Source organism: Myodes glareolus, chromosome 6, assembly GCF_982192425.1.
Source record: "Myodes glareolus chromosome 6, mMyoGla1.1, whole genome shotgun sequence".
NCBI classification, from domain to species: domain Eukaryota; kingdom Metazoa; phylum Chordata; class Mammalia; order Rodentia; family Cricetidae; genus Myodes; species Myodes glareolus.
The window spans coordinates 9,766,911-9,837,678 of record NC_142031.1 but is presented as its reverse complement, the minus strand read 5'-3'; the positions used below and the strand labels follow the sequence as shown (position 1 = coordinate 9,837,678).

The 70,768-nt window shown below is 44.9% G+C and overlaps 3 protein-coding genes and 1 pseudogene across 4 annotated transcripts in view; all 4 read right to left on the bottom strand.

Moving 5' to 3' along the window:
• Window positions 1-21,782: 21,782 nt before the first annotated feature.
• LOC125389473 (PRAME family member 12-like) lies at window positions 21,783-31,534 on the bottom strand. Of its 2 annotated transcripts, XM_085690305.2 has the most exons (5): window positions 31,399-31,534; window positions 28,950-29,083; window positions 24,886-25,188; window positions 23,529-24,104; window positions 21,783-23,192 (listed from the first exon to the last, which is right to left on the bottom strand). In XM_085690305.2, exons 3-5 carry the CDS (start codon window positions 25,176-25,178, stop codon window positions 22,670-22,672), a joined length of 1,392 nt encoding a protein of 463 aa, XP_085546431.2. In that variant the 5' UTR covers window positions 25,179-25,188; window positions 28,950-29,083; window positions 31,399-31,534; the 3' UTR covers window positions 21,783-22,669. The 2 variants fall into 2 exon arrangements, with proteins under 2 accessions (XP_085546431.2, XP_048273989.3); XM_048418032.3 differs by lacking the exon at window positions 28,950-29,083 and having other exon boundaries at window positions 31,399-31,512.
• A 3,660-nt stretch (window positions 31,535-35,194) lies between these two features.
• Window positions 35,195-37,070, bottom strand: LOC125389651 (kinesin-like protein KIF2C pseudogene; annotated as a pseudogene).
• A 4,480-nt stretch (window positions 37,071-41,550) lies between these two features.
• Window positions 41,551-54,564, bottom strand: Cfap107 (cilia and flagella associated protein 107). Its single transcript, XM_048418040.3, has 4 exons — window positions 54,253-54,564; window positions 45,322-45,435; window positions 44,193-44,370; window positions 41,551-43,276 (listed from the first exon to the last, which is right to left on the bottom strand). Exons 1-4 carry the CDS (start codon window positions 54,361-54,363, stop codon window positions 43,095-43,097), a joined length of 585 nt encoding a protein of 194 aa, XP_048273997.3. The 5' UTR covers window positions 54,364-54,564; the 3' UTR covers window positions 41,551-43,094.
• Window positions 54,565-63,068: 8,504 nt separating this feature from the next.
• Window positions 63,069-70,768, bottom strand: part of Aadacl3 (arylacetamide deacetylase like 3) — a 14,644-nt gene continuing 6,944 nt past the window's right edge. Inside the window, exons 2-4 of the mRNA XM_048418048.3 lie at window positions 69,919-70,135; window positions 69,213-69,276; window positions 63,069-68,633 (exon numbers count right to left, since the gene is read on the bottom strand). Coding sequence (XP_048274005.2) covers window positions 67,859-68,633; window positions 69,213-69,276; window positions 69,919-70,135 — 1,056 coding nt within the window. The 3' untranslated portion in view covers window positions 63,069-67,858. The remainder of the gene's footprint in view (window positions 68,634-69,212; window positions 69,277-69,918; window positions 70,136-70,768) is intronic.

Below are 70,768 nucleotides of genomic sequence, written 5' to 3'. Positions count from 1 at the left end.
AGAAACTGGCTGTAGGGAGTACTGAGATCTGCCACTGCTCAGGCTAGCCCAGAACTCCTGGGCTCAAGAAGTGATCCTTCAGCCTACAGAAGGCAGTAGTGGATTCTAGCCTAGTACCACCAAGAGCTTAAACTGGGGGGAAGGGAGCAGAGGTATGTCAATCGAGGCTAGAGACTTTCCGGATGTGACATTCCTGACTCCAAGCTCCTAGACAGTTGTCTCTCAAGCTCCTCTGAGGCTTTCATACCCTGTCACTGCTCACACAGACCCCCTTCACATCTGGAGCTCCTAATACAAACTACTGCTATCTGGTTAGACTTTTGAAATTCCACCCAGAAATCCTGCTACAGGATTTTGTTTCCCTTGCATTAAGTGGTTGAAAGGGAAATACTCAGTGAAATTCAAGGGCCGTTTGTGAATTCACTCCCCAAATACGGACACCTCCCACTGAATGAGCGCCATAGGACAGAGAAACAGCACAAGGTTTGTTCTGTTTCTCTGCATAGCCTAAAAAAATAAACAAAACAAAATAAGCAAAACAACAACAAAAAACACCAGACAGACATGAAGGCACAGGCCTGTAGCCCCAATACTTGGCCTGTGAAGGCTAGAGGCCTAGGAGTTTGAGGCCAGGCTAAACTACATAGTGAGAGGCCAGCCTGGGTTACTCGAGACTCTGTCTCATGTAACAGGGCCAGGAAGATGGCACAGCAGGTAAAGGTACTTTATGCCAAGCCTGATTACCTAAGTTGGAAACATTTGCTAGGAAAAAAAAAGGAAACAATTCCTTTAAATAGAAATAGGTTCTGAGAAATGGCTTAGTAAGGAGCACTTGATGCTCTTCCAAGAGGACCCAGGTTCAGTTCCCACCACTCACATGGAAGCTCACAGCCTTTCATAGCTCCAGTTCCAGGGGCTCTGACTCACTCTTCTGTCTTCTGTAGGTACCAGACACACACAATGCACAACCATCCATACATCCATTCATACCTACATACATACATAATGCAGGCAAAACACTTATACACAAAAGTATATAAATTAGAAAATCCCCAACCCTTAAATTAACACTCTTTGACATCAAAATAGTAAAAATATTCCACAGAGAAACAGTTTTATGAAGATAACCATATCCACACTACAGAATGGCAATCCATGTAGCCACTATCAGCTTTACAGTGTCTTGATTTGTTTCAGACAGGGCATTGTTTATTAATTTATTTATTTTTGGTGTTTTGAGACAGGGTTTCTCTGTAGCTTTGGAGATGTCCTGGAACTCACTCTGTAGACCAGGCTGGCCTCAAACTCACAGAGATCCGCCTGTCTCTGCCTCCCAAATGCTGGGATTAAAGGCGAGCGCCCACCACTTGCCCAGCTCAGACAGGATATTGTTATATTCAGATTCGCATTCTGTTGAATGTCAGCAGCTGCTATTGTATAAAGACTGTCTAAAGGTCAAACTTTAATGGTAAAGCCTCCTTGTCTTCTAACCTCACCGCTCAGCCTTGCTGAGATTCAGCTCGCAGCTTCACCGGAACAACCGTTCCTATTTATCTGTTATCCCAACGTGTAGAAAAGTCACACGGACAGCATCTGAGCCTGAAAGTGCAAGCGGGGAGTTATCTTTAACATCCGATTTAGTTACTGCTGTTCTGACTCTCTTTCTTCTCTTTAAATTGCCCTGTGTGGTGGCCCAAGCACCCAGTTCCAGCCCTCAGGAGGCAGAGGCAGGTGGATCTGTAAATGCCAGGCCATCTTTGTTTACATAGTGAGATCCTATCTCAAACATCACTCGGGTGTGTTGTGCAAGGCATAAGACTGTCAGGTGGAGGTGGCAAGAGTGTCATTGCACATGAATAGAGCTCATAGGACATCCCGCGCCTTCTGCCTTTACATGAGTTCCTGAGCTCAAACTCCGGGTGCCAGGCTGCTCGTTTTACCTGCCAAACCATTTTGACAGCAACCAGCTTCCCTGGACCAAGTTTGTCATCTCATAGCTTTTTAGAAGTTGATCCTTTTAGACTTGGTTTTAGATTTTAGAGTGGCAAAGGCAGGGATGGGGTGTGGCTCTGTGGTAGAAGTCTCTGCCCCCACACCTGCCTGAGGTCCTGGGCTCCATTCCCAAGCTTCGCAAGGGAAATATTCCAATAAGATATCTCATGATGACACACATCCAAGTGAAAGACGTTGTGTAATACAGTCACTTTCACCATTGGGCAGTCTGTATACAGTTGGGGAAAACAGTGAAACGGAGGCTGGATAGATGACTCAGCACGGACTGTTCTTGCAGTAACTGGGTGTGGTTCCCAGCATCCACATGATGGCTCACAACTATCAGTAACTCCAGTTACAGGGAATTTGATGCCTCTTTCTGTCTGTACACATGGTGCACATACATACACTCAGGTACATGCACATAAAAACAAACAATAAATATTTTTAAAATAGTAAAATGTATTGACCCTCCCCATGGTCAATGGTGTCTCCATTCTTTTCATGCCAACCTCATATCCCTACCTTTTCTTTCTTTCTTTCTCTTTCTTGTTTTTTCAAGACAGGATTTCTATGTGTAGCTCTGGCTTTACTATACCTGGTTCTATAGAGCAGGCTATCCTCAAACTCAGAGAATCACCTGCTTCTACTTCAGAGTGCTGGGATTAAAGGCAGGCACCAGCACACCCTGTGATCTTTTCTAACCAGTTATATAAATGACAAACAAGAATTCAAGATAGGATTAAGGGTTGAATGTCCACCAGGAATGCAAGATTGGCTTAACATCTGAACATCTGCTGATAGCCTGCCAGATGTGCTAAGGCACACTTGTAATCCCAGAACTCCAGAGGCAAGGCAGCGGGTTCAAGAGAATATAATGCCAATACTCGGCTACTTTTCTTCTTATTGTTTTGAGACAGGGTCTCTCAATGTAGCGGGGACTGTCCAGGAACTTGCTATGTACACCAGGCTAGTGTAGAGATATTTTGTTTGTAGTATAACAAATAAAGCTTGCCTGAAGATCAGACTGCAGAGCTAAGCGACTAATTAGCCATAGAGGCCAGGCAGTGGTGGCACATACCTTTAGTTCCAACTCTCAGAAAACAGAGGCAGACAGATCTCTATGAGTTCAAGGTCAGCCTGGGCTACACAAGATTGACTTTGTCTAAAAGAGAAATAGAGCTCACACAAAGGTGATCCCAGCATTTGGGATGACATGTCTTTAATCCCAGCACTAGGGAGGTGGAGATAGGAGTGATATGGCTGGGAGAAGAGAGAAATATAAAGAGGGAAGAGACAAGAGTGCAGATGCAGTCTGAGGTTTGGTAGAGATGGCATGCAATCTGAAGATTCATAGAGAGAAGTTCGCCCCTTCAGTCTGAGCATTGGTAGAGGTAAGAACTCTCTAGTGACTGGCTGTTCTGCTTCTCTGATCTCTTAGCTTTCACCCCCTAATATATGACTCTGGGTTTTTATTATTAACACCAGTTAAAATTTGTGCTATAGGTTAGCTTCAAACCTGCAAAGACCCACCTGCCTCTGACTCCTGAGTGCTGGGATTTTTTTTTTTTGCTTTCTTTTTTAATTGATATTTATTGAGCTCTACATTTTTTTTGCTTCCCTCCCTGCCTCTCCCCTCCCCCTTCAGCCCTCCCCCAAGGTCCCCATGCTCCCAATTTACTCAGGAGATCTTGTCTTTCTATACTTTCTACTTCCCATGTAGATTATATCTATGTAAGTCTCTCTTAGTGTCTGCATTGTTGTCTAAGTTTTCTGGGATTGTGGTTTGTAGGCTGGCTTTCTTTGCTTTATGTTTAAAAATCACATATGAGTGAGTACATGTGATAATTGTCTTTCTGTGTCTGGGTTACCTCACTCAAATTAATGTTTTAATTTATAAAAATTAAATTAATAGCTCCATCCATTTTCTTGCAAAATTCAAGCTGTCGTTATTTTTTTCTTCTGTGCAGTACTCCATTGTGTAAATGTATCACATTTTCCCTATCCATTGTGGAGGGGCATTTAGGTTCTGGCTATGACAAACAAAGCTGCTATGAACATGTGGCACGATTGAGCATCCTTTGGATATATACCCAAAAGTGGTATTACTGGGTCTTGAGGAAGGTTGTTTCCTAATTTTCTGAGAAATCGCCACACTGACATCCAAAGGAGTTGTACCAGCTTGCACTCCCACCAGCAATGCAAGAGTGTTCCCTTTTTCCCACAACCTCTCCAGCATAAGTTGTCATCGGTGTTTTTCATCTTGGCCATTCTTACAGGTGTAAGATGAAATCTCAGAGTTGTTTTGATTTGCATTTCTCTGATGACTAAGGATGTTGAACATTTCCTTAAGTGTCTTTCAGTCATTTTAGATTCCTCTGTTGAGAGTTTTTTGTTTAGGTCTGTACTCCATTTTTTTTTTATTGGATTATGTGATCTTTTGGTGTCCAGTTTCTTGAGTTATTGGTATATTTTAGAGATCAGACCTCTGTCTGATGTGGGCTGTCATCATTCTGTAGGCTGTCGTTTTGTCTTGTTGACCATGTCCTTTGCTTTACAGAAGCTTTTCAATTTCAGGAGGTCCTATTTATTAATTGTTTCTCTCAGTGTCTGTACTACTGGGGTTATATTTAGGAAGTGGTTCCCTGTGCCAATGTGTTCAAGTGTACTTCTCACTTTCTCTTCTATAAGGTTCAGTGTGGCTGGCTTTAAGTTGAGGTCTTTGATCCATTTGGACTTGAGTTTTGTATATGGAGATAGATATGGGTCTATTTTCATTCTTCTACATGTTGATATCCAGTTATGCAAGCACAACTTGTTAAATATGCTTTCTTTTTTCCATTTGATATTTTTTGCTTCTTTATCAAAGATCAGGTGTTCGAAGATGTCTGGAATGATATCTGTGTCTTCTATTTGGTTCCATTGGTCCTCCTGGCTGTTCTTATGCCAGCCTGTTTTCAGTACTGTAGCTCTGTAGTAGAGTTTGAGAGTGCTGAGATTTTAAAGGCATGTGCCATTATACTGAGCCTAATAAAAATATAAATTTTTGAAAAAAGAAACAAGCAAGTGAGCTTGACTTAACTTGAAAATCAATTGATCCTGAGCACAGTGGCAGTTCATACATGCAATCCCGGCAATTCGGGAAATGAAGGGAAGAAGATTGCCATCAGTTGAGGTCGGCTGGGACTATGTGTGTGTTCCAGACCATCTGGGACCATAGTATAAAATCTTGTCTCAGAACACAAACAAAAGAAATCACTTACTACACTTACCCAAGCCTATGAAAATAAATGTTACCTCAGCTAGTCCAAGAACAGACTTTGACAAGCTTCATTTGCCCATTCATGGTTTTCTTTTCATTCCCCCACCCCATGTCATGTCATGTGTTTTGTAGTTCAGTCTGGATTCAAATTTGCCAGCTAGTCGAGGATGACCTTGAGTTCCTGATCCACACGTCCACCTCCCAAATGCTGGAATTAGATACTAGACTGCTATGCCTAATTAATTTGGTGCAGGGGATTGAACCAGGGTGTCATGCATGCTAGGCAAATGCTTTATTACCAGGCAATGTTTTTCATGGTCTCGTGTGGCCCAAGCTGGCCCCAGAACTTTCTGTGCAGCTGAGAATGACTTTGAACTCTTTATTCTCTTGCCTCTACGTCACAAGTGCTAGGCTGATAGGTATATGTCACTACTTCTTGCTTTTAAAGTATCTTTTCTTATTTGGCAACGCTTTTCATGATATACAGTAAGGCTAATTAGCCTGTCATTACTCTTTCATAATTCTCTTGAGAAGTTCTGGGACTCTCAGTTCAAGGTCAAAGGGATTTTAGATGGAGGATCTGATCTTGGGAAAGTTTGTCAAAAATGTCAAGGTTTAAATCACTTAATAAAATTAGATCTGGATCATGATGAAATAAAAGCCTTTTCCTTAGCCGGAGGGATAATTAGAAGAATTTAAAAGCTCAGACAGGAAGTTACATAATAAAGGAAATAAAAGGATGTCATGACAACACTAGGGAGGCTGAGGCCAGAGGATTGCTTGAAGCTCAAAACAAGCTTGAGCCGTAGACCCCTGTCTCCACAAACAACAGTAGCCCTTTTAGAGTCCTTCAGTATCTGGTCCCTGTCTAGAAAATGTTTATTTTGCTTTTATATATGGACATGTATATATGTGCATATGGTTTTCATAGTGGTCTGAAGAGGGCATTGGTCCTCTGAGACTGTAATTACAAGAGCCACCACCTAATGTGAGTGCTGGGACCCAACTTGCATCCTCCAGAAAGCAACAACTCTCTTAACCACTGAGACCTCCATGTCGCCAGCCCCGGTCCCTTCCCATCTTAAATATATTTAATTTAAACATAGATCTTAGAGGGTGGTGACCTGAAACTTCTAGAAGGCTATTGCATTTTGAAGTGACCTATTGTGTAATTTGCCCCCAAATCTAAACAAGTATGTAAGACTTTAGACAATTCTGAAGCCGTTTCTGACAATTCCAAACCCTCTCAGCCTCTGTGCCTCAGTGCTTCCCCTCCTCCCCTGGGAACCAAGGACTTAACAGCTACACATGCACGTACTCAGTTCCTGAACAATTACCCATACACGTATGTTTTGATTCAGTCCCCTGGGAAATGGGGTCAAAATAACCTCTTACCTCATCTGATCTGACAATAGCTCTCCAGCCAATTACTGGTATTAGCCCTTTTCGAATAAGCCAATCATAATGGTCAAGGAATAACCCCTCTTGTTTCTATGGGGCCTTCTCCTTTAAAAGCAGACTGTACCAGCTATTCGGGGTCTCTCGGCTACCTGAATGCTGAGGGACCCTGTCATGACAGAATTAATAAAATCCTCATGCTTTTGCATCGGCTGTGGTGTATGAGGTGATCTCTGGGGGCGACTCCTTCTCGGGTTGGACACTAGAGTCCAACAAGTACATGATAGTAGACTATCATATAGTGTCCTGCATGCCATTTGAGTTGAGTTTTATTAATGCCTTGAGAGCAAAAGATGAAATCCCGTGAATCTTGGGAGAGCCAGGGTTTTGGGACCAGTGCTAGTGCTGGTGAGCCTGAATGGTCAGGGTGTTTACTTTACTTGGTGTGTGGCCTTTAATCTGGTTGTCTTTGTTGTTGTGGGAGTAACTTCCGCTGCCTCAACCAATAGTCGCTGAAATACGAGCCCACAGTACAGCGGGGAGCAACTTCCGCTCTGTCAGCCAATAGCTGCTGAAATACCAGCCCACTGGGGCGTGGTATATTTCTCTTTTAAAAAGAGAAGCATATCCGGAATAGGCTCCCTTGGTTCCGGCTCTTGGTTCCGGTGCTTGCTCCTGGCTCCTGCTCCCGGCTCCTGCGACTAGGCTCCCTTCCTGACGGTTTATGGTGTATGTAAGTTTTACCCCCCAAAATAAATAACCCCTTAAAACATAACTGGTGTGGGATTGATTCGCCGATAATTGACGCCCAACGTTTGGTTTAAGAACCGCCCCACCCCCCCACCCCCAGCTCGGCCTCCCAGGATACACAGGTCCGGACAGTCTCTGCCAGCTTACTTTGCCCTGTTCGGCACGGATTTTTAAATTTCTCCTTGCAACGTGAGTCAAAGAGCTCACAGCGCAAGCTCCCTTTGAAGTTCCAGCAAGCTGTTTGAAACCCCTGCCATCCGCCATAACTGATTAGGAGTGCTGCAAGCAGCTTGACCCTTAATCCCAGCACAGGGACACGGGGCCCAAAGCACTAGGCCTCTTTAGCAACAGCGCAGTGGCTGTGTCACGACCCTCTGCATCCGGTTGAACAGAGCAGCAGGGCCTTGTTTATTGCCTTGTTTATTGGCCACTAGAAGCTCTCTGACCTTTTGTGATCTGTGGATTTAACCTCTGGATTTGAGTGTATATATTCTAGAGTTTACTTCCTCAATCAACACCACTGCCACGTGGATTCAGGTGTGCCCCACCTCCTACTGGCAGGCAACGGTCATTACAGGTAAGATTTTTCTTTTCGGTTGAAAATAAATACATACATACATACATACAAGTACAATTTCCTTTGATTGAAAATGTCGGAAAATATTACTATCCAAAAGTTCAATGGTTTTTTCAGTTGTGCTATGGAGGATATTCTGAAGGATGTCTCAGATATTCCTCTTACTTTGTTATTCCTGGGATCTGTTGCTTTTCTGGTGTTTGGCTATTTTATAAGAAAGATACAGTCCTTACAGACTGAATCTACAATGCTGAGGGCAGAGATTAAAACCTTAAGAACAATTCAGACTGATACCAACCTCCTCAAAAAAGAGTTTGGAGATTTCAAGGAGGAAACTAGATCAGAGTTTGGAGTTTTCAAGCAGGAGACTAGATCAGAGTTTGGAGTTCTCAAGGAGGAGAATAGATCTTTGTTTGATATGACTCGGTCAACTGGCCAAAATATCAAGAAGGTACAGTCTGATATTGCTTCTTTAGAAGGGAGCGTCACTGCCCTGGAGGAGGGGACAACCAAAATGACGCATAACCTCCAGTCCATGACTGTAAGTGCTGAAACATTAGCTGAGAGGATTATAACCATTGAATGTGAAAATCGGACTTTATCAAAAGGGTATGATAGATTAATTGACAGGATTTCCATACAAGAAGGCACAGTACATGCCATGAGGATTATGTCCAAGGAGGATATCGTGTCTCTGACGGACAAGCTCCATGCCTTAGAATCGTTAATGAAGGCTTTGGAGCATAATACTGGACAGGAGATTCAGGACTTACAGAAGGCAATGGTGAGCAGATTTAATAAGATTGAGGAAATCATAGACTCTGATGAACAGGAGCAAAAGGTAGAAAGGCAACCTTCACCTCAAAAAACTCTCAGTCTACATAGAGCTATACCTGCCTTTCCAGTAATAACATCAGAAAAGATAACTGGCTCCAAAAACCCTAAGGTCGTTAAAGAACATACATGGGAGCCTATACGTATGAATGATCTGAAAGAATTTAAACAAGCAATTGTGAATTATGGACTACATTCATCCTTTGTTAGGGAGATGTTAAAATCCTGGGCTCTGAGCAACAGGGCCACCCCTCAAGATTGGAACCAGCTCACATCAGCTGTCCTTGAGAATGGACCTTTATGGCATTTCAAATGCCTGTTCAAACAAGAGGCCAGACTTTTACAACAACAAGAATCAGCGAAAGGAATTGAGGTTTCTCTGGATCAAATTCTAGGGGAAGGACCTTACTCTGATCCTCAGGAACAAGCTCTTTATGATGAAAACATTTTATCCATATGTGCTACAGCAGCTCTAAGGGCCTGGGACAGGGTTCAAGACTCAGGTCAGAGAGTAGAATCGTATGTCAGGGTCAAACAGGGTCAGAGAGAACCCTTTAGTGACTTTTTGCAACGACTAACTAAGGCTGTACAAATAGGGATACCTGATCCAGAAGCAAGAAATATAGTAATTGAGTCTTTGGCTTATGAGAATGCCAATGTAGAATGCAAAAGGATCCTGGGGCCTTTAAAGCTCAGATCAGCGCCTTTGGACGAATGGGTTTTACATACAATGAATGTTGATACATTTGACTATGGCAATAAAACATGGGTACAAGAAGCAATTTCCAAAGGTAAAAGGAGACATCAGATTACAAAATGCTTTCATTGTGGCAAAATGGGACACATGAAAAGGGACTGCAGACAATGGAAGTCCAGGAATAATGCCTCTTCTAGGAATAACAGGAATAGGAGGACTCAGCCTTCAGGTTTATGTAGGAGATGTGGAAAGGGCAGGCATTGGACGAATGAGTGTAGGTCAACAAGAGATAAACAGGGCAACCCGTTGCCAACGGGAAACTCAATAGGGGGCCTCTCGAAGGCCCCCATGGCAAATGTGGTCCAGTCATTTCCGATCACTGCAGAGAACATGCCTCTTCAGGGAAATTAGAATGCCCCATGCCTGCTGTTAAAAGCAATAACGGCCTGAAGGATGAGTTAAATGTGGTGAATGAATCAAAAAATCTAAGAGGACAAAGTAAACGAATATTCTGGCAGACTTCTATAAATGAACAAAGGCCACAGCTAAGAGTGTGTGTAAATGGCAAACTTATTACTGGCTTACTGGACACAGGTGCGGATGTAAGTATCATTACACCAGAGTCTTGGCATCCGCATTGGCCTCTTCAGGAGGTAGATATTCAGTTCTTAGGAATTGGAACCCTATCTCGAGTAAGACAAAGCACGAGATGGGTCAGTTGTATAGGTCCAGACGGACAAATAGGAAAACTAAGGCCATATGTAGCAAATATTGCAGTGAATTTATGGGGCCGTGACCTATTGCAGCAATGGAATACCCAAATTAACATTCCTGCTGCTTCCAGAGCCCATATTTCTGAGGACAATATTACAAGATATTACAGATGGTGGAAACCAGCCATTAGAGCTATACAAGAACACAACACAACTGATGGCCCTTCAGAGGTACCAACAGCCATGACTCTACAATGGTTGACTGAGAAACCAATATGGACTAAACAGTGGCCTTTAGCTGAGGAAAAGTTACAGGCTTTAGAACAGCTGGTACAAGAGCAATTAGATGCTGGACATATAGAAGAATCTACCAGCCCTTGGAACTCTCCTGTGTTTGTTGTTAAGAAAAAATCTGGTAAATGGAGAATGGTGACAGATCTTAGAGCTATCAACAAGGTTATTCAACCTATGGGCCCTCTGCAATCTGGAATTCCTCTGCCCTCCCTGTTACCAAAGGGATGGCCTCTTATAGTTATTGATCTGAAAGATTGTTTCTTCACTATACCATTACAAGAAAAAGATAGAGAAAAGTTTGCCTTCACAGTGCCTACCTATAATAACTCTCAGCCTGCAAGGCAGTACCAGTGGACCGTCCTCCCACAGGGAATGTTGAACTCTCCTACCCTGTGCCAATATTTTGTAAGCCAACCATTGAAAATTATACGCAAACAATTTCCTAAGTCCATAATATACCACTATATGGATGATATCCTGATACCTGATCAAAACAAAGATACCTTAGAAAGGTTGTTTGAAGAAGTAAAACTAGTATTACCTAAATGGGGATTGCAAATTGCTCCTGAAAAAATTCAGAGAGGAGATTCTGTTAATTATTTAGGTTATAAAATAGGCTTACAAAGAATTAAGACTCAAAAGGCACAAATCAGGAGAGACCGGTTACGAACGCTTAACGACTTTCAAAGATTATTAGGAGACATTTCCAGTCTACGACCAGCTGTTGGGATAACACCTGATCTAATAATTCATTTAAACAAAACCTTAGATGGTGACAAAGATTTGAATAGTCCCAGAGAGTTAACAGCTGAAGCAGAAAAGGAACTGATGATGGTTGAGGAAAAATTACAGGAGGCACATGTAGATAGGGTGGATCCAAATTTTAGTTGCGTTCTAGTTATATTGCCTTCCAGAATTTCTCCTACAGGAATTTTAATGCAGAGGGAAGATACCATTTTAGAATGGATTTTTTTACCACACAAACCAAGTAAAAAATTAAAAACTTATGTGGAAAAAGTCTCTGAATTGATTATAAAAGGAAAATTGAGACTTTGTCAATTAGCAGGTATAGACCCATCAGAAATTATAGTGCCTTTCACTGCTGATGAGATAAAAAAGTTGTGGGAAGACAATGAAACATGGCAAAGAGCTTGTGCTAATTTTTTGGGAGAAATCAATAACAATTACCCCAAAAGCAAGAGACTTAACTTTATAAAGAGAACTTCTTGGATCCTCCCTCGAATTGTCCGTGATGCTCCAATAACCGGAGCCCATACATTTTATACCGATGCTAATAAATCAGGGAAAGCAGGTTACAAATCAGAAGAATTGAGTAAAGTGGAACAAAGTCCTTATGATTCTGTCCAGAAAGCAGAATTATATGCCATCCTTATGGTGCTTGGGGATTTTAAAGAACCTCTTAATATAATTACTGACTCACAATATGCAGAAAGAGTTATTTTGCATATTGAAACTGCTGAATTTATACCTGATGATACAGAACTGACCTCATTGTTTATCCAGGTACAAGACATGATCAGAAACAGGCTCTGCCCTATGTATATAACGCATATCCGATCCCATACAGGTCTGCCAGGTCCTCTAGCACAAGGTAATGCAGATATTGATCAATTATTGATTGGTAGTGTGCTGGAGGCATCTGAATTTCATAAAAAATATCATGTCAATAGCAAAGGCTTGAAGAAAGAGTTTTCTATTACATGGCAACAAGCTAAGGAGATTGTAAAGAAATGTCCTACTTGCTCTTTTTATAACCAAACACCATTGCCTGCAGGGACTAATCCAAAGGGTATTAAAAGGAATGAAATTTGGCAGATGGATGTGTTTCACTTTCCAGAATTTGGCAAGTTAAAATATGTACATCACACCATTGACACTTATTCAGGCTTTCAGTGGGCAACTGCTTTAAGCTCAGAAAAAGCTGACTCAGTAATCACACATTTATTAGAAGTTATGGCCATTATGGGTATACCTGCACAAATAAAAACAGATAATGGTCCAGCTTATGCATCTAGGAAAATGAAACGATTTTTTGCTTATTATAATATTAAGCATGTTACAGGTATACCATACAATCCTACAGGTCAAGCAGTTATAGAAAGATCAAATCGTACTATAAAGGATATGCTAAACAAACAGAAAGGGACAAAAGATACCCCCAGAAATAGATTGCATAATGCTTTATTAACCTTGAATTTTCTTAATGCTAATGAGAAAGGAACAACAGCAGCAGAGAGGCATTGGATAATGGAAAAAACTTCTGAACTAAACCAACCTGTTTATTTCAAAGATGTGCTGACCTCTCAATGGAGGCCAGGAGATGTGCTACATTGGGGAAGGGGTTTTGCTCTTGTTTCCACAGGAGAAGAAAAATTGTGGATACCATCAAAATTAATAAAGGTTCGATTTGAAGAGGAGAAACCTCTTGGAAAGGAGAAATGACAGCTCATCCACAATGATGATATTCATACACTTGGTAAGAAAAACATATAGAATGGGGGCAGGGTTCTGCTCTTATCTCCATAGGAAAACACTGATTTTTGAAAAGTTCAAGAGACCCTGGATATCTGAATACTGACAGATGGAAAATAATGGCCCAATAAGGACTATCAAGAAAACTGAATAGGTTCTGTAAGTAAAATATACTAAATCATATTTCTAAATTTATAGAGCTGGTTTTAGAGTTGGACTCTGGCTCAGTCCCTCTCTAATTCCAAGCCTGTTGTTAAAAGAAAAACCCAGAGTTTCTGGAGTCTCTGTCTCATGTCAAGAGCCATGATATGGGACAGAAAGGAATATGAGTTTAGAAAACATCTTTACTTTTCTTCATATCTATCATACCTTTCATTAAATATATCTATCATGTCTTTTATTGAATATATGTATGTCTGTATATGTCTATATGATTAATATATGATTATATGTTATTATAATCATATAGTATATGATATTAATATATGATTAATATATATGATTAATGTTTAAGTTTTCCACAATGAACAATAAGTTTTTCCTGCAGTGACATTTGAAGTTTCCAGGAAGAAGATGGGGCCCCATAACAACAACTCCACCTGGTTGATATGACATCATGATACTGATAGCGCTACTACAAGACCTGTTTTGGGTACCAGCTGCACAAGACGATTCCAACGTGGTTAGCTGAAATGATGCACATCTTGTACAACATTCTGGCTAGTCCTCCACAAAATACTCAGAGACTATTTGCAATTTTAAAAGACATTGATCTTGAAATTTAACCATCATTTTGCTTTCACAGGATCCCCCAGAAAGAACGTCGCCCCCATGACAGCTGGAAGTAATTCTAGAGAACGACGTCCCCTCTCCCAGTAAAGTTTGTCCTTGGGTTTAGGGACATCATTTAGGGGTTGGTTATAATTAGTATAGGGTTGAGGGTTGGGGGAGGAATTTTATAAGTGCAGGAATCTAAAAAAAAAAGGGATAATTGGATTATGGGATAATATAATAGCTTTGTACTTGTGAGTTATTGTTTTTGACAAATGTATTGGTATTGATTCTTATATATTGATACAAAGTTAAATTATGTTGACTATTTTATGCATACATGCTTCTACCTTTGTTTAAAATATTTTTATGTATTGACATATATATATTGTATTGATATATGTATATTTTACCATATTGCATTGTACACTTCTACCTCTGATTAAGATACTTATATATTGTTTATGTATTGATATATATATTTACCATATTGCAATGTATACTTGCACATTGTTTATACTTGGAGGTCATATTGTCCCCATTTATTGCACAGTTGTTTACTATTTCAGTCTTTAAGTTAGATAGATATTGAGAATAATATAGATCAATAGTCATCTAAGTTTGTCATTTATAATTAGACTAATCAGGTTCTTTAGATACATAGACATTATATTCAGTATAGATAGATAATCTTCAACCTCTTCAAAGAGCTGTAGAAAATGGCCTTTAATCTAACTCAGAGTTCTGTGGTAGGGAGACACAGTCGCTCCTGGCAACACTGATCTATTCCCGAGAGAATGTTGAGCACCAAAGACACTCCACCTGGAGCCTTTCTTCTTGGTAGAACTGGCCTTTGGGTAAAGAAATGCCCATACCTCAACTACTGACAGAGTTACAGAGTATCCGTAAATGGATAAAACAGGACTGTCATATCCTGCCAAGACAGGATAAGATAGTTTTGAAAAATTCCTTGCCTTTAAAAATGGTATGTCAGTTACGTTAGGCCTTAGCCAAAGTTGGTTGCTTCAACGCTGCAAACGTGATTTTGGGTGTTTGCCCAGGTAGCCAGTTGTCTCTGTGATTTGTTACATGTTCTGGAAGTCTGATTGCACTTCCTAATTACTTAGGTAACATTATTTCCCTTCTCAGATCTTTGATGGGATTGAAGATTATATAAACGTAGTTACTTTCTTTTCATGACGTGGCCAAGTTATTTCTTATACAAGACTTAAGCTAGTTAGAATAGGATATTTGTATTTATTGTATATAATTGTGTAGGTTTGTACTTACTGTATATAATTTCGTAGTAGGCTTAGAACTCTCTTACTTAAACAAAAGGGGGAGGTGTTGTGGGAGTAACTTCTGCTGCCTCAACCAATAGTCGCTGAAATACGAGCCCACAGTACAGCGGGGAGCAACTTCCGCTCTGTCAACCAATAGCTGCTGAAATACCAGCCCACTGGGGCGTGGTATATTTCTCTTTTAAAAAGAGAAGCATATCCGGAATAGGCTCCCTTGGTTCCGGCTCTTGGTTCCGGTGCTTGCTCCTGGCTCCTGCTCCCGGCTCCTGCGACTAGGCTCCCTTCCTGACGGTTTATGGTGTATGTAAGTTTTACCCCCCAAAATAAATAACCCCTTAAAACATAACTGGTGTGGGATTGATTCGCCGATACTTTGTACCATGGAATTTTCTTGAGTCCAGCAGGTTTGGGTGGTAATTTTGCCAGTCTGTGATCAGCTTGTGTTCACAAAGGAAACCTTATATTCAGAGACTCATGTCCCTGTATATGTTGATGACAATGTTAGGCTGGCCTCACACTTACAGAGATCTGCCAGCCTCTGCCTCCACAGTGCTGGGACTAAACATGTATATCATCATGCCCTGCTAATGCTAGCAGGTTTTAATTAGTAAACCCACAACCACCGCTGAAATAGTTATGCCTTAAAAGGTGTTTATAATAACAATAAGCAGACCAGGAGGTGGTAGTGCATGCCTTTAATCCCAGCACTTTGGAGTTAAAGGTAGGTGGATCTCCATGAGTTCAAGGTCAGGTTGGGGAACTCTCGGAGCCAGAGTTACACAGAAAGACTCTGTCTCAGAATAAAATAAAATAAATCAAAGATGTCCATGCAGGCATGGTGGTGCGCACCTTTAATTCCAGCACTCAGGAGGCAGAAGCAGGTGGTTCTCTTCGAGTTCAAGGCCAGCCAGTAATTTGCTTCACCACAGACTTGTACTACTATGTCTACTATGTCTGGTTTAAGGGTCCCTTCCTTTGTTTTCTGAGATGGGATCTAATGCAGCCCAGCCTGGACTCAGACTCACTACTTAGTCCTCAGAGACCACCCTGTGCTTCTATAGCTCCCTCCCAGTGTTATTGTCCTGTCAAGGATCCAGGCCTTTTTTGAACACAGCTTCATGTTCTCCAAATGTGTGTGAGAGCTGCTTCTGATTCTAGATTCTTCCCATTCATCTTTTGAAAAAGATTGTTGCATCTATTTATTTATTTATTGGTTTTTCGAGACAGGGTTTCTCTGTAACTTTGGATCCTGTCCTGGAACTAGCTCTTGTAGGCCAAGCTGATCTCAAACTCACAGAGATCCACCTGCCTCTGCCTCCCAAGTGTTGGGATTAAAGGCGTGTGCCACCACTGCCCGGCTACATTTATTTATTTATTGGTGTTTACTGTGTCTGCCATAATGTGCACATGGAACTTGCTTGGGAACACTCTTTCTTTACATGCTTAGACATTGACCAGGTCCTTAAATGGTTTCTGTTAGTGTTGTAGCTCCAGGTTTTCTACAAAGGGCAGTCTAAATCATTCTGAAAAGATGCAAGTTGTCACCTGAATAGATCAGATCAATAGTTCTTTGACTGAGTTATTGCTTTAAATAAGATCTATCTTCAGGGACTTGATGATCTAGCAGGAGTTCCATAGACTTGAGATGTTAAATATCTCCGGGTTTGGGTGTCTGAAAAGCTAGAAACTAGTTTAATGTTTCAGTTTTTCTCTGTGTGTTTTGTTGATAGTGATTTATTTTATTTGGTGTTTTGATGGTGGGGAGGGAGACTGGGACAAGGTCTTTACAAACAGCACCGGCTGTCCTGGAACTGGTTATGTAGATCAGACTGATCTGGAACTCACAGAGATCCACCTGCCTCTGTTTCCCAAGAGCTAGGACACTATACCTGCGGGCCAGTGCCAGACTAAGGTTTGGGCCACCAAGACCCCCTTTGTTTTGGTTTGGTTTTTGGGAGTCTCACTACTATGTTTTGTTTTATGTTTGTATGTTTGTTTGTTAGTCTCCCTATGTAGCCCTGGCTGTCCTGGAACTCACAAAGATCTACCTATCAGTGTCGAAATAAAAGGCTTACACCATCAACCTCGGCTATTTTTACTTAATTGAGTTTTATTTTTTTAATTGATTTTTAAATTTAGGGTTTGGTCTCAAACTCTCAGTTTTGTCGAGGATGACCTTGCATTTCCGATCCTCCTGCTTCCACTTACTGAGTGTTGAGACTGAAGGCATGTACACAAGCATTTTTGTCAACTGATCTACACCCCTAGCCCTCCTCTGCACTCCTCTGCTTCTTTTCCCTCCCCCCCCCCGTTTCCCATTCCCCTGAACTTGTCTAAAGAAGGTGAGACAGTCCTTCAGGGTTCCTGCTTCCTGTCTAACAGAGTCTGTTAGACATTCTGCAGGACACAGAAAAAAAGTGACCGACAAATTGCCAGTATAGGCAAAATAGTCTTTCAAATTTTCTGTTTCATGGAAAAGTCTTCCACATACTATGAGCCTGTAAGCTGAAGATGAATGCCCCAACATTACAGAAGAACTTTGGGTGGCTGTCCAGGCAGCGAGATGTCTCTGTCAATTCTAGAGTTTTGGAAGTTGCTTACAATGCACTTTCTGTTTACTTAGATCATATTATTTCCTTCTGAGGTCTTTGGGGTTGGAGACTAGATAGTCATAATTACTTTCCTCTCATCCCTTAACCAAGACGTTTTTAATATATCTAATACTTAGACTCCGTAGGACAGGATAACTACTGGAACATTTAGCCTATGTTTCCTGATTGATGTTGTTCATATTGGCTGTAATTCAAATTTTTATGGATGTTTTTGTCTCTTCTTTTCCCAGGACAACACTTGTTTATTTTTTGTTTGTTTATTTTTTGTTTTTTGATACAGTGTTTCCCTGTGTAACAGTCCTAGCTGTTCTGGAACTAGCTCTTGTAGACCAGGCTGGCCTCGAACACACAGAGTTCTGTCTCCCTTTGCCTCCCAAGTGCTGGAATTAAAGACATGCACCCCTATCACCTGCCTTGTACTTATTATTTTATTGTGAATGTTTTGCTGTATATGTCTATGTACTATATGCATGTGTAGTGCCTGTAGAAGTCTGAAGAAGACACCACATCTTCTGGAACTGGACTTATAGTTGTCTGTGAACTACATTGTGGGGGCTGGGACTCAAACTGGGGTCCTCTGCAAGAGTAACCGATGCTCTTAACCATTGAGCAATCTCCCCAGTCAAAGATAAAGTATAATTAAGCAACTCAGGCAAGCTGGGAACTCATGAATCCCTGTACCTACCTCCTGAATGCCTGTACTGTACACATGTGTGTGCTACCAAGACTAGGTGAAATATCCATGTTGATTATAGAGACGTCCACGTGCTGTCTGGTAAAGCAACAGCTCTGGTTTAGGTGCCAGCTGTGGGGCAACAGTGTGACAGACACACTCCCTGTCCTGTTAATGGGCAATCGCCATCCAAATAGGTTAGATTGTCATGGACAGGAGAGAGAGAGAGAGAGAGAGAGAGAGAGAGAGAGAGAGAGAGAGAGAGAGAGAGTGCTTCCATTGCTGGCTGAATGGGTGAAGAATTTGCAGTCAGCTGTCACAAACGACTGTTTCCAGGCTGCGGAAAGATGTGAACAAACATAAGACAGACAATTAAAACTTTTAACTTGGTGTGGGGCTTGGTGGCGCACACCTTTAATCCCAGTCCTGGGGAGGCAGAGGCAGGAGGATCTCTACAAATTCCAGTCCAGTCAGGTCTACACAGTGAATTCCAGGACAGCCAGAGCCACGCAGTGAGACCTTTTCCAAGAAAATCAAACAAACAAAAAAGCTTCATGGAAATGGTCAAAAGAAGGAGAGAACAAAAGACCCCGGCTGTCTTGGATTTGGGGGAGGGAGGATAAATCTCTAAAGCACTGAAGGTGTTTCTTTAAGTGTCAATTCATTTATTACTTTGTGTGTGTGGTGTGCATGTGTGTACACCAAGTGTGTCGTGGCACATGCGTGGTCAAGGACAGCTATGTGGAGTCAGTTCTCTGTCGCCTCCCTTGGGTTTTGGAGCTCGAACCTCCGTCCACAAGCTTGCACACAGCGAGTGCCGTTACTCACTGCCATCTCAGTGGTCCCACTGAAAGCTGTGTTTGTTTGTGGCTGTCTCATGCAGCCCAGGCTTGAGCGAACTATGAACTCACTTGAACTGATCCTCCTGCCCCTACCTCTAAATACTTTTTTGTTTATTGTTTGTTTGAGGCAAGGTCTCACTCAGGCTGACCTAGAACTTTCTCCATAGCCTCTGGGTTCAGTTTTCTGTTACTCCCAGACTGCATAAGACGGAAAAAAAAAATGCTTGTGCATTGGTTTTTAAAATCTAAATCTTAAAACGTTTCACTTGTTTTCAGAAAGAAAACAAATTTTAACATATTTTCATATGCACTGCATTATTTAAGAGAACTAAACTTCCTTTTTTAATTTTAAGTGATGACACCTGTTATTTAAAAGCAGCAAACTCCTTTCACAATTTTAAAGGATGCACTGGGTACACCCTTTAATCACAGTGCTTAGGAGGCAGAGGCAAGGCCAGCCTGGTCTGCATGGTGAGTTCTAGCCCAGGGCTACAAAATGAGATCCTGTCTGAGAACAAACATTTTAAGAGGATTCTTAGGTAAAGCACACAGAATTATTCAAATTATCCACACCAATAGTCTTCCCATAAAACACACATATATAATACATATTTAGTTAATATATTATCTATAGTACATATTTTATTATATATAATTATGTATTAATATATAACTTAGTGTGTATAATATATAATTAGAGACAGACAGGCACACAGACAGAGACACAGACAGAGGGCAGGTCCTGCTATAGCCCTGGCTTGTCTGGAATTTACTGTGTAGACCAGGCTGGCCTGGAACTCATAGAAGTCAGCCTGTTTCTGCCTTTTGAGTGCTGAGATTAAAGGTGTAGTCCACCATGTGCTACTTGTAACATTTTTTAAAATACCCTGTAGACATTGTAATGTTACCTTATGCTACTTGGTTTGACCCACCAGAAGGTGGCGCTGAAACCCCACAGCTTGTAAACCTTTCTTAAACTGACAAAAGTGGAATCTGTTCTGCTTTGCGGGTGAGTAGTGACTTAACAGTGGCCAGGGGTCAAAGCTCAGTCCCATTCTGTTCTCATGTCTCTGCCTTCCTCTTGTTCATCAGAAGCAGGGCAAGCTGAATGTTTACTAAGCTCTAACCATGCATCAGTACATTGGCTCCTAGGCAGGTCTCATTGTCTAGATGTGGTTCATATCCTCATTTGATGTTGAAACTAAAGCTCATACTTCAGGTCTCAGCTGGGGAACTCAACAGTAATCCTTTATTTAAAGGCAGTCAATTCACCACAGGCACTTTGGTCTTATTCATCCTTGGATCCTGTGTCATCTCAAAAGTAGCTCCAGGGGACTGGGGAGATGGTTCAGTGGTTAGGAGCATTTGGTGCTCTTGCTGGGGACCAAGATTCAGTTCCCAGAACCCAAGTGGCAGTTCCTGTTTGTAACTCCAGTTCCAGGGGATCTGGTGCCCTCTTCTGGCCACTGTGGGCACTGCATGCTCTACGGCTAGAGATGCAGCTCATTTGCAAGCATGAAGCCCTAAATTCAGTCGCAGTCCCTGGCAATCACCATGTGGTGGCACCTGCCTGTACTCCCAGCACTTGGGAGGTAGAGATCAAAGGATGTCAGAAGTTCGAGATATCTTTGGTTTGGGAAGTGGAAGAACACATTATGTAGAAAGATTTTTCATTGATATGATCGAGTACCCCGAAAATACAATATTGTAACAGAACTCTTACTAAAGTGTTCCATGCCTGGTGATCTTAGTGTTTGATTCCAAGGAAATCTAGTTGTCTTTAACAGCCATAACTAGTTTAGGCCAAGAAGAGTTGCAACCCAGAAGGAGGGAAGACATAGTTTGGGGAGATCTAGAGGCTCCACATGTGGAGAGGGTTTGTGTGTGTCCTAGGAGTTACCTGTATTCACATGGATTCATTCATGTCCAGCCCTACCAAAATGGAGCCAGGACATAAGGACAGAGTCCTGTGCCTGTGAGAATTCTCCAGAGCCACTCTGTCCCAACTAAGCCCCCTTCAGGTTTGTGTGCCTGACTGCAGCTCCCGCCACAGGTCCCTGGAACCGGTGAGCCTCCCCCCTACAACGGGTAACTTGCATTTCTGTTTCCTTTAAACACACTCCCTCCTCCCCCTTGGATACGCCCAGCCCACGTATGCACAGCTCAGGCTGCAATCCTGTTATTCTCAAACCAACGACTCTGGAGAGGAGATCTTCATTGTGCATGTATGTGAACTCAAAGAATGGGCACCAACACCGAAGAGAGGAGTTGAGAAAGCGAGTTAAAGAAACCACATTCCCAGCCAGATATGGTGGTTGCACACTCTCATAACTGAAACTCTAGTGGTGATGGGAGTGGGGGCTAAGGCAGGAGGAGTACCATGAGTTCAAGTCCAGTATGAATCACACATACCAAGACTTCTTGCTATCCCAGCTCTGTGAGGCGAGGCAGGCAGATCTCTGGGACTTTGTAGACCAGAATGGTGTACAAAGCGAGTTCCAGAACAGAACAGCCTTGGGCTATATAGACTCTGTCTCAGGGGAAAAAAAAAAACCAAAACACCAACTTTTTTTTTTAACACACATTTATTTAAACAAAGAAAATTCCCCTAAATCCAACAAATACCCAGAGTAGTGCAATGCTTTAAAGGTTCATAGCGATAGAGCGTTTGCCTAGCATGATGAGTCCTATGTTTAACCCTCCAGTAGTATTACTACTAACCACCCTCCCACAGTGCAGTAGGACTAGTCAAGAGGTTTGTAACAGCTGTAGATCCAACACTGGTCAGATGAAGAACAGATCTGTCGGTGGTGGTCAACTGTGACCTAGGTACCTTTAGACTAACAAAGATGCTTCTTAACTACTCTGTCTGCTTTACTGTTTATCTGTTTGGTTGGTTTTTCAAGACAGGGTTTCTCTGTGTAGCCCTGGCTTATCCTAGAACTCACTCTGTAGACCAGGGTAAGCGCAGGCTCAGCTCTTCCTGCCCCTGCCTCCTGAATGCTAGGATTAAAGGTGTGTGCCACCAACATCTGGCCTTGCTTTACTGATTTTCAAGCATGGTGTATGGTTAGAGTTTAAGCCCTTGCTACTTTGTGTTTGCTGCTGGTGGCTACTTAGGCCTGCAGTCCACACCATAGTCAACAACACCCTCAAGTGTTTCTTCATCTAGATTCTAGAAACTTCACCTCTTATTTCTGAATGTATGTGTCCTAAAGGTCCCATCAATTCCCAGGTCAACATTTCTCTCTCTGAGGTAGCCTTATGCTGCTAGACCCATCCCTTCCCCATCCCTGCCCCCCTAACACAAACTGAGACCCCAGGTTCTGTGTTCTCTTCGGGATTCACCTATACTATAAGGAACCTGCTTCTAAGAGCTAGAAGGAATCATTTGGTACACAAGTACCCAGCTGGATAGGACCAGAGCCCTGGTGCAGCTTGGGTTCTCACTCACATGGCCCTAGTAGCCACAAGGTGGACAGGGGATGATGCTGAACCACACTGTCCTGGTGTGTTTCAGGGGCTCCATTGTCCTGCTCAGCTCCTCACGAAGCTGCTCTAGCCTCTTGTGGTGGAAAGCACCCTGGGCACCATAAATCTCCCACGGGGTAGAATACATCTCCAAGGTTAAGCGGCTCAGCCTGGCAGTGTGGCAGAGCAGGCGTTCCAGAATAGCTACAGAGATGGGATTCCTTAAGTAGTTGAACGTGGTGAGCTGGGAGCAGCTGCTCAGGGCAGGCAGGAGGACACTGAGCTGGGAGTCCACAATCCTACAGTTCTCCAAGTCCAGGGTCTTCAGGGTAGCTGCAACTGTCTCGAGCAGGATTCGGAGGGGCTCGGGATTTATGTTGGTCAGTACGACACCACTTAGATCCAGATGTTTGAGCTGACGGATGCCTGGACACTGGGTCAGGGACTTCAAATCAGATTCCGAAAGCTCACAGTCAGTGATAGACAGACTCTCCAAGGGGACCGTCAGGCACCTAGGGAGAGATCAAGTGGTTAGTTTTCTATGAGTAGCTGTGGTTAGGTTAGGGACCCCTGGGGAAGGATGGATCATTTGTTTTAAAGTCATTCCGGCCACTGTATAAATGTCAGTACCCAGTATGCTGCCTCTTAAGAGTATGCCCACTCAAATTACCCAGTCTAACTCGAGGTCTGGCACCGCCACTGTGTGTCTAGCTCAGCCCACAGCCCTGCAGCTCCTTTCCCCACTGTCAAAGCAGGCAACTCCAACTCTAGCTATATCACTAAAATTGTTCCAACAAGGAAAAGGCGTTGCCACGGTCTTCAGGGAAAGCGCTCCCATCTTTCCTCACCTGAGCAACCGGTCCAGTTGACCTTCAAGGAAGGAGATGGAGTCCAACGAGAGTTCGCGGAGGTACTCCAGGTTGTGAAACTGAGAGGTGAACTGGTCGATCAACTTCCCCTTCTCCTCAAGGGAAATGGGGACAGGGATGCAGACGTGGGAGAGAAGGAACTTGCGGAGACTGCGCATCTGGCCCATGTAGGGAGCAAAGCTGGCCAGGGTGGACAGCTTCCAGGTGCAGCACACTTCCACTTCCTCCATATAGTCCAGGTCGAGCATTTCCAGAACCTTCACGATGTTCCGGAGAGCGATCGTGGAGATCTTCAGCTTCTTACAGCCCAGCAAGCCTTTCCTCCCTTCCACCCACAGGAGGAGGTAGGAGATGCATGCATCCAGGGCTCTTGGCTTGAAGCACATGTCTATAAACACCTTCAACGACTGCTTGGCCACTATCCTTGGACCTCGGTTTTGTGTTTTCTTCTTACGCTTGACCTCTAGAGAGCCAGCAGCTGCCTGATCTCCAGCCCATACATTCCAGAAGTCCTTGTGCAAAGCACGCAAATCCAGAACTCTCAGTTTGTAGCTCCTGTAGGGGAAATAAGTCTAAGAATTAAGACAAGAACCCACCTTTCCCCCATCATACTTCTTTTCCATTTTTTGAAATAGGGTCATGCTCACTATGAAGGCCAAATTGTAGCCTGAGGCCGAGGGCTGAAACTATAGGCGAGCACTACGAAACCATTTTGATTCTTACTCCCAACATCACTTCCCTCCCTCTCTGATCCTCCTATTCACCTTGATGATCTCCAATCCTTCGTCTCTAATCTGGCCTGGTCCCACTTCTAACGCCTATGGAAAGAGGCAAGGGCAGGTACAGCTATAGGCTATGGGAACTTTGTCTGGGTTGTGCTCTGATATCCAAGGAAGCCAGGCATTGGTTCAAGAGGCAGGGCTCACATTCAGCTGGTCAGAATGGATCACGGAGTTCCTTGGCAGACTTGAGAAGAGAAAGAGGCCCTCGGAGGAGAAAGAGGTGGGGGACGGGGTTGCGAGGCCATTTTGAGCCGGGAAGTAGACAGCGGTAGTGTCACGGTCACTTGTGATTCTCTCAAGTTTATGTCCTTAATATTTATCCCCAAGTTTTATTTTTTAAGAAATGATAAAAGAAATCACAATAGCTATCTGTCCTAAACAGCTCTGAACACTCAAGTCCTAGACGGCTCAGCGATGATCCAATGGCTGCTGAAATCCTCCCGAAGCCAACACAAGCCTCTAACCTTCCCTCTGTTCTCTACTCTCCTTGACCCTAGCTCTCCCTACCCCAGACTCCCAAGTCTCCCTCCTAGAGTATCTGGGGTCTCCCTCACCTGGGGTGAACCTTCTGGTCAAGCAGTATATTAATCCCATCCAGGATGATCTGTAAGGTCTCCAGGTAGGATGCCTTCATCTTCATCAGACCTCCCAGTGGGAGACAAGGGAAAGGCCAGACCTGCACCATCGCCTTCAGGACCATAAACCGTTTGTGGGTGAAGGCCTCCTTGAAGAGCGGTGGGAAGAGCTCCACGGGCAGGTCCTGCAGACCAGAGACGGCCAAGGCCTCGTTCCTCAGTAGGCTCCGCACTGCCAGATGCAGGAGTGTGGGTGTGGCCTGGAAGCTCATCTTGATGGATCTGCAGGGAGATGATGCTAAGGCAATGTTCAAGAAAAAGCACCAAGGATTAAGAAGCCCCTCTCAGCCAGGTGGTGGCGGTGCACACCTTTAATCCCAGTGCTTGGGAGGCAGAGGCAGGCAGATCTCTGAGTTCGAGGCCCAAGTTCTAGGATAGGCACACAGAGAAGCCCTGTCTTGAAACCCCTCCCCCGACAAAAAAAAAAGGAAAAGGAAAAGAAAAAGAAGCTCGCTCTTCTCAACTCAGAAACCAAGCCAGGCCCAAAGCTGCTGCTCTGGCAATGATTCCCCTTACCCCTCCATTTCCAAGCAGGATCCCCTTGAGCCGTGTCCTCTCACCTCCAGAAATGTGGTCCTAAGAGCCTGAGAGCCTATTCTCCTTTTTAGGTAAGATTTCTGTCATCACCTAAGGCCCTGGAACAAAGGCCTGTGGCCCAACGGTCACATTCTCAGTTCCAGCAGTGACCCTGACTGGGAACAATTCAGGAAGCTGAAAAACCGACTGCTGTTTTCTCATAAAAAAACAAATAAATAATAGCCAGTGGATGATGGCACACACCTTTAATCCCAGCACTCAGGAGGCGGAGACAAATGAATCGGAGTTTGAGGCCAGCCTGGTCTACAGAGCAAGTTCCAGGACAACCAGGGTTACACAAAAAGGAAAGGTGGCGGTTCCTGTCTCCTCACCTGTGACAGCTTCACAAAGTCACACGGTTGGGAAGGCAGTCTTGAGAGGCATGAGAAGGATCAGGGGGGAGCTGGTGGGGATGGGTGGGCAACACAGAGGAGGAAGAGAAGGGGGAGGCTGTGTTTGGATGGTTTGAGTTGTATTTTAAAAAGGAGAAAGGCCATGGTTTTGGAATCTTTGGGAAACAGGGGTTATAAGAGTTCGTCGGTCCTTTGTCTACTGCCTGTGACTTTGGCCAGATCATCACTCAACCCCTCCCCATCTGCAAATGAGGCTCACAACTGCACCTGACCTGGATGTTCAGAAAGTGGCGCTAAGCTACCACCCTCATCTTGGATTGAGGGATTTGAGGTTGAAGGCTAGATTATCTACCCAAAGGTCACGGGGTTCCTTTGGCTGTTTCCAGACAAAAAGTAGCAGAGCCTGGGGACCCATGAAGGTAGTTCCAGTTCTCACAAAAAGTAGAGGCAGGGGTATCAAGAGTTCAAGGTCAGCTGCACTTGGAGTTTTGTGATAGCCCGGGCTACCTGAACCCTGTCTAACCTCCCCAGCTCCCTGTAAGAACACAAAGGGAGACCGTCTCCTAACTGCTCTTCCTGTCTTCCTGTGACTTCCATTTGCTTGTTAGACTTCATCAAGTTACACCACCTCCCAAACTTCCATTCTTGAGTAGGTGTTTCCTTTTTTCTTTCATTGCCTTTCTTTCTTTCTTTCTTTCTTTTTCCTTCCTTCCTTCCAAACAGGAAGTACTAGCTTTCAAGCATAATTTAGTTTCCCCCCCCCATTGCCTGGTTCTCCCCTGTTCCCTTGCACATGCTCCTTCACATTCCCAGGCCACACCCTCTGCTGCCCACCCCCCCCCCCTTAGGGTCTTCTATCTAGCTTCATGGCCAAACACAGGGATGTGTTGCATCTCGGCTTCGACTCTTGTTTTATTTTGGTTGAAAATTGCAGAAACATAGCTACAAAATTTTACAGGGAGATACAGACCACTACCAATGAGAATATTTTTTTTCTTTTTCTTCTTTTTTTATTTTATTTTAATATTTATTAATTATTTATTTATTTGGTTTTTCGAGACAGGATTTCACTATATCAAGCCTGTCCTGGACCTAGTTCTCTTAGACCAGGCTGGACTCGAATTCACAGAGATCCACCTGCCTCTGCCTCCCAAGTGCTGGGATTAAAGGTGTGCACCACCATGCCCGACATAGATTATTTCTCTGACCTAATTAGTGGTTCCTTTTACTTTATTTCCTTTTTGGAGACAGGGTCACATTTTTATGGGGAGGGTCAGATGGGGAGAAAATGCTGTCTTTTCTTAGCCCAGGAGGCCTTGAAGTAGGACGTAACCGAGGATGACTTTGAACTCGATCCCATCAGAAGGCTGGGATTTGAGGCAAGTATGATTAAACCCAGCTTATGCACATCAAGCAAGCAATATACCAAATGAGCCACATCCACAGCCCTGCATTTTCTTTCTCATGGTCACTCAGACAGAGCAGCACAAGGAATTTACAAGTTTATTAAAGGGGAATTGAATCCAATTATAGGTATAACATAATGTAACAAATAAGATCCCCTCTCCACAAAATGTAAAACTGTAGAGGTCTTGCTTGCTGCAATCCTAAGGGACTTTACTGCCACTTTAAAAAAAAAAGAAAGAAAGAAAGAAAAAGGTGGGGGGTGCCAGATGGCTCAGTGGGTAAAAATCACTCACTGAATAAGCCTGTGGACCTGAGTTCGATTCCCAGAACCCACAAAGCCCAGATGTGGTGGTATGGATCTGTAATCCGCAGGGCTACTACTGCTAGAGGGGCGGTGGAAACAGAAGACTCACCTGGAAGCTCAAGGCCAGCTAGCATCATTGAGGTGACCTCAATGAGGACCCTGCATCATTGAGGTGAAAGTAGAGAAATGATTCTTGATCTCCACATGTGTGCTGTGTGAGCACCACACACACACACACACACACACACACACACACACACACACACACACACACTCTTGAAAGAGAAGCCATATAGCAGCCATACAGCCTATCACAAAGAAATCCCAATTCTGAAATGAACAGAGGTTTGCTATTTAGGAATTTCAAGATTAAATTCAGGTCAAATCAAGGTTACATTTCTTAATATTTTACACACAAATGGACAAAGAAATACATTACCCAATACATATTCTTTTTTTTTCTTCCAAGACAGGGTTTCTCTATGTAACAGTCCTGGCTGTTCTGGAACTCACTGTATAGATCAGGCCGGCTTCAGATTCAGAGATTCCCTGTGTCTGCTTCCCAAGTGCTGACAAAGGTGTGAGCCACCATGACCAACTCAGAACACATTAAGTAGGAACAAGGTAAACAAACAAAAAACCTGTTCACTTCTTAGAGGGAGCTCTCTCTCTCTCTCTCTTCTTTCTTTTTTTGTTAAGTTTCTTTGTGTAAAGACAGGTCTTAAAAGTCCTGTCTGGCTCTGAACTAATGAAGATATGTCTGCGTCTGTTTCCCAAAAGCTGGGATTAAAGGTAGGCACCAGCCACCCAAAACAGGCCAGAAAAGCCCTAAGCCTGGAATAAAACCAGAAAGGGCAATAATTCATTGAGTCTTTTGAGTGACAGTGATGGAGAAGGTGGGGAAGCAGGAAAGATAAAGTCTCCATGTGAAATCACTTGAAGCCTTGTGCCATCATTTGAAGCCCTGTGCCTCTGCCTCCTGAGTGCTGGGATTAAAGTTATAGATCACTTCCCCTGGGTCTTCAAAACACCTTTTAAAAATTATTTTATTATGGTTATCATTATAGGATAACTTCTCCTGGGTTCCAGGTTGTCCTCAAACTCACGAGGTAGCCAAGGACGACCTTCAACTTCTGATCCTCCTGCCTCTATCTCCCAATTGCTAAGACTACAGACCTGTGCTACCATAAATGGTTTTATGTGGTGCTGGGGAATCAAACCCAGAGCTTGTATATGCTAGCCAAGTACTGTGCCAACCGAGACAGGAGTTTTCCAGAAAAGGGCCACCAGGGACCCCAAAGTTCTGGCAGTGAGCAGGACATCTCATGAGCTCATCAACTTACCAGAGGGTTCCCAAGCTGTCTGACGGAGTCACCAGAATATGTAACCAGGATACTCTACCTAATGGTACCACCCGTCAACGAGCAGAGGCAGGAACTGAGTCTTCGGGTCGCAATATAGGCAGAGAGCCAGCGATCTGTGAAGGCAGAGGGTTAATGTTCCCCCTAAGACACCAGAAAACAGCTTTTCATCACACCCATCTCCAGCCAGCAGTGGGGGAGGACAGACAATCCATCATTTCAGAATAGATCAGGTGCTCAGGCACATTTATGAGACCTGTGATGACTGTGTTTCTTTAGGTTTAGTTTGTTTTTATTTTATTTTTTTTTTAAAAGATTGGGTCGCCTATGTATCCTTGACCTGGAGCTCTTCCTGCAGAGCACACTGGTCCCAAACTTATAAAAATTTACTTGCTTCTTCCTCCTGAGTACTGGGATTAAAGGTGTAGACTACGATACCTGGCTGTTTAAAAGATTTGTTTCACAAAAACAAACAACAAAAGAAAACAATAACAACAAACAGAAAGCTGGGCAGTGGTGTTGTGCACTTTTAATCCCAGCACTCAGGAGGAAGAGGCAGGAGGATCTCTGTGAATTCAAGGCCAGCCTGGTCTACAAGAGCTAGTTCCAGGACAGGCTCCAAACCTACAAAGAAACCCCATGGGGGAGGGAGTGTTGTTTTGTTATTTGAGACAGGGTTTCTCTGTGCAGCTATGGAGCCTGTCCTGGAACTCGCTCTGTAGACCAGGCTGGCCTCGAACTCACAGAGATCTGCTTGCCTCTGCCTCCCGAGTGCTGGGATTAAAGGTGTGCGCCACTACCACCTTGCTAAAAGATTTTTTAATTATATTATTATTATTACTTTAAGATAAGATCACTTGGGTTCCAGGCTGGCCTCAAACTTACCAGGTAGCCAAGAATTGGATTTCTGATTCTCCTGCCTTTATCTGCCAACTGCTAAAATTACAGGCATGTGCCACCATGCCCAGGTTTATGTGGTGCTGGGGATCAAACCTAGGGCTGTGTATACCAGGCAAGTACTGTGCCAACTGAACCATCTCTCCAGCTCCCAGATCATTATTTCATAGCACACTCCTTTATACAAACGTTGCCAGGCAGGCGTAGCAGCCTACACCTGAAATTCTAGCACTCCACACACAGTCTGTGGGAGATTGTAAGTTTGAGGCAAGTTTGGTTACATAGTGAGACCCTGCCTCAAAACAAATCCAAACTGTCTGTAACTCCAGAGGCTCAACCACGTTCTTCCGCTCTCCACAACCACCAGGTTCTCACAGGGTGTGCGGACATACATGCAGGCAAAACACTAACATACATAAAATACAGAATAAAGCTTTAAAAAAGATAAATGTTAAACAGACTGGCTGGCCGGTGGAGGTGCACGTCTTTAATCTCAGCACTTGGGAGGCAGAGGCAGACGGGTGGATCTCTGTCAATTCACAGCCAGCCTGGTCTGCACTGTTACAGAGTTCCAGGACAGGCTCTAAAGAAACAGAGAAACCCTGTCTCGAAAAAACAAAAGTAAAAAAGCAACAACAACAACAAAACAGACTGTGTGTTGGGTCAGCCTCATGCAGACTGCATTGGTTGCAACAGGGGGCTATGCAAGAGCTGGATGTGGGCACAACCTTAAATCCAGCACTCAGGAGGCAGAGGCAAAAGGATTTCCACGAAAGGCGGGGGTGGGGATGGGGGGTTGGGCAGGCGCAGAAGGCGGGAAGGCGGGCAGTGCGGAGATACGCACGGAGTCACACACCCTTAATCCTGGCACTCAGTGGGCAGAGCAAGTGGGCTGCTATGAGCTCAAAGAGAGCCTAGTAGTTCCAGGACAGCCAGGACTACACAAGGAGACCTTGTCTCAAAAACACAGGAGCCGGCCGTGGTGGCGCACGCCTTTAATCTCAGCACTCGGGAGGCAGAGGCAGGGGGACTTCTCAGAGAGTTAGAGGCCAGCCTGGTCTACAAAGCAAGTTCCGAGGCAGTCCGGACTGTTACACTGAGAAATCCAGTCTCTAGAAACCAAAAATAAATAAATAACTATAATAATAAATATAAACGAGTAAAATTAAAATTAATTAATTAAATTAAAAAAACAGAAGCACTGGAAATGCTAGACAAAGTGGCACACACCTTTAACCTCCACAGAGGCAGGCAGATCTCCATGCCAGCCAGAGATACACAGAGAGACCCTGCCTCAAAAACAAAGAAGTAACCGAACAAAAAAAGGAACCAGGCGGTTAGGCTTACACCAATTCTTCAGTTTTGTGTAAATGCCTTCCGCTGAATTTGCTTGAGGTCTGCGACCCATTTCTCAGGACGCACGCGCCTATCTTTAAACTACCCCAGATTATTGTGGATCTGCCAGAGAGATGGGGACTCTTAACGCCTGCTCTACCCTGGAGAGTTGTGATTGCTTTGGGATGGTCATAAATACCTGCAACGAAGTCTCTGTGCTGAAGTCCAGAGGTCAGGGTTCTACTGAAACATGAAAACCGCCATTGTACTCACTTCCTGGACCAGGAGAGACTGAGCCTCCGTGGCCTCCGCCTGCCCCTCTTCCACCATAGCCCCTCCCCTTTCCCCGCCTCCCCTCGTGGCTGCTGGCTGAGGTCTCTACCCCCAGGGCTTCCAGGCTGGCCGGTCCAGTCAAAGACAGGAATGTTTAAAGTGTCCAATTGTAACCAACCCTCCGAAGAACGCTGAGGCCCTGAAAGAACAACCAGACAGGCTTCAGGTCCTGGGTGTTGTGTTACTGGGTTGGTGCAAGTGGTGACGGGTTTACATTTTAATTTTATTTTGAGGTAGGGTCTCAAACGGTCCAGGCTGGTCTCAAACTCACTGTGTAACCAGTAGTAGCCTTAACTCCAGCTTCCTCTGCTTTCATCCAAACGCTGGAACTGCAAGTGCGCGCCACTGAGCCAGGTTTACCCGTGCTGGGGATTGAATCCCCAGCTGGAATTGAATCCACGTGGGGAGCGGGGGGGGGGGGGGGGGGGGGGGGGAAGGGGGCCCTGCAAACACCAGGCCAGCAGAGTGTGTGGATGAGAGGCCAGACAGAAGTCCAGTTCAACAGGTCTCAGTAGTCTGGTTCAAACTTTGACACCCAGTAGTTTTTTTAGGCCTATTTAAGCAGAGCACGGTTTGGAGAACATTTTTCTGGTGATAATAAACAGAATCCTGTGTGCCCAATAAATAAGAAATGATCACATCGAAAACTCTTAAGGATCTGGGGGAAGATCTGGTGTGGTCTCACCACACATATAGTGCACAGGTCACCAGGATATTAACCACCCCCACCCCCACCGGCTGCTCCTAGCCTTCTGGGCAGAAAACAGGTTATTCTTCTTTCCCTTTGAAGAGACGACCCTGCCGGTTTAACATTCCTGGTTTCCCTAGTGCTTATCCCTGAGCACAAGAACTGTGTCTTCTACACCCAGGGCCTTGTTCATGCTAGGCAAGAGCTTGAACGTTGAGTTACGTCGTTTGAGTGGCCCTGGACAGCATTGGGTGGGGGGGGGGTGGAACAACTTGACTGATATTTTGCACAGATAAAGGGATAAAGCCTGCTCCCCAGTAGGGGGATTCCTGGAATATTCAAAGGGAGAGAAGACCCTTCCCCAGTGGAGGGGTTGACTTGGTGACCAGGGTTCCTATAGCTCAGGCTGCCAAGCTTTGCCTGCATGGGGAACCTGGAAGTTCCCAGTCTTAGTGAAATCAAAGTTCAGAGTTCAGAAAGCAGGTGGGATTAGGAGTCCCTGGGGTCCGGGCTTCCAACCCACGTTTAGGGACCTCTGAGAGACCTCCTTTCCCAGATGACAAAACTAAGGTCCGGGGGACGTGACAGCAAGGCCGAGACCTTGAGGGCTGACGTCTTACCTGGAATTTGTGTGTGGGTTTCCCCGGCAGCAGTCCATCTAAATTTACCACCAGCCACACCTATTATCCAGGGACAGAACAGTCACTGAGGTGGGGTGAGATTGGGTTGTGATTTTTTTTTCTTCCAATTTTTAGTTGGTTTCGTTTATTTTGTTTGAGATGGGCTCTTGTAACCCAAGCTGGTCTCAAGCTAACAATATAACCAAGGAGGACCTTGTACTGACTCCTGATCCTCCTGCCTCTGCAGCCTGAGTGTTGAGATGCCGTGTTCCGCTAAGCTCGGTTTGCCTCCGAATTTTTTTTTTTTTGTTACACCTGTTTTCGAGCATTAATGCGAGACACAGAGAGATTCTAAGGCAAAACCCAGGTAGCCTATAAAATGGTGTCAAGAGGGCCACTAAGGGCAGTGCAGGCAGATGCTAGGGTTCTCCTCCCTCCTCCTACAGCCTGATTCTCGAAGATATTTCTGTTGTGAGGCTCTATAGCCGAGATGCCACTGCACGCTGGCAGAGGGGACTGTGTCAGCAAAGATTCCTCCATCTTGCCTCAGCTGCAGCCATCTTTGGTTTCTGCCCCTTGCCCTGAAGAGTTCTATGGGAAAGTGGGAAGGCACCCAACCCTGTCCTAGAACTCAGGGCAGAAGTGCCCCAGCGGACAGCATCTCCTTGGCGCTTGTTAAATTGCTTGCTTGCTTCCCTGCATCTGCCAATCAGGATGTAGCTTTTCTGTGTTCTTTGTCTTTAAGAGCTCCCTGGAATATGCAATCGGGGCTGCTCTGTGAGAAGTGTTTCTCTCTAGGCATTCACAGCCCAGTTTAATACTGACTCTCAATTAGAATTCTGATAGTGGTCTTTGGGTCTTCACCCATAATGGGCCTGGCTACTTGTGAGTGGATTCTGCCCTTAGGTCTGGGCCATCTTTCGTGCCCTGACCGTCTTCTCTGCTTCTGCCCCCACCTTAAAAAAGAAAAGACAGGTTCTCACTATGTAACTCTGGCTGGCCTGCTTGGTCATGAACTCACTCAGATCCACCTGTCTCTGCCTGAAAAGGCTGGGACTTGTTAAGTTGAACCCCTGGCTATTGGGAATCTGCCACCACTGATATAATAAGCCAATCAAACCAAATTAATAAATCAAGGTTTATTCTGAGCAAAGCATTTCTGAGTAGGGGAAGTTGATTAGACCACGAGGGGAACCCATGAGGTTTTTTAATGCCCTCTGCAGGGAGGAGCTGCCGATGGTGGGCTTTTTCAGGGACAGAGTCTGGACTGAGGCAACTCCAGGGGGTTTGAGGTGGAGCATCCACCAGAACATCCCAGACTCTTTGGGTACACGGATGCCGGGCTGGAGTGAAGGTTTCACCTCAACAGGACTCAAAGGTGTGCCACTCCCACCCAGGCTGTTTTCTTTGTTTGTTTTTTGTTCTGTTTTGGTTTTTCAAGACAGGGTTTCTCTGTATAACAGCCCTAGCTGTCCTGGAACTCGCTCTGTCGATAAGACTGGCCTTGAATTTACAGAGGTCTGCCGGCAACTTCCACCCGAGTGCTAGGATTAAAAGCGCGCACTACCACTGCCTGACCTAGGCTGTTTTTCTTTGCTATGCCTATAGTCTTTCCATATCAAACATTAGCAGTTACTACACACAGGGATTAGTATTGCCAACTTTGGGCTCTGTATTAATTACCTTGTGCCTGCTGTAACAAAATATCTAACACAAACACTTTATAAAGAAGGATTATTTATGCCTCAGTTAACCCAGTCTGGAAACTACTTCTCAGTATTGTTCACAAGTTTATCACTAGATGATTCTAGTACTGGTCAAACTGACGATTTGATATTAACCGCCATAAGCTCAGTATTTTTTTTCCTAGCTTTTTCTACATAAATACATAAAACAAAAAATAGAGTTGTTTTTTTTTTGTTTTTTTTTTAGCTTAAAAAACGGAAAGAGGTCTCACAAACTTTTTTTTTCCTGAAAGTATAAAACAGGAGAGTGCTCCAACCAAGGATAATACCGCAGGCCCCAGGCAGTGGAAGCTGGGCAAGGACCGATTTCTTTCCCAAAGCCTGGGCCTCGCAGGGTCTCTATCAGCAGCTGTTCTGGAGGGGCAGGATGCTCCACTAGGGAAACCAGCCAAACAGCTCTCCCCTCCGATAGGAAGGAAAGGAAGAAGCACAGACACAAATGCTCCTTCCTCCTGCTCCAAACTGAGGAAGAGAACACCATCCCTCCCCTAGTTTTCCTGGGCCTGATGCCCCTTACCTGGCATTTACCAAAACCCATCCAACTAAAGTCAGAAGGTGCCCAAAGTTTGTTGGGGAGGGGAAGAGGCTGGTGTGATACCAAACAGATCTTTATCTGGAGTCATGATTGTTGTCCTTTCTTGCTGTTTGTTTGCTAAGCTGCTCTTCCAGTGCAGGGCCAGGCACAGGGCCTTGCTGACTTCTCGCAGGGCTGAGAAGTGCTTGGTCTACTGCACCAGAGCGGATTATACTTTGTTCGCAAAGGTCTCCAAGTCATAGTCCGGCTGAACGGTCATCCCCGAGAGTTCAAGCCAACTTGGTCCTTGCTGTTTGATCTCCCTGAGCTCCTCCGTAGCTCTCGCTTCCAGCTCCCTGGTCTGAGTCATGGCTTCATTAAAGCTGGACATCTGGGAAGACAGCTCCTCCTCTCCCCTGAAGAAATTGACTGCCAGCAAGGTCCCATTAGAACTGGCTTCCATCTCTTCTGTTTCCATTTGAGTTGGCTGCTCTCCACTGGATCCACTGTGGGGCTCAGCTTCTTGACTCTGTCTGCATAGCTCAGCGGGTTTAAAGTATATTCACAGAAGCTTATACCTGGTGAGATCACGGCAATCATGCAAGTCCTTGAGTTCTCCCCAATGAATGAGCCCCTCCGCACCTGTGCCAGCTTGCTCTTGCTGAATGGGGTGTGAGCCTTGTTCTGTCCCAGAGCCCTGCTGCACTCCTTCAGAGCTAGGAGAGATTTGTTAATCTCTGCACCCTCCATGCAAGTCAGCACTAAAAAGTGTCGGTCCCTCGTTCATTCCCTGCCAGATCCACCAAAGAGAATCTGCCATGTAATCTCCCTTTGGCTCGAAGAAGAAGAATCTGGAAGCAGGCATGGGAGCAGGAAGAATTGGAGTTGGCAAACGTTTGTCCAGAAGTCCTGCAGGCGCTGCCCATGTAGGTCATCTTGATGATGTCATGAACATAGTTAATCAGGTACAGTCCACAGCCTGCACCTGCTGCTTGCTGTCTTCCAGGACACGTAACTTGGCCTTCTGGTTGAGCAGATCAAACACCTTCCCATTGTAGATCTCGAAGAATGTCACATAAACTTCCAGGCCTAAGTTCCGGGAGCAAGGCTGACTCTTTTTTGTTTGTTTGTTTTATTTTGTTTTGGTTTTTTGTTTGTTTGTTTGTTTGTTTTTGTTTTTCCGAGACAAGGTCTCTCTGTGGCTTTGGAGCTTGTTCTGGAACTAGCTCTTGTAGACCAAGCTGGCTCCCAGTTTACTTAGGAGATCTTGTCTTTTTGCGAGGCTGACTCTTAAGAAGGAAGACATCCCGGGACGCCATTGGATAGATCCCCCTTAGATGCATTCTGGGATTTACCAGACAAGTCTCCACCCATTGCATGAGTCTTCCCACTGCCGGTCTGCCCATAGGCAAAGTGGATTGCTTTTCCCCCTTCAAAAATCATCTGTAGCAGCGGGAGCTGTTTCATCAAAGGCAAAGTTGAAGCAGAACGCCTGGTTCTCCAGATACTTTGTCAAGTCCACTTTTAATTTGGTTCATGCTCAAAGAGGAAACATTTTCTGGGAGCAGAAATCACACCGATTTCTTTCTTGGCCAGCTCTTGTTTATTCAGCGAGCGCTTTCTAACACAGGCACAGATCCTGTGTTCTTCCTTAGGATCAGTCACAGTGAGTGGGTGACATTCCAAAGTAACCTGAAATTTTTTAATCATCCGGGCAGAGTCCCAGTTTGGAATGCTGAGCTCTCTTTATTCTTATTTCCGAGTTCCGGGCCCTCTTCTCTTCCCGCTTGTTCATTTTTTTCCATTTTCTTCACAGTTCCTCCGAATGACAACCGAAAAATGCTTGAGAGAGTTTGTAGCCACAGGCAGCTCCACCTCTGTTTCATTTTCCTGAGTGATCCTGTCCTCACCATTACTGTGATGAATCCCGATGGGGAGACCAGGAAACAATCGGGCATGAAGCAACTCCATGGACTTGGGAACAGAAGCAGGTAAAACAAATGCAAGAAGCTTGGAAACTTCAACTCTGCTAATACAGCTCAGTAATCAGGCTCAGTATTTGTATCTGAGTTAGAAATGACTGCTGTACCCATTTGATAAATGAACACAGCATCAGCAGCTACATTGTAGAGTTCTGGCAGTCCTACAGCTGGGGAAATCTTCAAGGATATCTGGTTCAGTGAGGTGGCAAGACAATGCAAAGGTTCCTCCATCTTGAATTCTTGATGGGGCCATTTCATGTTTAACCAGAATTTGATCTCCCTGATGGAGAATTCCAAAGAAAATTACCCAACTCTGTTCTTAGAACCAAAGGTCAAGATGTCCTAGCTAAGTTGTTTCAGCCTCTGTTAAACTGCCCATTTGTGGGGATGCCCCCCCCAACTGATTATTTTAACGCCTATTAAGACTGCTTGCTTCAGCCGGGTGGTAGTGGTGCACACCTTTAATGCCAGCACTCAGGAGGCAGCGGCAGGCGGATCTCTGTGAGTTCGAGGCCAGCCTGGTCTACAAGAGCTAGTTCCAGGACAGGCTCCAAAGCTACAGAGAAACCCTGTCTCGAAAGAAAAAAACAAAAAAAAGAAGACTACTTGCTTCAAACTGTTTACTTCCACAAAGTCCCCCTGTAGCTGCCAAGCGAGATGTCAAGAGGTAGTTTCTGCCTTTAAAAACTTGTCAGTTGTGTCTGAGTGGTCATCTCTGGTGGGCATCATGTAGCCCAGGCTGGCCTCAAACTCACAGTGCAGACCAAGATTTCTTTGCTCTTCTGATTCTCCTGCTCCCATCTGCTGAGCGCTAGGACTGTGGTTGCCCACAACCATGTCGGTTTATGTTGCGCTCCGAACGTGTTGCACGTGTGCTGGGTGAGCACTCTCCCAGCGGAGTTCCGTCTTCAGCCCTTGCTCCTTTCACTGCAGAGTCCATTATTTCAGAGACAGAGATTTAAACGTATAAATATTAATATAAACTGGAGAAAAAATGGGCCTCTAGGAATGATTTCAAACTGGTGCAGCCATAGCAGCCTCTAGAAGATTTGTTTAAACAGCAATGACAGTGACTCACCTTTATCCTACAGATCCAGACATTTAGGGGTGGGCCAGTGACCTCCCTACCCCACCCCCAGGGCATTCTGATGCTGGCCAAAGTAGAGCCTGGGAGTGGAGGAGGATGGGCCTCCCTGGATGAGAGATAGATCCCACTCTGGTCAAACAGATCACGGATTGTTTGAGACGGTTTTATTACATAACCCTGACTGGCCAGGAACTCACTATGTAGGTCTGGCTGTACTCATAGAGATCCTCCTGCCTCCAGACTCCAGAAGGTGCCTTGCATCAAGTCAAATTATTCTTAGCATGTTTGACTCTTTTTTTTCCTCAGGGAATGGGGAGTTTAAGACAGGGTTTCTTCATGTATCCCTGGCTATGTTAGAACCAGCTCTATAGGTCAGGCTGGCCTCAAACTCAGAGATTCACCTTCCTCTGACTACTAAATGCTGAGATGAGATTAAAGGTGTGCATCACCACCCAACTTGTTTGATTTTCTTAAAAGGTATTATGTACATGTGTGTTGGCTAGTTTTATGTCAACTTGACATAGGTTGAAGTCATTGAAAGGAGCTTCAATTAAGAAAATAATCTCCAAGCCGGGTGGTAGTGGTACATACCTTTAATCCCAGCACTCGGGAGGCAGAGGCAGGCAGTTCTTTATGAGTTTGAGGCCAGCCTGGTCTACAAGAGCTAGTTCCAGGACAGGCTCCAAAGCTATAGAGAAACTCTGTCTCAAAAAACCAAAAAGAAGAAGAAGAAGAAGAAGAAGAAGAAGAAGAAGAAGAAGAAGAAGAAGAAGAGGAGGAGGAGGAGGAGGAGGAGGAGGAGGAGGAGGAGGAGGAGGAGGAGGAAGAGGAGGAGGAGGAGAAAGAGGAGGAGGAGGAGGAGGAGAAGGGAAAGGAAGGAAGAAAGGAAGGAAGGAAGGAAGGAAGGAAGGAAGGAAGGAAGGAAGGAAGGAAGGAAGGACCTCCTGCTGGGCAATGGTGCCACACACCTTTAATCTCAGCATTCAGAGGCAGAGGCAGGTGGATCTGTGAGTTTGAAGCCAGCCTGGACAGTCTGAGGTCCAGACAGTCGCGGGTACACAGAAGACAATACCTTCAGAAGATCAGGATGTAGGCAAATCTATAGGGTATTTTCTTAATTAGTGATTGCTGATGGAGGACCCAGTCCATCGTGGGTAGTCCCATGCCTGGGCTTGTGGTCTTGGGTTCTATAAAACATCAGGCTGAGCAGGCCACAAGGAGCAAGCCTATAAGTAGCGCTTCTCCAAGCCTACTTGCAGCAGTTCCTGCCTCCCTGTTCCTGACCTGTTTGAGTTCATGTCCTGACTCCCTTCGCTGATGAACAGCAAGATGGAAGTGTAAGCCAAATAAATAAACCCTTTTCTCCCCAAGTTGCTTTGGTTGTAGTCTTTCACCATGGCAATGGAAACCCTAAGACACTACACATGTGTATGTTAGGCAACCATAGTCTCCAGGGGCTAAGGTCAATTCTCCCTACCCCAGAACCATCTTAAACAGCTGGACAGGGCATGGTATAATGGCCTAGAGCAGATAGGACAGGGATTGTGAACTGTGGGTGAAGGTGTCCTTGACCGGGGCAGGGGTGATATGGGTGGGGGACCCAGGGCGGGGATCGCAGGGGAAGAATTCATCCTGAAAACCTGCAGAAGGAATGTAGCCCTCTTGACCTCTTGTTTTCCAGAAGCGTGTCTCATCACCAGGACTGTAAGAACATAGGTGCATATCCTTTTAAGGCAATGGAATGGTTGTTTTGCCTTACAGTAGCTACAACAAACACATTCTAGCTTCCTGAGCTTTCCATGGCTGCTAAGCAACTGACTCGGGCAGAGTGTGCTTACGTGCTCCTGCTATGGCCTGAGCCACCCTTTCCCTTCCCCTCTGTCCATCCCCTCAGCTTTGCCACTTTGACCTAAACATCTTTCCACAGGAAAATCTCCCTTGGGCCTACCTGGCTGGATCAGATATCTCCATCATGGACGTCATGACTGCCATTTACTCTGCACACCCTCTATCTTCCCAGGACTCAAGTCCCATAGTCCTGTTCTCCATCACCCATGTCGGGCAGGTATTTAGTAGACCTCTTCTCCTGCTGGACTGAGATTCTGTGAAGCCAACACCTGCTCTATCATAGTTTAGTGAATTTTTATGGACTAACGGGCTGGGAGTTAGAAAAGATGGAGCTCTGTCTCCCAGCGCTCTCCTGGCCTTCTGGCATCCCTGCCTTCCTTTAGTCTTTCGACAGACATTTACCAGGCCATTAGCGTGTGTCAGTGTCTAACTTCTGTACACTTGGAAAAATAAGGAAGGAGCCAGTGGTTGCAGGGTTACCTGGAACAGATGGCCGGAGGCGGCAGGTGTCCTGTGGAAGGGATGACACAAACTCGGGTTCTAGACTTTGAGTCACATTATTGCCTGCAGTGTAAAAGTCACACACGCACACGCACGCACACGCACACACACAGAGGCCTGTGAGGCAGGCACAGAGAGGACCCTGGGCATCTTGTGGAAAGGGACAAGGGCTCCATGAGCGCACTTGTGGCCACGTGCATAGGTTCAGTGTCTGGTGCTGACGTCAACAACTGTGTAACCTCAGGCCATTTGATGAATTTCATCTGCCCATTTCCTCCTTACCTGTAAATCAGAAGAGGCCCCAATGACTCTGAACCTTGGAATGCGGTGGTTAGTCAGCTAGATTGGTCCCCCAGGCAGAAGTCAAGCTCATCCTCAGACAAATGCTGAACTCAACTCTCTCTCTGTCTTGCAAAAATTTAAGAACAATTTTCTATTTGTTATTTTTTCTGCAGAAAAGATAAATCGTTTCCTTTGTTTGGGTGGGAGACCACATTAGATAACCTAGTGGAACCAGTTTTACTGACATTGCTGGGATGGATGGATGGATGGAGAGAGAGAGAGAGATTTGTATGTATGTTTGTATGTATACGTGGATACATGGTTAGAGAAATGTCTGTATTTATAAAGAGATGAATGAATTGATGGATAAATGGAAAGAGATGTGTGTGCATCAAAGGATGTGTATATGGATAAATAGATGAATAGAGATGTATGCATGGATGGATAGAGATGAATAGATGGATAAATGCGTGGACGGATGAATGTAATTCTATCTAAGAACAGAATTACAGTGAGGTATAGTCAGTATCCTCGATTGGCAGAAGGGGTTCGAAGGAGACACTTTGCTCTGACGCTGTAGTGGGAGGATCTGAGTTCTGGGAAGAAGAGGGTTTTCTGAGACTAGGGTTAGCTAGCCCTTGTGAATTGCGCTGGAAGAACAGCATGACAGAGACTCAAGGACGAAAGTAATGGTCCAAGAGGAGTCTCCAAAGACAACAGGTTATTCATGCACACTCAATAAACCATCATCTTTTTGTTTGTTTGTTTGTTTTTTGTTTTATTTTTTTTCGAGACAGGGTTTCTCTGTGTAACAGCACTAGGTGTCCTGGAACTAGGCCTTGTAGACCAGGCTGGCCTCCAACTCACAGAGATCCACCTTTCTCTGCCTCCCGAGTGCTGGGATTAAAGGCGTGCTCCACCACTGTGGGTAGTAAAGCATCATCTTATACAGGGCACAGTGCCCACAGTAGCGGATGCCAACAGCTCGAGTGGGTGGGGTAGAGGCACATAGCAGAGGAACGCTTTTCAGAGAAAGACTGGGCTGTAAATGTTCCGCCAAGCCTGACTCCAGTACACTGTCCTCTGTCTGATCAGATACACTGTGGTGCACACATGATCACCCCCATAAATAAATATGAAACAAATACAGTACAAAGATGCTAAATTAGAAGCCTATTTTCAACTTGTGACAGATGCCCATGGCAGGTGGAACCCTGTCCTGGATGAGCGCAAGACTATATTCTTTTCTCAGGAGACCTACTTGTTTGGATGGAAGCTTCACTCCAACCCCGGGGAATCCAAACCTGTATTTATTAATTCGGCTTGATTGGCCTATTACATCAGTGACAGCGGATTCTCATTAACTAGGATTTAAACTTAACACTACTCTCTCTCTTTTAAGATTTATTTTTGGGTGCACTGGTGTTTTGCCTGCCTATCTGTGTGAGGATGCCAGATCCTCTGGAACTGGGGTCACAGCCAGTTGTGAGGTGCCGTGTGGGGGCTGAGAATTGAACCTGGGTCCTCTGGAAGAACAGCCAGTGCTCTTAACCGCTGAGTCACTTCTCTAACCCCAGGAAATCTATTCTTCCAACTTTCTTAAAGCCCTCTTCTGCGAACCCAGAGCAGAGGCCAATGTCCAGTGACGTTCCCTTTGAGCCAGCACACCTGCCCTATAACCTTAGCAACAGCAGTGAGGTGGACTCCTTCCTTATCACTGGCTGTTCTGATCCTGCCCTCAGGCCACTGTCCCTGTTCTCTGCGGCTCCCTCCTGGGTCTCAGCTGAGTCTGTTTTTCACCCTGAGTTGCCAGATTTTTGACTCATGACTCAGGGTGCTAGGGAACCGGCTGCCTCCGGCTTGTGTCGCCCTGTCTTCCCCAGCACAATAGGCTGGCTGTACCCCTGGAATTGTAAACCAGCAATAACCCTTCCTCCCTTAAGTTATTGTCTGTCAGATCTCTGGTCACCATGACCAGAAACACAATAGGCTCAGGACTCTCTGTCTCCTGCAGTGTCTGCTTGGCCTCTCTACACACGTGGCTTTGCGGTTTTGCGGTAGTGTAAAGGAATTTTAATTATCGGGTGGAAAGAACAGCAATCTATGAGTTTAGAGAGAAGGTACCATAAAACACAGATCATGATTCCAGGACACCCCCCCCCCGACACACACACACACAACAATGGTCCATAATTAATTCTTGGGCTACATCTGCAGATGCTGCTGTCTGACAAGTCCAACGAGGCCGTGGGTCTCCTGCTGTCTCTGGCTAGATTGCAAGTGGAGTGGCGGTTCTCAGAAGCGTGGGATGGGGTGCAGCCGAGGGGGAGGGACCGGGATGGCATGCTCCCTCCTGGACAAAGCGCACACTGGCAGCCTGGGGTAGGATGTGGTATAAATGCTTTCCCTCAGGCCAGTCTTGGGCGCGAGCCACTTCTGCTTCAGTTGCTCTAACAGTCCGTAGTTTGTGGGGGGTGCTGCAAGAGAAACCAGGTTTGGGTGACTCTTACACATAGCGGTTATGAGCAGACACACAGGTGCCGCCTCGGCCATCCGAGCACTATATCTATCTGGTTCTGAAACGGCACTGTCATGCCGATGAAGACTCCTGGAGGAGCTGCTGGGGTGGGGCACAGGAGCCAGCAAACAGGAGGAGCAATTGTCTGTCTTCCACTCCTGCCACATTTTCCAGGCTGTTCTATAAAGAGCCAAGGCTGGCAGGGTGAGCAGAAGCCAGAAAGCACAGAAAAACCGGTCTCAAAGCTGGATGGTGGCGGCACACGCCTTTAACTTCCAGCACTCGGGAGGCAGAAGCAGGTCTATCTCTGTGAATTCGAGCCCAGCATGGTCTACAGATCTAGTTCCAGGACCGTCAGGGCAACACAAAGAAACCCTGCCTCAAAACAAAACAAACAAACAAAACCAATAAATAAATAAATAAATAAAAGACGTTCTAAAATACTCTGCCTCTTTTTTTCTACAGTATACACCCCTGTCTGGATCTTGTTTGCTCAGTCTTATTTATTAACGAGTCTCCTTCTTGGATCATCAGTTCCCTCAGGCAGAAACATTTTGTGTTTGTTACCACCATGTCTCCCCAGGAACCCCAAGGAAGATTCAATTGCTGTGCCTAGAGGGAATGCCAGGCACGGGAGTACGGAGTATGTTTTGCTTCCAACTAGCTCTGGTCCTGGTGAGGCTGTCATTACAGGGTTGTCCCTGATGTCAAGGGAAGAAGGCAGGGGCAGCCCTGAGTGACAAATGAGGCTCATTTTCCTGTGACCTCACCCCAATGCTCCTGTAGGTCTTTGCGAGGGGAGCACACCTCAGCCCTGTGCATTTATGTTCCCCTTATAGACAAAATACAGGGGAAATTCCCAGTTATAAACGTACCAAGAAGGGGAAAGTCAGACTTCTCTGGCAGCCACAGCAGCTTCTGTCCATTCCAGGTACGCAGGGCGGGCACGCCTGGGTTATAACTGTGGCGATTATAGTGGTCATCATAGGTGCTGATCAGATAGCGATGTGAGGGCTCCTGGTGGTGAGTGATCAAGTGCTTGTATGGGAGACCCTGGAAGGACACACACAGTGGCCATGTTACCAGCCTGGGATGGTGGCAGTAATCAAGTCTCACGAGGCTGAGGCACAGTGAAGAGGAAGCCTGCGCTGGTCACCAGAGACCTCCGGGGGTCACAGACGTGTCTACCTCACTGGGTCACATCCCTCTTTTAGTTGTAAACCCCAGCTAGCCGCTTTCAGTTCTCTGGCCAAGTTTGTTCATCCCCAGGGTGAGCTACCATGGTAAATTAAAATTAAAGTCAGGATGCTCGATGAATGGAAACAGCCGGGGCCACCCGGGGTACAGCTTTGGGATCTGACATTACATCCTTTGGTTCAGTCTTGTCTTGTTCCCCCAGCTGCCTGTTTCCAAGGTAAGCAGCGTTTGGACCTCATATTTCCTTCAGTTACTGTGGGAGAACCAGTGGCTCTCAATCTGCCATTCCAACCCATTACACTTAGGAAGTTCTGATCAGTCAATCAGGTTTGTGGAATCTTTCTTTAACATAGGTGTGGCTTGGGCTGGAGAGATGGCTCAGCTGGTAAAGCTGCTTTTTTGTTTGGAAGAATTTGCTTCCTGCCTTTGCATTCTGAGTAGCTGCTCTCTTGGGCCCCTCCCCTCACTAAAATGCTCTGCTTCTCACAAATCACACCTCACTCCTTTCTACCACTGGCCTGAGTTTAAACAGGTGTTGGGGGACATGGGGTGACCCAGGATGGGGAGACAACAGGCTGGCCCAAACAAAACACTCCCAACTCTCACTTGGGATTCTCAAGAGCACGGTGGCACACAGCACAGCTATGCCCTATGGACAAATGGTGACGAGCTTTCTATCCCCATCGCGAGCCTGGAGGGAGACATCCAGAGAAACTCGTGTAGAGGGTGTCCTTCCCTGCTGTACCTGGAGGTGCTAGGATTCTAGAGCCTCTGGCATGATCCCACCTGATAATCAAAGTCACTTACCTCTACTCTCCTTTTCCCATACCACCTGGAAATATGGTCCGGTCTGTGACCTGGGAAGGGGACGTATTCCTTCCTGTAAATGCACTGGGGTGTGTGGTCAGTGGCTTTGGTGAACTGGAAAAGAACACAATGTCCGTGAGAACGTCTGAGATGCTGATGCCTTTCTTACCCCTGCTGCGTCCCTCAGCCACTGCACAGGGACAAAGCGAAGAAGAACCCAGGAAACCGAACAACACAGGAAGGGCAGGAGCTGAGGGGCTCAGAGCCTGCTCCAGACTCACTTATAGTGACTTTCTTTTGTCCTTTCTTTCTCCCAAAGTCTATTTTTATTTTATGTGCATAAGTGTTTTGCCTGTGTGTATGTCCGAACGAGGGGGTTGGGTCCCTTGGAACTGGAGTTACGGACAGTGGGAACTGGCATGTGAGAGCTAGGAATTGAAACCCAGGGCTCTCAACCGCTAAGCCGTCTCTCCAGCCCACTTTCGTCCTTTCTTGCTGTCAACACTCCTCTAGGCCAGTGGTTCTCAACCTTCCTAATGCTTCAACCCTTTAATACTGTTCTTCAGGTTCGGCTGATCCCCGCAGCTTAACATTACTTTTGTTGCTACTACATAACTGTAATTTTGCTACCATCATGAATCATAATGTAGATATGTGATATACAGGGTATCTGAGAGGTGACCCCTGTGAAAGGGTCATTTGATACCCAGGTTGAGAATCGATGCTCTAGATGATAAGTTTCTTCCTTCTCCTTTCTCTTTTGAGGTCCCTGTTCTTCATCTTCTTCCTTCCTTCCTTCCTTCCTTTCTTTATTTCTTCCTTCCTTTCTTCCTTATTTCCATCCCTCCTTTCTTCCTTCCTTCCTTTCTTCCTTCCTTATTTTCTTCCTTCCTTCCTTTGGTTTTTACAGACATGGTTTCTCTGTGTGACCTCCTTGGCTGTCCTGGAACTCACTCTGTAGACCAGACTGGCCTCAAACTCACAGAAATCTACCTGCTTCTGCCTCTCAAGTGCTGGGATTAAAGGCATAAACCACCACCCTCTTGTTTTTTTCATGGTGTTCTGTTTCTGATCGGCGCTGAATTAGAGTTGTCTGAGAAGAGGAAACTTCAATTGAGAAAATGCCTCCATCAGCTTGGTCTGTAGACTAGGCTATGGGGGCATTTTCTCCAATAGTTATTGTTGCTGGGGGACTCGTTACTGTGGGCAACGCCAACTGTGGGAAGGTAGTCCTGGGTGATGTAAGAAGGCAAGCTGAGCAATCCAGGGGGAGCAAGGCAGTAAGCAGCATTCCTCCCGCTGCTTCTGCTTGAGTTCCTGCCCTGACTTGTATGTGATTGGGGCTTGTCAGTCAAATATTCTTTTCTCCCTAAGCTGTTTTTGGTCATGACATTTATCACAACAGGAAGCAAGCTATGATGCATGGCATGCAAGCATTTCCCGTGTTGGGCCATCTCTTCAGCCCCTTGTCAATATTTTCAGTTAGACAACTCCTGTTTTCAGAGTTTTCTAGCCTCCTCCAAAAAAAAAAAAAGCCACAATATGTAGCCCAGGCTGGCCTCAGACTCACTGTATAGTCCACGTTGGCCCCAAACTCTTCCCTATCCTCCTGCTTTAGCCTCCCGAATGCTGGGTTATATAGCAAGTGCTGTTATATCCTGCTTTCTAATTTCTCTCTCTGCTCTCTCTTTCTTTCTCTCTCCCACCTCTGTGTGTGTGTGCACGCGCATGTGCATGTGTGAATGTGAGTGCAAGTGCCCGCAGAGCCAAGAGGTGTTGAGTGCCCTGGAGTTGGAGTTACCAGTGGCTGTGAGATGCTGGTGGGTCCCGACTCCTGAACTTGGGTCCTCTGCAATATCTACTTTTAACTGACAAGTCATCTATTCAACCTTACTACTGATTTCTTGTTTATTTCTGTATGGTATCAGAAGAGGCTCTTTGTCTGATGTCAATTTTTATTTTTTTAGTTGTTAAGAATTGTTTTGTGGAGCTGGGTGGTGGCAGCACATGCTTTTAATCCCAGAACTCGGGAATGCTGTGGGACAATGGTCTTGTACCTTGTAAAGATTTATCACTCATATGACTTGAATAAAATGCTGACTGGCCATTAGTCAGGTAGGGAGTATAGGCGGAGCGACCAGAACAGAAGAATGCTGGGAAGAGGAAAGGGTCAGTGTGCAGTTGTCACCCAGACACAGAAGATACAAGATGAGAATGCTCACTGATAAAAGTTACCAAGCCACGCAGCTAACACAGACAAGAATAATGGGTTAATGTCAGATGTAAGAGTTAGCTAATAAGAAAGCCTGAGCTAATAGGCCAACCAGCTTATAATTAATGTAGGCCTCTGTGTGTTTCTTTGGGACAGAAACCCCTGTCAACACGGGAGGCAGCGGCAGACAGATCCCCGTGAGTACAAGGCCAGCCTGGTCTGCAAGAACTAGTTCCAGGATAGGCTCCAAAGCTTCAGATAAACCCTGTCTTGAAAAACCAAAAAAAAGAAGAAAAAAGAAAGAATTGTTTTGTGGTGTATGGCATGGTCTATTCTATGAATTTTTCATGGGTGTTTCATATACATGTATCTCCTTGTTCTGTCAGGTGGAATAATACTTGCATATATTAGGTCTAAACAGTTTGTGGTATTGTTCAACCCCTTTGTTTTCATGTTGATCTTCTGTCTGATTGTTCTACCCAATATTAAATGTGTAGCACTGAGATATCTCCCCTTACCACCATTTTTTTAAGACAAAATTTCTCTATGCAGTCAGTCCTAGCTGTCCTGGAACTCACTCTGTAGACTAGGGTAGCCTTAAACTCAGAGATCTGCCTATCTCGGCATCCTGAGTGCTGGGATGAAATTCAAACACTACCACCACCCAGCTTGAGATACTTTTAAAATAGATGTTGCTTTCATTTTTATTTTATGTGTATGAGTGTTTGCCTGCATGTATGTATGTGTACTGGGACCTGCGAAGGCTAGAAGTGGGCATCAGATTACAGGTGGTTGTGAGCTACAATGTGGGAGCTGGGAATGTCCTCTGCAAGAGCAGTCAGTGTTCTTAACCGTAGAGCCATCTGCCCAGCCCTTGTTTTAATCACTTAGTGAAGGTTTATTCCAAGACCTGCAACAGACTCAGACTAAACAAAATGATATTGTAATTTCTTATAATATTTGAACACTTAGCATAGTTTCTGAAACCTAGATTTTCAAGCCTTTAACAACTCCCCACAGTATTCAACAAAGTGTAAGGTGATTTTATTAGTAAACTGTCACACACCCACACACTTAACAAGAATGTAATTAGCAGCAAGAGCCTTAGTCTAAATAGATACAGTCTGTTTTTATGTTTTCCATGTCTGTTTTCACCTTCCTCTCAAGGTCGTGTTAAAACTGAGCTTCATTCAAGCCGGGAATTTCTTACATTTAAAATTACAGGGCAGCAGAGATGGTTTACCCAGTGAAGGTGCTTTCTGCAGTGAGTCTTTCTCTGTGCCTGTCAGCATCCAAATAACAACATGGAGACGTTATATTAATTATGAAAGCTCAGCCGACAGCTAGGCCTGTTTCTAACTGGCTCTTCTAACTTAAATGAAACAATTTCTATTCATTTACTTGCTGCCATCTCTGGCTTACAAATTTTTCTGTGAAGCAGGAATTTTTGAAGGGCTGTCATATCTTGTTTTAGCAAAGTTTATTAATTACTTTTCCTTGTGCTCTACTGGTCCTATTTGGACAGTATTCTACTGTCAGCAGTCAGGTCAAGAGCAGTTTCTTGTCCAAATGGCTAATTTTGCCACACTGAAAGCAAACTCTGTAAGGAATTTCTTCAGTATCCATCAGCTTTACATGAATTCAGATGGCTAGAGTTGGACAAATCGAGCCCACACGGTGGAAGAAAAGAACTGACTTCCAAACGTTGTCCTCCAAAAGTGTGTGAAGGCAAGTGCACCAACCCCAATATAAATAAATGAATAAAAGTAACCTCTGTTTGTTTGATTGGTTGTTTGAGACAGGGTTTTTCTATGTAATCCTGGCTGTCCTGGAACTCACTCTGTAGACCAGGTTGGCTTCACACTCAGAGATCCACCTGCCTCTGCCTCCACAGTGCTGGGATTTAAGGCATGCACCACTATGCCCAGCTAAAAATTTTAAATTATATTTTTGAGGCTCTGGGAATATAGGTCAATGGCAGAGTGCTTGCCATTCACAAAGCTCTGTGTTCCATTTCTAGCATCAAAGTAAAGTTGTCTTTAAAACTTCCCTTTAACACATTTCAAGCTCCACCTTCCCACCTGCCTCCCCACCAGCAATCGCGTTGCTAAAGTACACAATATTATAGGGACCTATCTGATGGGCATAAAGCAATCTGTAAGCAACTAGCCCAACTAACCACAATGTCAGTGTTCTGCCAATGTAAACAAAAATCTCAAGAAAAGAAAAACTACAGTTTATAAGAAGGAACATGAACAATGTAAGAACTGTTAAACTATAACCTTCTACCTGTCTTCACGTACAAGTATTCTTCAGACTCTTATTGCATTTTATTTATTTAATTGTGCAGATGGAGCTATGAAACCTGGGGTTTGATGAAGTCGATAAAAGTAACATCTAAAAAGTTCTATTGCATGATTTAATTGGTTATTAGGTAAGTTTCCTAAGATGAAAACAAGAGTGTGTGTATTTTAAATACTTAGCACATTTTACTTATCTAAATGCATGGGGGGAGGCAACAGGCCATGGCACACACGTGGAGCTCAGTGGGCAGCATCTCAGATCATTAGGTTTGGTGTTCGGTACCTTTACACACAGAGCTATCTTGCAGGTCCTGTTTCATTTTATCGCTGTCACAGTTACATCATCATGAGCTGTGTGCTCATGTGCATAGACCTGTGACTTTTATCAATTTTTCTAAATTGTGTATGGAATAACAGGTAGTTACTAATTTTAAATTATACAATACCGGTTTTCATCTCTGTCTGTGTGTTTTCATTTAAGTGAGCTAACATCCCTTTATTTTCAACTTGAATCTCATTTTCAACTTGAATGATTACCTCAAAGGCAGGTCTCTGGATCTCCAGAGCTCCGGGTGGATAACCATCCTCAACTTTTGCTTGCCTGGAAATGTTTTCATTACTTTCTCAGTTTTGAAGGAGAGTTTTGTGGGCTATAGAATTCTCAGCTGACATTTTTTACGTTTTATTATGCTCCGAATATATTACCACACACTGCTTCTAGATTTTTGCTGAAAGCCTCCACTGACACGCCCTCTGATAAGTTATTGTTATCATTGTCCGTGGTTTTTATTTTCATGTATTTATCTTCCTATTTTTATTTCTCTTTCCCCTTCTGGACAAGTCATTGTTTGTGATTTTTATTTAATTTATTTTTCTTTCTTTCTACTTTTCTTCTCTTTATCCTCCTCCTCTGTCATCTTCTGTAGATTTATTTAGTCTATGAGTATAAGTGTTTTGCCTGCATAAATGTCTGTGTACCACATGAAAAGCCTGGTGTCCTTGAAGGTCAGAAAAGGGCATAAGATCCTCTGGAACGGGTAGTTTTGAGCCACCATGTGGGTGCTGGGAATTGAACCTGGGCGCTCTGAAAGAGTTAAAAAGTCCTCTTAACCTCCGAGTCACCTCTCCTGCCCATGTTTTTCATGTTCTTAAGAGTTCATGTGTCCTTGATTTCTAATAGTTTGATTGTCATGACTATCACCAAAGTGTCTCTCTCTCTGTACATTTGTTCTCCTTTGAATTCCTTGAACTTCTTGGGTTCATGAAGCTTTGTCCTTCCTCGAGCTATGATAGTTTCAGCCATTATTATTTTTTTGAAACAGAATCTTCCTCTGTAGGCTAGGCTAACCACAAACTCACAGAGATGCACAAACTTACCCAGATCTCTACCTCTACCTCCTGAGCGCTGGGACTAAAGGTACACGCCACTATGAACATCGGTACTCTGTTTCTTTAGGAAGATTGCTAGCTTGTTTATTTCTTTGGCATGCTTTCCTTTTTCTTTGTACGTCTAATGATTTTTTCATTGCTGAAAAAAATTAAAAATTAAAAGCACCAACTCTTCCACACTTCGTTGACTAGATATAGGCAAGGGGAGCCCCCCCTTTTTAAAAAAAAAAAAAAAAGAGCTAGCTGGTCTTTGGGTCCAGTCATCATGAAAGCTGAACTGATTCTCAGGGATTTTCTTGGCACACATCCTGCCTGGGTTTTTCTGTAGTTTATTATATTTACATACACACTTCTTATTAAGTGTCTTAGTTTCCATCTAAAATACTAGCTCCCCTTTTCTCTCTTTTTTTTTTTTGATAGGGTCTCAGTACACAGTGTATGTTGGCCTTGAATTTATAACGCTTCTGCCCAGTCTTTTCAAGTGTTGAAATTATAGATATGTGCCCCATATATCTAAAAAGCCCAGCTTTTTCTTCAGGTATTATATTGGATTCCTCTATTCATCCCCCCCCCTTTACTACGTAGTATGTAGCCTTGTAGCCTTGGTTGGCCTGGAGTTCCCTATGTAGACTAGACTGGCCTCCTTTCATAGAGATCTGCCTACTACCTCCTGAGTGTGCTGGGATTAAGGCTCTCTACCACCTTTGCCCTTCTCTACCTGTTATCTCTTGTCTGAGACACTTATAATCCAGGTTCCCTTGCAGGTTTCTCCTACAGGAACCCTAAACGATTGTTCATCTGGTCACTTTTCCCGTTGGTGCCTCTCTTCCTCACATCTGTCAAGCACAGGTAAAGTTAATGATGACTCTCGCCGTGTCTGGTGACAGCCAATGTTCTCCATGGAAACAGTCTTTTCTAGTTATCCAAAGTGATGGTGAACAATGCCTTGGAGACCTGTGAGAGAGGCTCCAGGAGGGAAAGAGGCAGAGGGCCTTTGACCTCAAGGGCATTTTGTTCCCTGAAATGTTCTTGGATGTGATTTTGTGCCTCCGGAGGCACATGTTTACGTTCAACTCCTAAGACGTGTTTATTCCTGTTGGATGTCGGAGCACAGCTTTAGAACCCAGTCTGGTGAAAAGATGAGCTGAGCACTCACCTCTGTGTACTCTACATCTGGAGATCTGTTTCTGCCTTGTTTCTGTGCTTTCCCAGATAGGATCTATAGAATGTGCCAGACCGCTGTGCTTAAATTGGTCTGTCCTGATCAAGTTTGGGAAAGGACTGCTCTGTTAATAATTACGTGCTTACTGACACGCATTTACATGTTTTCCTGATCGTATTTTCCTGAACTCAAACTTCTTCCCTTAGATCATTGCTTTCTTTGTCTCGTTCATGTACAGAAGCACACTGGAATGGAAGTGAAATTGTCTACAGCATTAGACTGTAGTCTGCCCCATTCTGTAGGGTCCTCAAATCCTAGGTCTTACAGACAGATCTGCATAGGTTGGCATAAAGTACCACCAAATTTCCCATTCCCCCTACACCAAAGCTCTATCTTAACTTCTTTTTCCTTATCAGTTCTATCTTAACTTCTTTTCCTTTCTCATTTCCCAAGATTATTTGAGGCTATCTAGATATCTCTGAATAGGAAAAAAAAATAGAATTGTATATATGCATATATTTACATAATCTATCTACATCGCTATGTATCTCTATATGTATCAGGTTGGCTTTGTACTCAATTTGTTAACAAAAATGACCTTGAAATAGAGATCTTTGTGCCATTATCTCCTGAGTTCTGAGAGCTCTGGATGGCAGGCATGTGACACCTCACCTCTTAGTTTATACACTTCTGGGGACTGAACCTGGGTGCCAAACAAGCACTATACCAATGGAACAACTCAAGCCCAGTCTTCAGAGCTCCAAGTGGCTCATTCTTCCTGGCCACAACGGAGGATATTCAGTTTCAAGCGGCCCATTCAGGTGAAGCAGCATCAAGAACCTGTTCTGATTTGAAAGTAGACACTGAAGATGGGCGTGGCTGTGGACCGAGTACAGTTAGCAGCAACATATCCATGATGCGCTGCAGGATGTGCATGACTGCTTCAGTAGGTGCTATGCTCAGGAAAGGGACAGTAGAAATTCTTCAAATAAACGTTTGAAGGATGGCTCAGCAGTTAAGAGTGTCTATTGCTCTTGCAGAGGACCAAGTTTGGTTCCCATTGCCCATACCAAGCTATTCATAACTGCCTGTAGCTCTAGTTGCAATGGATATGACATCTGCATGCAAGCGCACACACACACGCACGCACACACACACACACACACACATTATTGGTTTTAAAGATTTATTCACTATCTCAATTTTATGTGTATGAGTATTTGCTTGCATGTAAGTTCATCATGCTCATACAGCCCAAGGAAGCCAGAAGAGAACATTGGATCCCCTGAACACGTGGGTGAGCACAGCTATGGGGGTGGGGCTGGGAACCAAACTCCAGTCTCCTACAAGAACAATAAGTGCTCTTAACCACTGAGCCGTGTCTCCAACCCAGTAAAACACTTTAAAGAAGTACAAAGGTGGTGGCGCATGCCACCTTTAATCCGAGCACTCGAGAGGTGGAGGCAGGCACATCTCTGTGAGTTCAAGGTCAGCCTGGTTTAAATAGTGAGTTCTAGGACAACCAGGGGTAGGTGGAAAGAATCTAACCTAAAATAAATAAATAAGTAAAAATAAAAAACTAATAAATAAATAATAATAAAATTTAAAAGAACAAAGATATTGGGGAATATTCTGCTACTTGAAATAGTCCAGTTACAACAGTGCTAGAGGTACAGTTGTATTCATACCCCTACTACGGTGTCTTTAAGACACAAGGAGGGACCTTAATTACTGTGTGAATGCATCTTTCCTGTGTAGAGCATGAAGACCATGATGTTCAGACTTAACTGTAGGCTGCCTCCCATTTGAGAAAAGCAGACTTCAGTTCTCCCTGAGCTATTTCCCCATGGACTGTCCCTCCTTACCTTCCTGCTTTCTTCCACCCAGTTTCCCACGAGCACTCTCGTTGAGTACTTCTTCTCAATCTTCCAGCCTGGTGTGGAAAGTGCCTGAGGAACCGCTGCTGTCACAAACATGGTGAGGATCCTCCCTGCGTCCCTTTGACTCGGCAGAGTCAGGGGACAGAGAGGTATGGGGTGGGGGAGTTATTTGAGCGTTCCTTTCCTCATCTGCCTTCCCAGAGTGGGTAGCAGGTGGCCCTCTGTCAAGCTCAGGAAATTTAAAACAAAGCCTGGAGAGCTCACTTTGGAGAATAATGTGATCTTGGATTCTCTTTGTTGACTGTCTCCATGGTGACAGACACTGGCTGCAGACACCCTTCACTAGGCAGCAGTTGATTCTGGAGGAGCGGAGTTGGCCCCACATGAAGAAACCAGACTGAAAGGGCCCCACCATGAAAACGGTAGTGAAAGGCCAGGTGTCTTTTGTTACAAGCGGGACACCACCCTTGCTGGACTCTTTGGTGAGCGTGAGTTGAATTTTAATACTGCCTAGTGCTGATATGTGAGCCCGTGCTAAGACTCTACGGTATAGTTCACACTACTGTACCGTTAGCGAGCTGGGCAAGGGCCTGGAGAATAAAAGAACACACAGGAGGCAAGGGTCATTCGTGAGGAGATAATACTGAATGCTGTTTATTCAAGCTTAGGAAATTCCTTATATACATAACTGCTGCACAAAGGAATTCCCCCCATGCAGGTGGGAAATTACCAAACCCAAAATAGAGTAAACAACGACCCTATAGCTAACCAGGCGGGCAGAGGGAGCACAGGAACAAACAGGATGTTTAGCCGGAAACTGGAACAAGATGTCTGACCAGAAACTGTCCTCAAGATGAACCCCGGGAGGAGGGGTAGATCTGTGGACTCTACACATTCCCTCACCGTGTCTCTTGGGGGCTGGTGCCATAACGGTATCTGCTTTGTACTTGAAGACGCTGAAGCACACAGAGAGGTTCAGGCGCCTAATGTCACCCAGCGAGCTGGTGGGACACTTGAGACTTACATCAGTTCCACCTCCAGCTTAAAGCACAAGCTTTTACCTCCTCCCTGTCTGTAACTCTGACTAAGGGCTTCCGGGAAGAATCCTGCATTGCATTTGCAGCGAACACAATATGGTTCATTCATTCAGTCTTCATTCATTCATTTCATAAGCACTTCACATTCTGTGTTTCAGGAGCTAAGGTGAGGTTGCAATGTATTAATAAATAGACCTCGGCTCAGCTAAATGGGACAGAGCCCAATATTTTGCTTATTCTCTAGTCCAAAGGATCATGAGCCACCAAGATATCTATCTACAGATGGCTGGTTCAAGATGGTGGAGGATGTCTATATGATGCAATGCTCTGGAGCTCTTGTGAAAGCCTGGGTTAGGGCAATGTTACGTAACTCAGCGGCAGAACATTTGCCTAACATGTGAAAAGTCCCTTAGTTTAAACCCTAGCAAAGGAAGGGGGAAGAAGGTAAATAGGAGAGGGAGAGGAGGAGAGAGAGGAAAGAAACAAAGAAAAAAGGGGAGAAAGGAAAAAGGAAAAAGGCTAACCAAAAAAAAGATGCCCTAATAAATAGAGGAAACTGAAATTAAGTTTTATTTTGTTTTATGCATCTGGGCATTTTGCTTACTTGTGTTTCACACCCATGCCTATTGCCCATGGATGTCAGAAGAGAATGTCAGATTCCTCGGAAGTGGAGTTAGAGGAAACCTGTGAGCCACCATGTGGGTGCTGGGAATTGAACCTGAGTTCTCTGGAAGACCAGTCAGTGATCTTAACCACTGAGCTATCTATCCAGCCCTAGAAAAAACTTTTGTCTGAAGTAGCCACAGTACAGGCACAGTCATACCACATGGGTGCAAATGCTACACAATCTTTCAAAGGCACAAGTTTGATTTCTGGTAGCCACGTAGATGGAAGGAGAAACTGATTCCACAATTTTCATCAGATCTCCTGGGATTGGAGTTACAGATGGTTGTACGCTGCCTGATGCTAGGACCTGAACCTGGGTCCTCTATGGCACCAACAAGCACTCTTAACTGCTGATCTATCTCTGTAGTCTGAGGTATATTATTACTATTGTTGTTGTTGTTGTTGTTGCTATTGTTTTTGTTGTTGTTGGCTTTTCAAGATAGGGTTTTTCAGTAGCTATGGAACCAGTCCTGGAACTCACTCTGTAGACCAGACTGGCCTTGAACTCACAGGGATCTGCCTGCTACTGCCTCCCGAGTGCTGGGATTAAAAGCGTGCGCTTGACCTGAGGTATATCTCTCATACGAAAAGACTCTAAAACTTAAGAAAATAATATATTTCAGAATAAATAATATTTTCCAACCTGGGATGATGAACAGGTGATAGTTAGTTGTAGGTGCATTTAAGAAAGTTTGCACAGGGGAGGGGTCAGGTGTCAAAGCTTAAGAGGAGAAGAGCATACAGGTTTGTAGGTTCTGAGGTGTTCATGGGCAGTGATGTGCGCAGTAGCTTCGTCACTTGGTCTTCCTGGTAGCATCCTTGACTGCTGGTTTGTGGTTTAGCAAGGCCACTCACCAGGCTTCAGTTAGAACCACTTATTACCAAAAAGATGGTATCATAGATGTGGCCTTGACAGTCAGTTGTGGTTTGGTGGAGTCTCTTGGTATTGTTCTTTTTAACATGGCGTCTGCACGGGGACCCTTCATCCAAGACGCCCAGCTTCCACTTGGTTAGTGTTTAAAATAATAACTCCATTTTGCTTTTGACAGCTTCCACAAGGCAACATTTCCTATTACTGGGTGGTAGTTTTGCAGCGATATGAACAAACACCACTTCATAACAGACAAGAAACAGAGAAAAGCGCACAGAGGAGGCCAGTACAAAACAGAGCCCCAGAGACAGGTCCTCAGTGACGACCTTCCCTCAGCGAGGGGCCACCTTCCTCGTTTCACCCCATGACAGATCCCTGAAGGGATCAATGCCTGAGAGCCATCACAGCCACAGCCAGGGAGAACTTCACTAGTCTCCTTGATACTTTTAAATTAAGCCAATCAAGTTGACAATCAGAATTAAGGCACAGAGCCATCTCCTGATGCCCATGGATGGCCATTTCCCTAGAGCAGGGGTTCTCAAACTGTAGGGTCTCCATTTTTAAATAAAGTTAATTTTTATTATTTTTTTTTTTAGTAAATTTTATTAAATTATAAAAGTTTCCATTTCCGCCCCCCCTCCCAACACCTTCCCACTCCCCCCACTCCCCCCCTCCTTCCCCTCCGTCCCCCAGGGCAGTCAGGGTTTCCTGCCCTGTGGGAAGCTCCAGCTCCCTCCCCCTCCCTCCAGGTCCAGGAAGGCGAGCGTCCAAACAGACTGGATCCCCAAAATCCAGTATATGCAGAGGAAACAGGTCCCAGTGTCATAGTCAATGGCTTTTCAGAAAGACCCCGGGGCCAGCCACAGTCAGAGAATCCGGCCAAATTCCGAGAATCTGGCTAGATCACGTCCTCGTTCAGTCCCAGTCCGACTGGCCCTGGTAAATTCTCATCAGATCCGTTCCCTTGTATCAGTGGGTGATAGCATCCCTCGCAGTACTGATTTCGTCTTTCATGTTCCTCCTCCTTCCGCTCCCCCTCCGGACCTCGGGGGGCTCAATCCGTTGCTCCAATGTGGGCCTCCGACTGCATAGCCGTCCTTCGCCAGACAAAGGATCACTCCGAAGGCCCTCTCTAAAGTTAATTTTTAAATTGTGGGTATGTTTGTGTGCCTGCGCACATGTGCACACACACACTCACATGTGTTCAGGTGCCTATGGAAGCCAGAAGACTGTGTAGAATCCCCCGGAACTGGAGTTACAGACACTTGCGAGCGACTTCGTGCATGCTGGAAACTGAACCCGGATCCTTTGCAGCAGCAGCCAGTGCTGTTCCCGCTGGGCCATCTCTCCACCACCACTCCAGGACCTCGTTAGAAACATTATATTGAGTGGAGCTCCAACGAGGCTGGCTGACACCTCCAGTGAGACCAGCTGTCATCTCCTCTAAATGCTGAGAAATCACATCCGTTGCTAAAATCTGTCACAGTGCGAATATTTACGTCACAGAACTGGCAAACGCTGATGTGAGGATTAATTTTGGTTGTCAATTTGATTGGATTGGAAGTGATACGCCTCTGGGGGGTGGGAGGTGGGCGAGTATCAATAGGACGGATTAGCTGAGTGGGGAGACTGTCCCCCACAGTGGGCAGCACCTTTCAGCCCTGGCCCAGAGATAAGGAAGTCCGAGAGAAAGACAGGACCACACATGCCAGCCTTCACTTCCTGCCACATCCATCCACTGTTGCCACTGCCTTACTCTGCTACCAGGAGAGCCCCGTTTCTTCGGGCTTCCATCCAGTGGCTCTCCAGGAGTTTCCCAGGTATTCCGCACCAGACTGCGGCATCCAGCCACATGGACTGAAGGGTCAACAGGTTCTCAGCCTCTTCAGCATGTAGACAGTCACTGTTGGACTATCCAGCCTGCATCACGTAAGCCAACCTGATATTCCCTTTGGTTCTATTGGTTGTATTCTGCTAGAGAGCCCTGGCTAATACAACTGTACATCGGGGTGTATCAAATGACTTTTTATTTCTCAGGCAGCTTCTTATACTTGTCATATAAGAAACCGAATCAGAAATCTTACATAGACTTATTAATTTTTAAATAGGAAAAGCAAATGGCATCATTAACTTTATTTCCTCATACAAGAATGTGTGTGAAGAATAGCATGATTTTATGTATTTATTTTTTGCATATATGTATAATGCCTGCGTTTGATAAGAATCAGTTGAATTCTCACCCGAATTCTTCTGCTTTCATCCTTGGACAGCATTTTGTTCAAAGAAAGGAAGCAAGCTTCATACTCTTACATAATTAATTACATATATATATGTGTGTGTGTATGTGTGTGTGTGTATGTGTGTGTGTGTGTGTGATACAAAATTAGAAAAGAGAGAGAAGCCCTTACATAACCCTTGTAGGTAACTGAAATTTTTGTTTTGCTTTGAGACTGATCTCACTTTGTAGCTCTGACTGTCCTGGAACTGGATTCACGAATCAGGCTGGCCTTGAACTCACAGAGATCCACTTGCCTCGGACTCCTGAACTCTGGGATTAAACGCGTGTCCCACTGCATCCACAGACGTGTTCTTTCCTGACATTGTGATATCTAGGCGTGTATATCCCCAGCTCCTGAAGCAAAAAGAAGAAGTCTCCCCCTACCGCAATTCATCTTAAATTCCCTTCAGTCAGCTCCGACTTTTACGCCAGTGAGCTGACTGTAGGTGCACTCCTGGTAGAGTCAGAGCCAAGGGGTCAGAGGTCAAAGGCTGAATTAACCACAAGTAGCTAATGATGTGTTCAGCATTCTTTTAATAAGACACCTGAAAACCTGGAAATGGATGGGTTCAGAGAGCTTCCGGAGTAGCAAGATACCTCCAAACCCCCCTTTCCTTGAATAGAAACAGCTGCACTGTGGATGCTTCTGGATCTTGTCCAGATGCATGATCAAAAGAGCTACAAACAGGCCACCGAGACGGCTTGGTGGGTAGAGGCACGTGCCAACGATGGCCTGAGTTCTGTCCGAGGACGGCTTGGTTGAAGGAGAGACCAGATGGTCATGTTTATCCTCTGATTGCCACACTTTCTTATTCCCTCCTGTGTCTCTGACCTCCCGTGTGAGATCATTTTTCTTTTCTCCTGAAGGATAAACTTCCTTTTCGATTTAGTATTGACTGCAGCAAACTCCCCTTGTTTCTATTTTATCTGAAAACATCCTGCTTGCTCACTTTTGGATGAGGCAATTCAGTCCCAGGCACAGGCAAAAGAGTCAGAAACAGCCCTACTTCCCACTGCTAGGAATCTCATAAGAACACCAAGTGCAACGTGTATGCAGAGGACCTAGCCGAGACTCACACAGGGTCTGTGCTTAAAAAGCTTTAATTTTATTTTTTATGTATGTGTGGATACCTGCATGAATGTATGAGCCTCATGTGCATGCAGTTACTACAAAGGTCAGAAGGAGGCGCTGGATTCTCTGAACCTGGGAACCTAAACCAGGTCTTCTGCGAGAGCAGTTTAAACTCCTAACAGCTGGGCTGACTCTCCAGCCTCTTCTTCCTCCCTCCCTTCTTCCCTCCCTCCCTCCCTTTTTCCCTCCCTCCTTCACTCCTTCCATCCATTTCTCTCCCTCCCTCCATTCCTTCCTTTTCCATAATCTCAGCAGATTCATTTTACCAGCTCCCCTTTTTTTCTCATCTGTTTGATATTTTAAAAGTTATTCATGAACATGATTCAAGGTCCAGAATGATACTATCTTCCTCCAGAGATGATTTTTCAACCATCTGAGAAGTTAGGGGTCGCTTTAATTCAACCCAGTTACTGTGCAAGCAGAAAAACATGCACTCAGGCCTGGGGAAGAGGTACCACAAAGCGCCATGCAAAGAAAGCCCCCAGGGAAAAGCCCAGCACAGCTAGTACAGAGGCAATTCAGAGAAAATAGCATCTACACCAAGACCTAGGGGGTGAATACTCCACTGACTTCTTCTGCTGCTCCCTGTAGCCCAGAACAGCACCCATTCACCCCACCAGGGGCTTTGCTGTAGCCCTCGAATGGAGTCTAACAAAAACACGAATCTAATCACAGCTCCCACTGAGTGAGTAAGCCTTCCTGACGGGAACATCAAGGTACGCTAGAGATGAGCCCTTCTATTGACAAGCAGGGAAACTAGGAGCTCAAGAGGACAAGTAAATGATCATCTGCCTCCTGCGGGCCTTGCAAAAACAGCAAGAGAGACACGAACCCATTCTTTCCGCCAGTACCTTCTTTTTCCCTCTCGCATGGCTTAAATTCAATATTTGGCCAAGGCTAACCTAGAGCACCAGGACCTCCTGCCTCTGCCTCCTGAGTGTTCTACGGGGATTACAGGTGTGCACCGCTGTGCCTAGTCTTATTTGGCTACAAGACTTTGTGCCCACTGGCAAGTATTCCAGCAACCAAGTCATGTCTGCAGTGCCAGAATATGCCTCTCCATGAACTGTTGGTTCTGTTGGGGCCGGAGAGATGGCTTAGTGGTTAAACATGCCCTGTTCTTGCCGGGCACCTGAGTCCAAGCACTGCCTGAAGCTCCATGAAGCTCCAGCTCCAGGGAATCTGAAGCCCCTGGCCTCCAATGACACCTGCTTGCACCTATACATAAGCCCCCCCATACACACAGTTAAGAATAATAACAACAAATCTTTAAATAAATGGTTCTGTAGTGATGACATATGCAGAATGCTATTTCATTTTAATAGAGACTCTCCCCCCGCCCCAGGTAGTTGGTTTTTTTTTTTTTTTGGTTTTTTTTTTATTGTTTGTGAGGTTTTGTTTTTTGTGCTGGAAATTGAACCTAGGGCCTCGCTCTGCCAGTGAAATAGCAGCTCTGCCCTTCTTTGAGGATTTCCCTAGAAATAAAAATACTCAGAAACTGAACCCCAGGCCCTCTCTTGCCTAATCCAACCTTGTATAGCAATTTTCAAAACAAGACAACCAGTTGTGGCAGGAGTTCAGGTAGGAGTACAGGTCAGAGAACAGAACAAGCCCTCCTAAGGGGTAGGAGTTCAGGTCAGAGAACAGAACAAGCCCCGGCAGGTAGTTTCTGCAGGCTGGAGCTGGCTCACTGACTCCAGGTGTCCTTTGCTCTGGAGGTAAAAGCAAGGATGTCAGAGGTAAAACACTAACTATTGTTTATTTGAGTTAGGGACTGTGATAAGAGAAGGGGGATTAGGGCTGGGCAGGTGGCTCATTGGTTAAGCACTTTCTGCTTTTCCAGAAGACCCGAGTTTGTCAGACAGCCTTTAACTCCAGCTCCAGGAGATCCCAATGGCTTCCTTGGGCACCTTTATCTTTCTCATTCAGACTGGATCCCCAACCTGTAGAATGGTGTTATTCACCCCCAGCTACACTAATCCAGAAATCCTCTCCCAAACACGCTCTGATAACTGCTTCTTAGTTACTCTAAATCTCACCAAGCCCAGTCACTGAGTCTGGTGAGATGGCTCGGTGGGTAAAGTCCACTGCGGCCAAGCCTACAGAACTGAGGTAAGATTGTCACAGTCCCCTAACTCAAACAAACAGTAGTTAGTGTTTTACCTCTGACAACCTTGCTTTTACCTCCAAAGCATAGGACACCTGGATGAACATACCAACACAGAGATCCATACATAGTTTAAAAAATAATAAATGAAACTAAGATAAATATCTTTACTAAATTAAATTTCTAAGATAAATTGTTGGCTGAAACAACACAAGACAGACAACAGGTGGAGAATAATGTATTTTAGGTAATTATGTTTGTCAAAATCATCTCTCAAAATAATATATATTTTCTATAGGTACATATGTAAATATGGAGAAGGAGGTTTTAAGTGATTTGTAATATCACTTTTAAAAAAATCAAAGCAATTGGGTGTGGTGGTGGTGCACACCTTTAATCCCAGCCCTCAGGAGGCGGAAGCAGGCAGATCTCTGAGTTTGAGGCCAACCTGGTCTATAAAGTGAGTTCCAGTATAGCTATGGTTACACAGAGAAACCGTATCTTGAAAAAACAAAACAAAAATACATAAGTAAATAAAAATCAAAGTGGGAGCCAGGTAGGGTGGTGCACACAGAATCTGTTCCTAACACTCGTGCAGGCCAGTTCACAAGTCCTGTAACTCCAGTTCCAGGGGATCCAATGCCCTCTGCTCTGCCTGCCTCCAGGCAATGAACTTGTGGTGCACATACACACTTGCAGGAAACCATTCATACAGGTAAAAGTGAGTAAATTTTATTTTTTAAAGTAAAGGCTAGCCATATTTTTAATATTTTAAGGTTTTACATAAAAGAAAGATGTATTTCGTGAGCCACTAATGTAACAAGAAAGTGCTTGGCTTTGGTACTGCGCCTAGGGCCTCCAACATGCTGGACAAGCCCCCTACAGCTGATCCACACCTTCTGTCATCAGGTCAATTTTATTTAAAGTCAGGAAATTGGGACATTCTGATTTCAGGAATACTAAATTTTCTTCCCTCGGGAAGAGTTTGCATCTCTGTCTCATTGAGGTTAGGTTTGGCCATGTTCCTGTTTTGGCCATGTGAGCAGAAGCCATGCTCGTCTCTCAGAGCAGAAATTTGGACAGATGGGTGAGGATTACCATACTCTTATCCTTTTACCACAAAACCAAATATATTTTGGCTAGAGCCTGCCCCTTACCCCGTTGTGGGTGGGAGTGGAACTCCTCTTTCACCTACAAAGGCCCTGCGATGTGATAAGTAGATTATTGCTGTCATAGCCCCAGGGACTGTGGAGCCATTAGTACAGCCTGACCTATCTTTGCTAACCCTAAGGATAAGATGATCAAGCAAGCAGTTACTTGGAGCAGAGTTCAAGGGGACAAAGAGATGAGGGCCAGGGAGTCTTGTTTGCCACAGACAGTGGAGGCAACGTGGGGTGAAGAGCAGCAGAGACACATCTGACTAGTTCCGCTGTGTCCCAAGTTTTCCCTCTATTGTCTGCTGGCCAGAGAAAGCACTGGGGTGGGCTTGGAATGTGGCTCCGCAGATCGAGTGCTAGGCTAGCATGCATGAAACCCCGGGTTTGAGTCCCAGCACTGTATAATATATAGTGAATATTTGAATATGGTAGTGCTCAGGCTAGGAGGACCGGAAGTTCAAGGCCATCCTAGGCTCTAAAACAAATTCAAGGCCGAGATAGAACACGTGAGACCCTGTGTGATTGGGGGGTGCAGATTGGGCTGCAGTTCTCGGTCCCTTATTAGATGGTTCTGGCCGTGAGCTGGCAGGCAGGGCTTTCTAGAGAAGTACTTGGAATTTACTGAGAAAAGATTCTCAGTCCAAGGTGTCTAAAAGTATGTGGGTCTCCACCTCTCCTAATAGCTCTCAGCTGGCCACCTTAGTAGTGACTTCAAGGAGGCTCCTACACTGGGCAGAGCTGGTCTCGGAGACAGTTGTAGTCAAGAAAGCAGAGGACCCAGAGAATGAAAATACTTGATGATTTCAGCCTTAGTCAAGTCAGAGCCTATCTGTCACCTGTGTATGAGGAGTGACTCAAGATGACAGGCCTGGTGTCGCTGTTATTTTAGTGAATAATAACAAAGAAAAGAACTTCATTTCTTGGCTAGTAGGCCATGGGGTGCAAACAAGAGTTCTCTTGTCAGGCTATGGTATACAGTGAGGTATACACATATGCAGTGGTATACACATAGCCTTGGGCATTAAATCAATCAACTGGGAACTAGGGAGAAATCAAGAGATTGCTGTTATTAATCTCTCAGAGCCTCAGTTCCCTCATTTTAAAAGTGATTTTTGAGAGCATTGGATACAATCTGTAATTCAGCAATTGGGAGGCTGAGGCAGAAGGATCACTGTGAGTTCAAGATCAGCTTGAGTTACATAGTGAGTTTTAGGCCAGTCTTTGCTATAGAGTATGAGACTGTCTCCCCAAAATAATATTCACTTTGAAGCCAAGCAAGAGGATCACCATGAATGCAAGGGCAATCTGGGCTACATGGTGAGACCCTGTCTCAATTTAAAATGGAAAGAAAAGAAAGAAAGAAAGAAAGAAAGAAAGAAGAGAGAGAGAGAGAGAGAGAGAGAGAGAGAGAGAGAGAGAGAGCGCTACTCTTGTAGATTTGTAGAACTGGTGTAAAGAAAAAGGAGGTTCAATACTCTGCACTTGAGGAGCTGGACCCCATGAATGTGTTGCAATGAAGACAGAGATGAATGGGATTGCAGAGAGGTGTACACGTTTGCTGTTAGGGTTCCCAGCCAACTACTGAGGTAAAAGTCCTTCGTCTCTCTCATCACCTACAGAAGGAAGACATTGTGAAAGTGTACCCTCAGCCCTGGAATGTCCCCAGCCATTTCCACTGGGCAGTCTCCCAGTAGCTTATCAATTTTCCCTCCTCCCAATAGAAGAGACAAGCACCCATATATCTGGAAAGCCAATCCACACTCCTTGTGCCTCCCCAGTGGCTGGGGTAACACAACACAAAACCTACAGCGTTCTGAAGACCTACTCAGTCTCAACTCGAAGGCCTGTCTCAGAGAGGACCAGGTTCCCAGGATCCCATTGCTTCCTACAGTGTATATTTTCCATGGCTGGTTCCTATGTTTCTCCAAAGCCAGGTGCTGGCCAGCTGTGAATGGCCCAAGAAACCACCTCACCATATTTCAGCCCGGTCAACTGAAAGCAAGTTAAGACATGCCTAGATCCCACAGTCAGTGGACCTCGGTGCTGGTCTTCGAAAGCTGTTGGTCAACAAGGGGCAAATCCTCCTAAAGACAGCAGGACCATGTGGTCATCTCCTTCAAAGGGATTTTCACTTCCAAGGGGCAGCAAGCAGTTGGTTGTCTTGTCTCTGGCACATTTTTACCACTTCCATGAAACTTGATTCAATTGGACCTCTATGTTACTTTCATAGTAGAGGGAACACTCATGCCTGCCCAACACCCATCTAGCTTTCCAATAGGAAAGTACTCACTGCTTCCTCGTCCTCACCCCTGGCTCAGTTCAAATACCAGGGAGGCTCTTCCATATTTGTTGTGGAATATTGTTTTACGATGTGTCACATTCGTTTATGTGTGGAACATTTGGGGACTGATGCAAAGATGTGTTGTGTTCTTTTATGTTGTATTTGCTTAACTCTGTGAAGTTGTGTTACTTTACCTGTCTAAAACACCTGATTGGTCCAATAAAGAGCTGAATGACCAAATAACCGGGCAGAAAGAGAGAAATAGTTGGGGCTGGCAGGCAGAGAGAATAAACAGGAAGAGAAATCTGAGTTCAAAGATGGAGGGGCGAGAAAAGAAGGGGCCAGCCACACACAGCCACATAGCCAGACAGTCAGACATGGAATAAAAAGGAAAGAAAAGATATACAGAAACAGAAAGATAAAAGCACAGAGGCAAAAGGTAGATGGGATAATTTAAGAAAAGTTGGCAAGAAACAAGCCAAGCTAATGTCAAGCACTTATGAGAAAGAAAATCACTCTGTGTGATTTATTTGCCGAGCCTCCCAAAGAACCAAAGAGTTAAAACACAGCCAACTACATATATTCTACTCCCAGGATAGCATAGACTTTGGACTGCGCAGTCATGCAAACAAAGTCTATTTCTTTGTTTGTAACTACAGCACACAGCTCAAGACAACCAGTAGAAACAATAAATCACTTTGAAATTTTTGTTGAGTCAGCTGAGGAAAATGGATATGCCCATATGAACATAACTCTTAAAGAACTTAGTAGGGAATTGTTAGGGGTACCACATAGAAAGAGGAAGACGTCAGCACGGGCTAGATAAGGGCAGAAATCAGAGAGGGTAAGCTAGTGCTCTCATCTTAAAAATCCTCCATTAGGCCACACCCAATTTATACCTGAGGTTCACAGCTACATATGCCAATCCATTTTATGGCTACTTGGGGCAATATTTGTTGATTCTTTGTCTTAGAACAAATAGTTCACACTAACACATATATTCCTTTGGCTCTCTTTAGGATTCCCACTGTGAATGTGGTCTGAGTTTGGTTGAACTCAGCTTCCTTCTGGTCTTAATATTTACGATACTACTTTAAGGTCATTTGTTGGGAATTCAGCTCTGATACCCAGAACTTCTAAATTCTCCTAGGCACACAACTCTGGCTGTCTTTATCCATCTTTATAGAAGAGTCATGTTGATGTAGGATGTCCTTCTGTGTGCTGTGAATATGTATCGCTCTCATTGGTTGATGAATAAAGCAGATTTGTCCGGTGACCAGGTAGAATAGAGCCAGGTGGGAAATCCAAAGATACAGAGAGAAAGAAGGCAGAGTCAGGCATACACCATGTAGCAGCCAAAGGAGTACCATGCCAGGGTATCACTGGTAAGCGATGGCCATGTGACGATATACAAATTAGTTGAGATGGGTTAATTTAATTGTGAGAGCTACTCAGTACTATGCCGAAGCCATTGGCCAAACAATTACAATTAATATTGAGCCTCTGAGTGGTTATCTTATAAGTGGTTACAAGGACTGGTGGGCAGAGAGAAACGGTTCCACTGGGCCCAGACGAGGAGAAAAGTCTCCATTTATACCATGTACCATGGAGAATCTGTCCATTGTCTCATAGCTTTCAGTTCAAGCAAGTTGGGTACCCAGAAAGTGCCACCACCACCACCACCGACCACCCACCACCCAACAGACTTGGGCATCAGAGTTCTACATCCTGAGCCACACTGGCAAAGCTCAGTGAGACTGCACACAACACACCTGTTTTCTTCCAGGTCAAGTCTAGCAGACACACCTATCGTACAGTCTCAGTCAGCCTAGACAGCCTGACTTCTAGCTGAGGGGATTATAGACACACTTCATGCAGATTCAGTCTCTCAAACGGATGCTGAAGATGGTCAACTCAGACTTTTCCCAAGAGTGAACAAGGACATAGAGTCTCACTGCCTTCTCCCCAGGCTGTCTCCTCTCTATTCATCATAAAGAGCATACATTGTACTCTTCTAGGACCCAGACTAGGTTGGTGGAGCCACCGCAGGAAGGGATGAGGGTCACAACTTTCTAATGAACTGGATAACCACATCCATAATTCTCGAGGAGCAAGGGAAAGTCAAGAAGCCAAAGTCAAGGGTATTAAGCACTCCATGGAAACCATCCTCCATGTGATGCCACGTCACAGGCACCCCCAGATCTTCCAGCCTCTTCTTGTATAGGAGGGAATGGTCCCGAAGAAGGTCATACTCGCAGCTCACAATGCAGGTTTCTGGGAGCCGAGACACTATATCATCTTCTGCAATGAGGGGCGAGCACACTGAGTTCAGTGTGAGGTTTATCTCCTGGTAAGCGTCTTCATTCACAGGTCCTGGGGGTATGTATTGGTAACCTCGCTTCTTAAACCTCTCTGGGATGTTTTCTGAGCCCAACCATTTTCTGTATTTCTCCCAGACTTCCGGAGGCAAATGGGTACCATTCTTGATGGCATTTTTCCAGGAAGTCCTCAAGTCTAGGTGACAACACCAACAGTAAAAGGCCAGATTCCAAGAGAGCAGTGGAATGTTGGCGTTCTGTTGATAAGAAGGGCCCCGAAAATCTATGCTTTGCAGGGAAGAGTAGATCAAAATCTGAGCCCGGATCCGGGGAAGATCTGCTTGCTTCAGAAATTCTTGACAGACCACAGTGGCTGCGTTTCCTCCCACGCTGTCACCGCAGACCACAACCCGAGCTGGGTCCACTCCGTACACCTGCAATGACTTCAGAAACTGGGTGGTGGCTGCTATACAGTCGTCTTTCATCACTGGGTACTTGTACTTGGGAGACTTTCTGTATCTGAAGCAGAACCAAGGACCAGAGATTATGTCCGATGCTCAGTCAAACCCAAAGGACCCTTGTCTAGCATCTCGTGTCTCCAATCCCTTTTTGAAACCTGAACAGGAGGAGATAGGCAAGGACCCAAACACACAGTAGACATAAAGCCTTCATGCCTGCCACTTGGGCTCAGAGGAGGCAATTGCTCTTGAAAATGGATGTGATATTTTTCAGATGTTCCACTGGGTATGCAGGGCGCTGCTGGCTTTAGGTAAAGGAGATGCTGTGTCTGCTATGGGCAGGGCTGTTAGACCTAAGGAACTCTTCGAGCCAAAATCAAAGTGCCATCCCCATTCCCACCAGCCTCCAAAAGACAGGGTAAAATGGTGCCTTTATCCACAAAGATTTCATGTACCAAGGCAGGGGATCCAACCCACTGTCCCTCTCTCCTCCATTCCTTGCTTCTCCTTACTGGGTCCTCACAGCCCAGCCCTCCCCCAGTCTCCTCTCCAGTTCCATCTGCTTCAGATTCAAACTCCAGACACTGTCACTCCAAACCAAGGCTGTCTGCTTTATGTGTTCCATCATCCCCTTTCTCACCCGACTGCCAAAACAACAGAGCCGCAGTCCTTGGACAAATGTAAGCATATGTTGTGGTGCGTTCCTGTAAAACAAATCAAACGTCACATGTATTAGGACATTTTCCTCTCTGCAGCCCTTGTGGCCATTCTCCTCTTATAAACAGAGTGCCTGAGTTAGTTGAGCAGCCATAAAATAACCTCTGACTGTTGAGTAAATATCCTTCCAACTCCTCACTGTTTTGCTTCTGTGGGCTGCGAGGACAGCATTCTCCAAGATGTCCATGACCCACTGCGCATCACCGCTTACCAAGAGTGGATAGATCACAGTGGCTCAGGGTGTGAGAGTGGTATCCTCACATCAATTTAGAAAGAGGTCAGACCATTGCATAGTGTACCACCAAAGTGATCTGTGCCTACTAATTGTCCTCGGCTTTCTCAGTCATAACATTGAACCATCTACCAGGGAGAATGAGCATCCTTTCTTTAAGATTTATTTTACTTTTCCTGTTGTAGATGTGTTGCATACACATGTGTGAAGGTGTGTGACAGGCAGTTGTATGATGTCACAGACGGGTGTTAGGAACCAAACTTGGGTCCTTTGGAAGAGCTGCAAGTGCTCTTAACTACTGAGCCATCTCTCCAGCTCCCACAAGGTGACCATTCTTTCAAGCCCACTTAGCAGGATGACAAGGGCCTTAAAGAAGCCAGAAAAAAACCTTTCTTACTTAAGCTCCCTAGGATGGTTCCACCACCATGGAAGAAGATGATGCCGGGCCTAAGAGTGGAGGAGTTTTCCTTAGGCTGGTATAGTTTCACAGGGATTGTTCCAAAGTGAAGATCTGTGACCACAACATCAGGATCTCTCTTGAGTGGCTTCAGATCATGCACAAAACTGGCAAACTGGGGTGCATAACACAATCCCAGCTTCTCAAATATCATCCCCTGTCAGAGAGAGAAGAGACAATGAGTTAAGATTATACATCAGTCATTTTGCATGCAGCCTGGAGCCGGTCAGACACACCTACCCTCCCCAGGATCAGACTGGACCACAGACATGCATTTCCGCTCTCTCTCAGCCTCCTCATGAGGCATCTGCAGTTAAAGCCACACCTATCCAGGCCCATGTGGCTCCATCACCAGACCGACTCCTCTCAATCACACTCTTCCTCAACACTTTACCTGCCAGACATGACAAACTAGGCTTCTGGCTAATCCATGAGGCTCCCTTTTGAAGACTTCTGCTCTACCTGGGGTCTGGGTGTGGTCTTCTCTCCAGAGAAGACAGCCTGGGTCTCCCAAATATGTATTGCTATGGAGATGATGTTTTTGAAGAGGGAGAAAGAGGTGTTTTCTCATCTTTCCAGGGCATTTACTGAAATCTTTCTGGAAAACACATAACGTGAAAGGTTTTTCTCTTTAGGAAAATTAAGAATGAGGGTAGAAGTGGGAAGGTATATGTGTTTGACCACATGGTCAGGGATGTCAATACCGGTGGTGGCAAATGAGGCTTCTTCGGGTTATTGTGTTATCTTTGAGATCAAGGTAAATGTTTCCAAAAGAAATAGGAATAGTAAT

What these genes read in the sequence shown, in the direction of transcription:
- Cfap107 (XM_048418040.3), bottom strand. Translation starts at nt 54,363, where the DNA reads ATGTTTGTGACAGCAGCGGTTCCTCAGGCACTTTCCACACCAGGCTGG. An exon ending in ATGGGAAAAGGAGAGTAGAG is followed by an intron (nt 44,371 to 45,321) that starts GTAAGTGACTTT and finishes GTGTCCTTCCAG; the next exon opens with GGTCTCCCATACAAGCACTT. An exon ending in GTCTGACTTTCCCCTTCTTG is followed by an intron (nt 43,277 to 44,192) that starts GTACGTTTATAA and finishes TTTCTCTTGCAG; the next exon opens with CACCCCCCACAAACTACGGA.
- LOC125389473 (XM_085690305.2), bottom strand. Translation starts at nt 25,178, where the DNA reads ATGAGCTTCCAGGCCACACCCACACTCCTGCATCTGGCAGTGCGGAGC. An exon ending in GACCAGAAGGTTCACCCCAG is followed by an intron (nt 24,105 to 24,885) that starts GTGAGGGAGACC and finishes TTTCCCCTACAG; the next exon opens with GAGCTACAAACTGAGAGTTC. An exon ending in CAACTGGACCGGTTGCTCAG is followed by an intron (nt 23,193 to 23,528) that starts GTGAGGAAAGAT and finishes ATCTCTCCCTAG; the next exon opens with GTGCCTGACGGTCCCCTTGG.